This window comes from Elaeis guineensis, chromosome 1 (genome assembly GCF_000442705.2).
Source record: "Elaeis guineensis isolate ETL-2024a chromosome 1, EG11, whole genome shotgun sequence".
NCBI classification, from domain to species: domain Eukaryota; kingdom Viridiplantae; phylum Streptophyta; class Magnoliopsida; order Arecales; family Arecaceae; genus Elaeis; species Elaeis guineensis.
Genome location: NC_025993.2, coordinates 179,677,006 through 179,749,094, shown reverse-complemented (window position 1 = coordinate 179,749,094; position 72,089 = coordinate 179,677,006). Strand labels below are relative to the sequence as shown.

The 72,089-nt window shown below is 38.5% G+C and overlaps 2 protein-coding genes and 1 non-coding gene across 6 annotated transcripts; 2 read left to right on the top strand and 1 right to left on the bottom strand.

The window, feature by feature from the left end:
- Window positions 1–14,824: 14,824 nt before the first annotated feature.
- Window positions 14,825–14,930, top strand: LOC140855132 (small nucleolar RNA R71). The gene has a single exon (XR_012138162.1). It is a non-coding gene; the product is annotated as a small nucleolar RNA R71 (small nucleolar RNA).
- An 18,178-nt stretch (window positions 14,931–33,108) lies between these two features.
- LOC105039888 (probable ethylene response sensor 1) lies at window positions 33,109–40,332 on the top strand. Of its 4 annotated transcripts, none has more exons than XM_019848638.3 (7): window positions 33,186–33,326; window positions 33,478–33,802; window positions 34,095–35,044; window positions 38,174–38,542; window positions 38,651–38,917; window positions 39,225–39,352; window positions 39,664–40,332. In XM_019848638.3, the coding sequence occupies exons 3-7, from the start codon at window positions 34,139–34,141 to the stop codon at window positions 39,899–39,901; spliced, it is 1,908 nt and encodes a 635-aa protein (XP_019704197.1). In that variant the 5' UTR covers window positions 33,186–33,326; window positions 33,478–33,802; window positions 34,095–34,138; the 3' UTR covers window positions 39,902–40,332. The 4 variants fall into 4 exon arrangements, with proteins under 4 accessions (XP_010914501.1, XP_019704197.1, XP_010914503.1 ...); XM_010916200.4 differs by having other exon boundaries at window positions 33,198–33,326; window positions 33,581–33,802; XM_010916199.4 differs by lacking the exon at window positions 33,478–33,802 and having other exon boundaries at window positions 33,109–33,326.
- Window positions 40,333–42,848: 2,516 nt separating this feature from the next.
- LOC105039887 (uncharacterized) lies at window positions 42,849–48,119 on the bottom strand. The gene is made up of 8 exons (XM_010916197.4): window positions 47,793–48,119; window positions 47,634–47,700; window positions 47,509–47,548; window positions 46,771–46,903; window positions 45,482–45,553; window positions 44,789–44,869; window positions 43,426–43,487; window positions 42,849–43,327 (listed from the first exon to the last, which is right to left on the bottom strand). The coding sequence occupies exons 1-8, from the start codon at window positions 48,060–48,062 to the stop codon at window positions 43,261–43,263; spliced, it is 792 nt and encodes a 263-aa protein (XP_010914499.1). The 5' UTR covers window positions 48,063–48,119; the 3' UTR covers window positions 42,849–43,260.
- Window positions 48,120–72,089: the final 23,970 nt, after the last annotated feature.

Sequence of the window (72,089 nt, the reverse complement as noted above, 5' to 3'; positions counted from 1 at the left end):
AATTTGAAATTTGTTAGAAGTTTCAAATTTGAAATTCAAAATTTAAAATTTGGTTGAAATCTTAAATTTAAAATTTGAAATTTGAAATTCAAAATTTAAAATTTGAAATTCAAAATTCAAAATTTGAAATTTGGTTGAAATCTCAAATTTGAAATTTAAAATTTGAAATTTGAAATTCAAAATTTAAATTTTGAAATTGGTATATTTAGATATACTTGATCCAAGTAGCAAGTAATCTAATTGGGTTGGTTGCCATGGCCGTCCGGTCATAGGAGAAAAGTAGGGTTTAAAGGCCCTCTCTTCTCATTCGATGGGGTCTCCTATGGCAGTAGGGGTGCCGATGCAATTATATCCCATGCCGATGAAGCAGCAAAAGGACTTAATTATAAAATTTATCATGAATGTGTTAGATTAGATCTAAAAGAAAATTCATGATTTATTTTGAGTTATTTTCTGTTATGAAATGAGCAATAGGATTGCTGTTTATGAATTATGCTGACCCATTTGTGAATGAGTCAACACATTTGGTGAACAAAAAATAAAATCTTTCAAAATTTGAAAATTATTTTCGAAATGCCAAACCCTGACCCATCAGCCCAAGTACTTAATTAAAAGAATTAAGTGTTGTCTAGTAGGTCTAGAATTGTAAATTAAGACCTAAGATAATTACATAAACTTGTGGGTCAATGGATTAGATGAATTAGGTCCATAATTGGGTTAGACCTAAGGTTAGCTTAAAAAATGGACTAAATGGAGTAATTGGTCAAATCTAATCAAAAGTTGAATTAGATTAGGTCAAGGATACTCTAGACTCAACTTCAATAGTTGTAGTTGAATGGGTCCATGTCTTTAACTAGACCAAGATGGACTTAATTCATGACTACGCGGTGGAGCCCTATTTACTAAATTGATCAAAATTAAAACTAATGAACCAGTTGGTGTCTAAGGTAAGTTCGGCAGTTTTGACCAGTGGTTCTTAAGCGGGAGCTACTCGCATTGATTCGATCATTGATGAGTTAATGGCAAATCCCCACCACTAATCTCACTTACCTGGTCAATCTGGTAAGTTAGATTTTGATTAGATCACTTGGTGATTAGAGCTCACCCATGTCATTAGGTAAATCAGTGTGACTGATTTAGGTGCTCCTAATGCCAGCTTTAATTAAATCCTTTTTTAATCTGACTTGGTGAAGTCAGTGGGAGGATTGAAATTGGCTGGATGATTTCTTCTCTACTATTCTTTAATAAAATCTTCAAAATTATTAGGTCCCTAAAATGATTAAGTTATAAATTAACTAAGTCATAGCCTCCCATTAAGTGAATGATAATGAGTCCATTAGTTCAATGATCATTGGAGGCCCAAAGACCTGGTGCTCATTGGCTAATGGAATTATTATTCATAATATGATAATTTGATTGAGTCTTTCTGATGGTGGTTAGGTTGGCCGGTCAAAGTCGGGCCTGATCATTTATTGGTCCGATTCACTAAATTAAGTCATGTTAATGGTTGGACCTAACCAGATCTTTTCAGTGGAGGCCAAAGCCTACTGATTAGGTTCTGGGACAAAATCAATTACTAGAAGTTGTTTAGAGAAACAACTGGTTAAGAACCTACCCATAGATGCACATGGGTTGACCAACCAAAGTTGGGCTCGTGTGTAGTCTGTGTGGATTCTAGTACCCATTAAGGAATTAAAGTAATTCCTCGAATTGGAGGATGAGGCTACCAGTTCGTAAAAATATTAGAAAAAATTTTAGACTAAAGTCCAAGTCTTTAGTATTAATTTATGTACTAATAGAGGTCTCGTTTTCCTTTATGCAGCTATGGCCACTACCCTGTCGCTCCGGTCATTATTAGATAATAACAAGCTCATGGGATCCAATTTCGATAGCTGGTATCGAAAATTGAAAATCATCCTTGAGCATGAGTGGATTCTTTATGTAGTAATGGATCCAGCACCTGAGGAGCCAGCTCCGAACGCTAGTAAGGCGATCCGAGATACTTACTTGAAGTGGCTCAATGACCGCACCACCGTTCGATGTATTATGCTTGCAGCAATGAATGACGAGTTCAGCCGAAGGTTTGAGAATGCCCAGCCACAGGAGATGCTTCAAATGTTGAACGACTCCTTTGGCACGCTTGACGACGTTGAAAGGCACAAAACTAGTTGTGCCATTTTCAATGCTCGGATGAGGAATGGGGCCTCAGTCACTGATCATGTACTGTACATGATCGAGATGATTGAGCGCCTAAGCAAATTGGGCTTTCCTCTGCACGAGCAGCTCGGTAAGGATGCGATCCTTAATTCCTTGCCCAAGTCCTTCCTCCCATTCCTTACTCATTTTCGAATGACAAAGCCTGCAGTAAACTACCACGGATTGTTGGGGTTGCTGCAGAACTTTGAGAAGGATCACCAACTCCATAAGGAGTCGGTGAATGTAGTGGGAGGGTCTTCTTCTCGTCGTCAACCCTTTGGGAAGGGGAAGAAGAACAAGAAGAAGAAAAATAAGAAGGTGCAATCTCATGCTGGGACGGTAGCACAGGGTCAGACCAAGAAGCGCAAGTATGACCAGAGCCAGGCGGAGTGCTTCTTTTGCAAGAAGCAAGGACATTGGAAGAGGAACTGTCCTCAATACATTGCCTCCCTGGACCCGAACAGGCCAAAGAAGAAGCAAGGTAATTATATGATAACTCCTTGCAACTTTTCAATTTGTGATACTACTGCCTGGGTATTGGATACCGGAAGCCCTTATCATATTTGTAATTCGATGCAGGGTCTGCAGGTCAGTAGGAGATTTGATGAAGACGAGAGATTCCTGAACGTTGGAGATGGAAGCAAAGTTCCAGTTCTAGCTTTAGGAATTATGAGTCTTGTAATCAATTCTCGTAATGTAATTCTGAGTGAATGTCACTATTATCCAAGTTTTTTATTAAATATTATTTCTGTAGGCCTTTTGGCCATGTACGGTTATGATTTTTTAATAAAAAAAAATATTTGCAATATCATTTTGAATGGTGTTACAATATTTGTTGGATAATTAAATAATGGAATTTACTTACTATCACAGCCTGTTAATGTGGTTCAAAACTTTGGTAAACGCTCTAGAATAGATAATGTGTCAGAAGTCTACCTTTGGCACTGTAGGCTAGGTCATATCAATAAGAACAGGATAAACAGGTTGGCTCAAGAAGGAATTCTTGAAGTTAGTGATTGTGAATCACTTCCAACCTGTGAGTCCTGTCTTCTTAGGAAGATGATCAAGTCACCTTTTACTGGAAAAGGTGAGCGAGCCAGTGAACTCTTAGGTCTGGTACATTCTGATGTATGTGGACCCATGAGCTCAAGTGCAAGAGGTGAATTTTTCTACTTCATAACCTTCACAGACGACCTATCTAGGTATGGGTATGTCTATTTAATGAAGCATAAGTCGGAATCATTTGAAATGTTCAAACTATTCCGAAATGAGGTAGAAAAACAAACTGGAAAGTGTATTAAAACTCTTCGATCTGATCGAGGAGGTGAATACCTTTCCAATGAGTTTCTGACGTATCTAGGGGAGAATGAGATTCTCTCTCAGTGGACTCCTCCTGGAACACCACAGCATAATGGTGTGTCTGAAAGGAGGAATCGGACCCTGTTAGACATGGTTCGATCCATGATGGGGTTTGCTGGTCTGCCGATCTCCCTCTGGGGATATGCGTTCGAATCGGCTTGTTACCTTCTAAATAGAGTTCCGAGTAAGTCTGTAGCCAAAACGCCATATGAGATATGGATAGGACGTAAGCCAGTACTCTCGCACCTTAGGGTTTGGGGGTGTCCGGCTTATGTTAAACGTTTAATTACAGACAAGCTTGGACCTAGGTCTGACAAGTGTAATTTTATAGGGTACCCAAAAGAGACCAAAGGGTATTATTTCTACCTTGCTGATGAGCAAAAGGTGTTTATCAGCCTTAAGGCAATTTTTTTAGAAAATGAGTTCCTTAGTGAAAAAACTGTTGCCTCTAAGGTCGAACTTGACGAAGTTCAACAGGTGGAAAAACTGACACATGTTACTGAACCTGAACCAGATTTGATTAGATCAGATCCGGAGCCCATTGATTATGCACCCTTAAGGCGGTCTGGTAGAGTACCACATCAACCGGACAGATACTATGATTTCTTGATCCGGGATGGTGATCCTGTCGAACTTGATGAAAATGATGAGGATCGATCACCTACATGGATGCAATGCAGAGACCTGACTCTGAGAAATGGCTAGAGATCATGAAATCCGAAATGGAGTCCATGAAGGTCAACGATGTGTGGACATTGGTTGACCCACCCGAAGGAGTAAAACCCATAGGGTGTAAGTGGGTCTTCAAAAGGAAGAGGGGCACAGACGGAAAGGTGGAGACCTATAAAGCCGTCTGGTTGCCAAGGGATATCGTCAATGTTATGGTATAGACTATGACGAGACGTTTTCTCCTGTGGCAATGCTCAAATCCATTGGATTATGCTTGCGATAGCTGCCCATCTAGACTATGAAATCTGGCAGATGGATGTGAAGACAGCTTTCCTAAACGGAGAGCTGGACGAAGAGGTGTATATGATACAACCTGAAGGGTTCACATCCACAGATGAGTCTAAGATGTGCAAGCTACAGAGGTCCATTTATGGACTTAAGCAGGCATCTCGGAGTTGGAACATACGTTTTGATAGGACGATCAAAACGTATGGCTTCGTTAAGAATGAAGAAGAGCCCTGCATTTATAAGTGGGCTAATGGTCCAGTAGTAGTATTTCTTGTATTGTTGTGGATGACATTCTCTTAATCGGGAATGACGTCCCTGCATTACAGGGAATAAAGATTTGGCTATCGTCACAGTTCTCCATGAAGGATCTGGGAGAAGCTTCCTACATCCTAGGGATGAGGATCTATAAGGATAGATCCAAAAAGTTGCTTGGCTTATCCCAGTCCACGTACATTGATACTATGCTGAAAAGGTTCAGCATGGAAAATTTCAAGAAAGGCTATCTACCGATAGGCCATGGAAATTCTCTCTCGAAGAGGGATTGTCCGACAACACCTCAAGAGAGAGAGCGTATGGGTAGGATTCCATATGCTTCGACAGTGGGATCTATCATGTACGCCATGACATGTACACGACCAGATATGGCATACTCACTAGGGGTAGTGAGTAGATACCAATCTGATCCAGGAGAGAATCACTGGAAGGTTGTTAAAACTATCCTGAAGTATTTAAGAAATACTAAGGACCAGTGGCTTATATATGGTGAATCGGACTTGAGACTTATAGGGTTTACAGACTCTAGTTTCCAGTCTGATCGCGATGATAGCAAGAGTGTGTCAGGATTTATTTTTACCCTTAATGGTGGGGCTGTCTGCTGGAAGAGTTCCAAGCAGCACACTGTGGCTGATTCAGTATGCGAGGCAGAGTATATTGCTGCATCAGATGCTGTCAAAGAAGCGGTGTGGCTGAGGAAATTCATCACCGAGCTCGAGTAGCACCCTCCCTTGTTGGTCCAGTTCTGCTCTACTGCGACAGCTCTGGAGCCATTGCTGAGGCGAAGGAACCAAAGGCACACCAGCGGACGAAGCATATTCTGCATCGCTACCATCTCATCCGGGAGATCGTGGATCGAGGTGACGTCGACCTTCAGAAGATCGACGGGAAGGAGAACCTGGCCGACCCATTCACTAAAGCCATTGCGGTGAAGGAGTTCAACGACTATAAGTCGAAGATGGGTATTAGATACTGCACCGATAGGCTTTAGGCCAAGTGGGAGATTATTGGGAATAGTGTCCCAAAGCCAATCGTCAGCCTGTTGACGGTTGTGCTCCTTTTGTATTAGTACATGAATTACAAATAAATAAAAGTTATTTTGATATTTTTTCATCACAAATATTTCATCTTCTAATGAACTCCTGTGTTGTGGTGGAGTCCTTAGGACTATTTAGACTCGACAAAGGAGGATTTGTCGCTTAGTCCTTAAACATGTTCGCGACCAAATGATACGTTGTTACCAAGGACGACAACGTTTATCGAGCATAGGTCGTTGTATGCCATATGGGTTGGTTGTCCTCATAACCAAAGAGTGTGGAGACACTGGTATGGCATACAGGTGAGATGTAATGGTACATCTGCACTGAACGTGACCAACTCCGGAGCTATTTCTGTTGTCAAGATTTGCTCCGATGGGATATGGGTATAAATATCCTCCGATCTGAGACCGCCACGGTGACTTGCAAGCAACTCACTGCACTTAGCACTGGACTACCTGAATTTCTATTCAATGACGGAAGGCTGCTGGGTGTAGTCAAGTACTTGACTTGTCGGTGCGTGTGTCAAGATGGGATTGACCACTCCAGTTTAGGAGCTGTGTACAGTCGTGTTTCAATTTAGCAAAATCTTGGCCAGGGTAGTCCTAGTGAGGAGTCACAGGACTAATTGAGTTGAGCATAATTCGGATGATATCATCAGGGTTGACAGTTTAACCCTGAGTCATCCTAAACACAGGGGTCAAAAGGGATGAATTATACGGTAACCATATTCACGTAGGTTCTGAATGTTGCGATTGCGATTATTCGACCTATCCGGTCGTCGGATACCATTGCTAGATGGTCACTTCGATTAGTACAGGAATTGGTTCCTGTGCTACCGACTTAGATTCGAACCTGTGGGGTCACACACATTAGTGGTTCCTTTCTGATCAGATGGCTGATTATGAGTCTTATGTGTCTGGGACTCTATGATTGAGAATTAGGATTCTCTGATCATGAGTTCCACACATTTTGGGTACCGGAGATCAAAATTTTGAATTTTAAATTTTGAATTTGAAATTTGAACTCTTTGATCAGGGTTTCATATCGATGATCTCTGATGCCTGATTGCCCATCGGATTTGGACTCAATATTTATGAGAGGTTTAATTAGTGATTTGATCACTAATTAACTCAATTTGATTGAGTAATTATTTTTGGATCAAGTCCAATTGAATTGGATTCAGTTTGGATTGACCCGATTAGGTTAAATGTTGACCTAATCGCTAAGGTGTTTAGTCCCTGATTTGATCAGGGGTTAGGTTTAGTTAATTCCTGATTTGATTAGGATTTTATTGAGTCTAATTAAGCCTAATTAAGTTAGATTTAATTTATTCTAATTGTGCTTAACCTATTTAGATTAGATTGGCTCAATTAGGTTCAAACCACCTTGACTTTTCTCCCTGCGCCACCTCACTTCTTCTGTGCATATTTAAATTCACGAGAAGCAACTTCTCATGAATTTTCTCCACACAGAAGCCATCCCACGCCCACCCTTGTGCGCCAAATATCTGGATAAAAATAAGTTGGTTGGCCATTCAAATTCAAAAGAAAGTTTGAATTTGAATGAGCAACCAACTAATCCATGCACCATGGTCTTATCTTGTGCGCCCCATATTTTACACGAGAAAATGTTTCTCGTGTAAACTCTCCACACACAAATCAACTCACGTCCCTTCTCTTCTCATGCACAAGTGGATAGGGATGAGTTGGTTTTGCATTTGAATTCAAATTTGATTTGAATTCAAATGTGCAACCACTTATCTTTATCCTCTCACGCGGATAAGACACGTTCGACATTGTTTTAAAAAGAGGAGAAAGGTGGGACGTGCGTAGAAATTTTAAGAGAGAAACTTTGGGGCGTGAAGAAAGTTTGTGCACAAGGTGAAGGTCCAAAACTGATGCGTAGTCGTTGATAGCACCAAAAATAACTCTACTCACTACGTAGGTAGGATGAGTCGAGATCGTATCCTCAGGGACCTTTGGCTAAGTTGAAATTATAAGGTAAAAGAAAGAAGCATTGTTTTTTATTTAGAAAATAAATTATCTTAAAATTGAGGTAATTAAAAAATAAAGAGCTCGGGAGTTTTGAATTAATTTGCACTAGCAGAATTGTATCTCTTTTTTAACTAAATAGATGTGATTAATCTCAGAAAAAATACCTGTCTTTCCTCGGCACGCTCCGTACCCGTAGATCACAGCGCATCTCCGGAAAGTACTAGGTAAACAACTCTTCTTTCCTCGGCACGTCCCGTATCCGTAGATCACGGCGCGTCTCCAGAAAGTAAAAGTTGTTCCTAATATTAATCTAACAAGAAAGCATAAATAAAAGCATATGAAAGGGAGCAAATAAAGAACTCATGACAATTTAAATAAAAAGCATAATCTTTATTGCATATAAAGAAATACAATAAAGTTTAGAACAATAAACCATCTCTGTGTCGTTACAAAATTTCTTCTCCACTCCCGAGACTGCTAGCCTAGCTGCTCATGAAGTAGTCCCTTTCTATTCCTCTATGCAAGGCTCTAGAAGAATTTCTGGACTCCCCCTCCAATGAGAGTACAAAAGTCTTTTTATAGGTGTTAGGAGGGAGGAGTTTTACATGATTTTTCGATGTGGGACTAAAAAAATACAAATCTTTCAAAACATTTCTAAATATTATTTTTTTCCTTATTTTGAACTTGTCTGCAGTGCGCCCACACCCGCGTCAGCGCCCGTCCCGCATCCACGCCCGTGCCCGTTCCCGCACGTCCATGTCGCATCCCGTTCCGCACGTCCACGCCGCGTCCCTGCGTCCACGCTCCAGTTTTCTTTTGTTTTGAATCCATGTCAAACTGCCCAAATTTTGGATCCACGTGAAACCGCCCAGCCTTTGAATTCACGTGAATCTTTCTTTCTTTTTTTTTATATTTCAAAAAGAAACAAAAGTTCCTTCGTAATGACATCTATATCCTTTTTGGATTTCTTGCATAGTATCTTCATTTTCTATAATACCGAATGCGTCTTTCTTTTATTTTAATTTTATTTTAAGTCTAATTTTCTTCAAACTTGAGTCTTTTTGATCTATGAATTGGACTCTTTGTATCGGCGATCACCTTTCCTATAAAACATAGAAAGAAACATCAAATTCTTAATAAATAAATAAATTAAATAAATTTTTTTAATTTAAAATACTTAACTTAAGTGTTTATCACATCCCCCAACTTGAATTTTGCTCGTCCTCGAGTAAAATAGATATATCAGCATTGTGTACCGACTTGATTTTGAATAAAAAGTAGGTTAGGCATCCCAAAAGGTAGATGTTACTTGGTCAGACCATTAAAGAGATATTTTATTGGATTATCAATTTGACCCAATTAGTGGCTGAGTATTAACTAAAGAAATTTCAGAGCTTTTCTTTCACCAACTCTCCACTTTACTCTTTAAATCCTCTAACTTAATAAAAAGAGGTTTATTATCTTCTTGCAATTTAGTCTCCTTAATATATATATATATTATTTTTTTTTTTTTTTTAACATTGCTACCTTTTTACGCGAACCACAACGCTTACTTAGGCGAAAGGGCCCGGTTACTCAGTAGGAGACCAATGTTGTTTTTTCTTTCTTTTTTTTTTTTTTTTTTTTTTTTTTTTTTTTTTTTTTTTTTTTTTTTGCATACCTCGATCTTTCCACCCAATTTCTCATGAAGCAGATTTTTTATTGAGATCAGTAAGAAGAAGGTTGTAAATCACTCCTAAAATTTGATCTAGTTTAAACCCTACCATTCATTGGGTTTTCTTAATAATTTATTCCTCAGTATCTCTAAAATTATCTTGACCGTTAATCATTCATTTATTAGGATGCCTAATTGACTCTTAATCAAAATTTGAATACACAAAACTAATTATTTCTGACCATACTCGAGGATTTGATTAATTTCCCCCCCCAACTTAATCTACATTGTCCTCAATGGAGTAGAAAAGCAAAGAAAATAAAAGGAGAGAGTGCACCTGAGATAATTTTGCTTCAGAAGTTGAAGATAGCTTCATTGATTAATAGGCTCTTGTTCTAAATTCCTGCAGCTGCGATAAAGTAAAAAAAAAAAAATATGAAATCGTTGGGTTGCCTCCCAACAAGCGCTAACTTTTACGTCTTCAGTCAGACTGAATTTAGTATTATGGCAGTTTTGGATCCACTAAATCAACAGATTCAATTAATTCTCCATCACTAATTCCATCTATGTAAGGTTTCAATCGCTGACCGTTCACTTTAAAAGTGTTCCCCTGTTTAGGATTTTTGAGTTCTATAGCTCCATGAGGAAATACCTGAGTTACAATGAAAGGTCCGTCCCAACGTGAGCGAAGTTTTTCAGGAAACAGACGCAACCTAGAATTGAAGAGCCAAACTTTTTGATTAGGCTCGAACGTTTTTCGTGCAATAAATTTATCATGATATGCTTTAGTTCGAGCCTTATAAATTTTGACACTCTCATATGCTTCATTGCGTAGCTCTTCAAGTTCATTTAATTGGAGTCTCCTATTGGAACCTGCATTTTTCATATCAAAGTTAAATTGTCGTATGGCCCAAAATGCACGATGTTCCAATTCCACCGGCAAATGACAAGCTTTTTCGAATACAAGTCGATAGGGAGACATTCCTATGGGTGTTTTAAAAGCAGTACGGTAAGCCCATAATGCATCGTCTAAGCGAAGAGACCAATCCTTTCTATCGGGCCTAACCATCTTTTCTAGGATATGTTTAATCTCCCTATTTGACACCTCTACCTGACCATTAGTTTGGGGGTGATATGGTGTGGCCACTTTGTGTGAAATATTATATTTTTTCATAAGTGCTTCAAAATGTTTATTCGTAAAATGAGTCCCCCCATCACTAATGATCACCCTTGGGAAGCCAAATCGACTAATGATATTTCGTTGGATAAAACTAATTACAATTTTATTATCATTAGTCCGTGTAGCTATTGCCTCCACCCATTTTGATACGTAATCAACTGCCACTAGAATATATTCAAATCCAAATGAGGCTGGAAAAGGTCCCATGAAATCAATCCCCCAAACATCGAAAATTTCTACTACTAAAATGGGGGTCAGCGGCATCATATCCTTCTTGGATAAATTTTCTGTTTGCTGACATCGCAGACAACTTCGGCCAAATTCATGTGCATCCTTGAAAAGCGTTGGCCAATAAAACCCACTCTGCAGTACTTTTGCTGCAGTTTTTCTTCCACTAAAATATCCCCCACATGCCGAAGAATGGCAAAAAGTGAGAATGCTTTGGAATTCACTTTCGGGGACACAACGGCGAATAACTTGGTCAGGACAGTATTTGAATAGTTCAGGGTCTTCCCAGAAATAATGTTTAATTTGCGAGAAAAATCGATCCTTTTCTTGTTTTGTCCAGTGAGAAGGTACTTGTCCTGTTGATAAGTAATTGACAATATGGGCAAACCATGGAGGACGGCTAGAAGAGATTGCAAAGAGTTGTTCGTCAGGAAATTTTTCTTTGACCTCATCTATGCCTATCGTGTGTTCAACTAAGATCCTGGAGATGTGATCAGCTACCACATTCTCAGAACCCTTCTTATCTCGGATTTCCAGATCAAATTCTTGTAAAAGAAGGATCCATCTGATCAAACGCGGTTTAGTATCTTTCTTTGAGAGGAGATGTTTCAGAGCCGCATGATCAGAGTAAACTAGAACCTTAGACCCTAACAGATATGAGCGAAATTTTTCAAGGGCAAACACTACTGCTAGTAGCTCTTTTTCTGTTGTGGTGTAGTTTAATTGGGCATCGGAAAGAGTCTTGCTAGCATAATAGATCACATGTGGCTCCTTATTGATTTTTTGGCCTAAGACGGCACCTATTGCAAAGTCAGAGGCATCACACATAATCTCAAATGGAATGGACCAGTCAGGGGGTTTTATTATGGGTGCTGTTGTCAGGGCTGTTCGTAATGTGTTGAACGCTTTCAAACAGTCTTCATCAAAGACAAATGGTGTATCCTTGGCCAACAGATTGCACAAGGGTCTTGAAATCTTGCTAAAGTCTTTGATGAAGCGTCTATAAAATCCGGCATGACCTAAGAAAGATCGTATTTGTCGGACCGAAGTAGGAGGTGGTAGTTTTGAAATAACCTCAACTTTGGCTTTATCTACCTCGATCCCTTTTTCAGAAATAATATGTCCTAATATAATTCCTTTCCGCACCATGAAATGGCTCTTTTCCCAACTTAGGACAAGATTTGTCTCCATACACCGTTTAAGTACTTTGGAAAGATTATGGAGACAATCCTCAAAGGTGGTTCCAAACACAGAAAAATCATCCATAAAAACTTCAAGACATTTGTCCACCATATCCGAAAAAATGGCCAGTATACACCGTTGAAATGTAGCGGGTGCATTGCAAAGCCGAATGGCATACGCCGAAAAGCGAAGGTGCCATAGGGGCAGGTGAAGGTAGTCTTTTCTTGATCATCCGAAAATACAGGTACTTGATTGTACCCTGAATAACCATCAAGAAAACAGTAGAAACTTTGTCCTGCTAACCGTTCTAGGATTTGATCGATGAAGGGCAATGGAAAATGATCCTTCCTAGTAACGGCATTCAGTTTTCTATAATCTATGCATACTCGCCATCCAGATGATATGCGAGTTGGAAGTAGTTCACCTTCTTCGTTCTCCACCACAGTAATACCAGATTTCTTAGGTACTACTTGAGTGGGACTGACCCATTTACTATCGGATATGGGGTAGATGATTCCAGCATCTAACCACTTTACCACCTCTTTCTTTACTACTTCACGCATGTTTGGGTTCAATCTCCTCTGCATATCTCGATGGGGTTTGGCATTTTCCTCAAAATGAATATGGTGCATGCAAATGGAGGGGTCAATTCCTTTTAAATCGGCAATGGACCAACCGATAGCCTCTTTATGTTCCTTCAGAATACCAACCAATTGTGCTTCCTGATTAGGGGTCAAGTCTGATGCAATGATTGCCGGGAGGGTGTCATTGAGTCCTAGAAATACATACTTAAGCGTAGCAGGAAGAGGTTTCAATTCTAACGTAGGTGGTGATTCTAAAGATGGGACTATTGGTGTACTGGCTAATGTGGGCAATGGCTCATACTTGATTGTCCATGGAGGAGTGGTTTTATCATGTGGTGTATCTAACAAGATGTTAACTTCTTTCCTATATTCCTCAAAGTCACACACTCCAAAGTGAGCCAAGCAAGTATCTAAGGGGTCTGGTGCTAGAATTATGGGTGTTGCATCTTCTATAATATCTTCTAGTGTATCTACTTCGAAGCAACTATCCATTGATGGTCCTTGGGAAGCACCAAACACATTCAGTCTTAGTTTCTTATTCCCAAACGATACGTCCATGACTCCTGTCCTACAATTAATGCATGCATTTGCCGTAGCTAGGAAGGGTCGTCCTAAGATAATGGGAATTTGTCTGGGGTTGCCACTTAATTCCATATCGAGAACCAGAAAATCAACTGGAAAGTAAAACTCATCTACCTTGACCAAGACATCCTCAAGCATTCCACGTGGTTCCTTAATTGATCTGTCGGCTAACTGCAGTGTGACTGATGTGGGTTTCAGTTCTCCAAATCCAAAAAGTTCATACACCGAACTAGGTAAAAGATTCACACTTGCCCCTAAATCCAGAAGAGCTTTTTCAATGTGATAATCTCCTATAACACAGGAAATGATGGGGGCTCCTGGGTCCTTAAGCTTTGGAGGAGTGGCATGCTGGAAGACAGAACTAGCCTGTTCAGTGAGACGTACTTTCTTTGGGATTTGTGATCTAGATTTACGTTTTTGGGTGCACAAATCCTTCAAAAATTTGGCATAAGCAGGGACCTGTTTGATTGCGTCTAGAAGGGGAAGATTAATTTGGACTTGCTTAAACAATTCCAACATCTCATCGAGTTTTCCTCCCTTCTTATCTGCAGGAATAGGGGCTTTCAGGGCATCCGAAAATGGGGCTTTAGGCAAGTAAGATGATTCCGGTGCAGTTGGTTCCTTCTCTATTTTCAGGTCCTCCTTGTTCTTGGGTGATTTGGATTCGGTTAGAGATTTAGGGTCGGTCTCATTGGTTTTACTAGTGTGTTCAATGACCTTCCCACTTCTCAGAGTCATGATTGATTTGGCATGTTCAGAAAAAGCTTCTGGGTATTAGAACTCTCAATCACAAATTGCCCTCTTGGGTTGCTCTCTGGTTGGCTAGGTAATTTTCCTCCTTCCCTCCTACTGAATGCAGTTGCTAGTTGACCTATTTGGGTCTCTAGCTTAGCAATGGATTGTGTGTGGGAGTTAAGGGTCTGAGTGTTGACTTCTAATCTTTCTAGTGCTTTCAGACTTTTTCCTTAAAAGCTGAGCTGTGACCAGTAGTAGACGGTTGAGGAACATTTTGAAATTGATGGTATGGTCCATGCCTATATGTTGGGTCTTGATATTGAGGTCGAGGTGTGGCAGGACCAACCACTGGTTGTGGTCTCCAGGAAAAATTTGGATGGTTTCTCCAGCCGGAGTTATAAGTGTTCGAATATGGATCGTTTCCTGGTCTGCGAGCTTGTTGGACTTGCTGAACCTGCTCGTGCACAAACTCAGGAAATTGGGTGCGGCTGGGCATTCACTAACAAAATGGTTTGGACTTGCACACAATGCACAAACTTCTTGGATTGGATTAGGTGGAATCGGGGATTGTCCAGTGTTTAGAAGACGATCTAATTTTTGGGACAGTTCATCTACCTTTTGATGGATATCTATGGCATTTTCTACTTCATATATTCCACCTCTTTTTGAGTTTAACATGGGTTTATCTCTAATAGAGGCAGACATATGATGTAATGAATTTTCACTTAAAATTTCAAACAGTTGCCATGCCTCATCCTCACTTTTTAGCATAAATGTCCCACCGCATGATGCATCGACCATTTGTCGATGTCTTTCAGAGAGCCCATCATAAAAACATTGGATTAACTGCCACTTGGGTACAGCATGGTGGGGACATTTTCTAATAAGGTCTTTTAATCTCTCCCATGTTTCATGAAATATTTCTCCATCTAATTGGGAAAAACTAGTTATGGCTTTCCTTATTTGATTAGTTTTTTCTATGGGAAAATATTTCTTGAGAAACTCTCCTTGCAGCTGGTCCCAGGTTGATATAGTCATGGAATCCAAAGTATGTAGCCAGTATTTGGCTTTGTCCTTAAGTGAAAAAGGAATAATTTCAACCTAAGAGCATCATCGGAGAAGTTGTGAATTTTGACAGTTGAGCATATCTCAAGAAATTCTTCAAGATGTTTATAAGGGTCTTCATTACTAAGTCCATAAAATGAAGGTAACATTTGATTATACTGGACTTAATTTCATATTGAGTGGCCTCCACAGGGGGTACTTGAATACAAGGAGAGTAGGTATATGTGGAAGGAGTAAAGTACTCCTTCAATTGCTTGGGTGGATCATTCTCCTGATTTCGGTCCATCTTTTTATGTCTGTTGGCTCTAAAGGTTCTTTCTATTTCTGGATCAAAAGGTTGGATTTCTGGTCGTAACGATCTACGGCCAAGCATACACCTTACAATTATACTGTAGAGCACACACAGAAAATTTTTTTTTTTATAATATATATTTTTATAATAAAGTGAGAAAAGAATGAAGAAAATCTAAAGAGAAGAACCTAAGAATCTTAAATCTATGAAAAGGAAGAAATTAATTAATGTTTAGATGTTAATTGCAATCAACTTAAACAATCATAGACTCTCTATCCTAGGTTAACTTAGATCTAGACAGCTCCTAACTTTCAAGATTGCTTTTGAGCACTCCAAGCTCAAGACTGACTAACTGACTCGGCCAGGTAAGCGTAAGATGTGGGAGGTTCCCTGCTCGTTGCTTTCCTTAGACACCAACTAAGTTGGCCAGGTCAGTCAACGAACCAATTGAAAACCACTTTCTTTAACCACTTGCCTTAGACACCGAGCAATTAACCAATCCGCACTCGGTTCAACTCTAGAGCTTTCTTATCCTATTGAGCTCGAAATTCCTAGGGCTGACGTCTAGTTGATTTTAAATTAAGGTCTAGGTTATGCAAATGCAAGGGAGTGATTTGTGGGCCAAGGAAGGGTGATCAAATCCCCACCTTATCTGGTTAATGGGTTATTACCCTTAAGATCAATTATGGAGATGCAATGCAAAGAAACAAGGTGTCCAATCAGGTTAGAAATTTTTATATTTGAGGTTACGCTATTTTAGTTAAGTGTTATGAAATGTCAGTGGTTTTTTTTTTATATAATTTTATCTTTTTATATATATTTTTTAATTTTTTTTTAGTTTTGCAAGAAAATAAATTTAAGTGATTAAGTCTAAAAAGCAATAAATCACTGGGCTATGAAAAGTAGCAAATTATTCTAAGCAGCAAAATTCCTAAGTAGTAAATTAGTTATGCAAGGTAATTCTGTAATTATGCAAATAAATTATCTAGCTAGAAAGCACTGAAAAAAAATTTAAAACGAGAAATAAAAACTGAAAAGTATTTTTTTTTTTTTAAAAAAAATTTTCAATTTTTTAATTCAACCGTGCCAAGATCCCCGGCAACGGTGCCAAAATTTGATGCGTAGTCGTTGATAGCACCAAAAATAACTCTACTCACTACGTAGGTAGGATGAGTCGAGATCGTATCCTCAGGGACTTGGGCTAAGTTGAAATTGCAAGGTAAAAGAAAGAAGCGTTGTTTTTGATTTAGAAAATAAATTATCTTAAAATTGAGGTAATTAAAAAATAAAGAGCTCGGGAGTTTTGAATTAATTTGCACTAGCAGAATTGTATCTCTTTTTTAACTAAATAGATGTGATTAATCTTAGGAAAAATACATGTCTTTCCTCGGCACGCTCCGTACCCGTAGATCACGGGCGTCTCCGGAAAGTACTAGGTAAACAACTCTTCTTTCCTCGGCACGCCCCGTATCCGTAGATCACGGCGCGTCTCCGGAAAGTAAAAGTTGTTCCTAATATTAATCTAACAAGAAAGCATAAATAAAAGCATATGAAGGGAGCAAATAAAGAACTCATGACAATTTAAATAAAAAGAATAATCTTTATTGCATATAAAGAAATACAGGAAAGTTTAGAACAATAAACCATCTCTGTGTCGTTACAAAATTTCTTCTCCACTCCCGAGACTGCTAGCCTAGCTGCTCATGAAGTAGTCCCTTTCTATTCCTCTATGCAAGGCTCTAGAAGAATTTCTGGACTCCCCTCCAATGAGAGTACAAAAGTCTTTTTATAGGTGTTAGGAGGGAGGAGTTTTACATGATTTTCCGATGTGGGACTAAAAAAATACAAATTTTTCAAAATATTTTAAATATTATTTTTTTTCTTATTTTGAACTTGTCTGCAGTGCACCCACACCCGCGTCAGCGCCGTCCCGCATCCACGCCCGTGCCCGTTCCCGCACGTCCACGCCGCGTCCCGTTCCGCACGTCCATGCCGCGTCCCTCATCCACGCCCAGTTTTCTTTTGTTTTGAATCATGTCAAACCGCCCAAACTTTTGGATCCACGTGAAACCGCCCAGCCTTTGAATTCACGTGAATCTTTCTTTCTTTTTTTTTATATATTCCAAAAAGAAACAAAAGTTCCTTCATAATGACATCTATATCCTTTTTGGATTCCTTGCATAGTATCTTCATTTTCTATAATATCGAATGCGTCTTTCTTTTATTTTAATTTTATTTTAAGTCCAATTTTCTTCAGACTTGAGTCTTTTTGATCTATGAATTGGACTCTTTGTATCGGCGATCACCTTTCCTGTAAAACATAGAAAGAAATATCAAATTCTTAATAAATAAGATAAATTAAATATAATTTTTTAATTTAAAATACATAACTTAAGTGTTTATCAAAAACCTTCCGAGAGAAAAAGAAAGAAAATTGAGCGCAGGGTTTCTAGTGTGTACCTTAGGATTTCTACCTAGGATTTGGGAAGTGAGATTGGTGTGCCACGAGTGTCGTGAGTCCACCAAATTTCAAGGAGAAATCCATCAGCCTCTCAAGCAACTGTGCAAATAATCCGAAGCATTCGAGGAGTCGGCACACATTGATCGAAGGAGTTCGATCAACATCTGCCATCAAAAGGATGAAATCACGAACTAGCATTCGTGAGGAGCTGATCAGACGGGAGCTTCATGTGGATGATCCGCAGAGGCCAGACATTTATGTGGCTGTGACGTGACGATCAGAGCCCTCCGATGGTGATCAGATTGCGGTGATCGACTACCCGCAAAAGGTGATGTATTCTGAACACAGTACTATAAAAGGTTTACTGATTCAAATTTGAATTTCAAATTTAAATGCATGCTGTTGTATCATATTTAGATCCTAGTGTAGGGTTAATTAATATTAATTAATGAGATTAATTAATAATTCTGCTGTAAAATAGTAATTTTGAAAAAATTTTAAAATTACCATTTTGCCCCTGCACAAAATTTTCGCTACATCATACTCATGAATTTCGAAGAGGTAGTCATCGACTACGCCCTTCGGTTCAACTTTAAAGCCTCGAATAATCAAGCCGAATATGAAGCACTTTTGGCCGGCTTGAAGATAGCCAAGGAGCTTGAGATTTACAGTTTGAAGGTCTTCACCGACTTATAACTGATCGCTGGATAGGTCAAGGGTGAATTTGAGGCCTGCAACCCCATTATGATGAAGTACCTTCAGAAGGTGAAAGATTTTACGACAAGCTTGAAATATTTCAAGATCTTTCACATTTCCATAACCGAAAATGCTCAGACCGACATACTTTCACGACTGACTACTACCGCTTTCAACTCGTTGGGTCAGACATTTGTTGAATGCCTCGAACAGCCGAGTATTGATAAAGTCGAGGAGGTATTGCAGCTCATTATCGAACCAAGCTGGATGGATCCGATCGTTCAATACCTGACCGATGGGACCCTTCCTGCAGACTTCTCAGAGGCTAAACGACTCCAATGGATGGCCTCTCAATATGTAATAATGAATAGTCATCTTTACAAAAGGTCTTTCTTTCTCCTCTTGCTGAAGTGTTTAGGACCTACAGATGCCGACTATGCACTTAGAGAAGTGCACAAAGAGATTTGCGAAAATCACTTGGAGGGCAAGTCTCTAGCTTATAAAGTTCTACGACAAGGATATTATTGGTCCACCATGAAAAAAGATGCAGCTGAACTCGTCCGAAGGTGTGAACCATGTTAAAAGTATGCAAATATACAACATCAATCGGCTAGTCAGCTGACGTCGATTGTAGCACCATGGTCCTTCGTACAATGGAAGATTGACATACTTGGTCCTTTTTTTCTGGCATCTGGATAGACAAAATTCATAGTGATCGTCATCGACTACTTTACCAAATAGATAGAAGTCAAATCTCTGACGCAAATCACTGAAAGCAAGATGTAAGACTTCATTCAGAAATTCATCATTTACAAATTCAATTTGCCACACACTATCATCACTGACAATGGTTGACAATTTGACAATCAAAATTTTAAAAAAATTTATGCAAAATTTCATATTACGCATAAACTCACGTCGGTCGGCTATCCACAGTCAAATGACAAGGTGAAGTAACCAACCAGACAATCCTACGCGGGCTAAAAATCGATTGAATAAAGTCAAAGACCTCTGGATAGAAGAATTATATCCGATCTTATGGGCATATCGAATGACTCTCCACATACCAACTGGAGAATCCTCCTTCAATTTAGCTTATGGGATAGAAGCAATGATACCACTTAAGATCGGATTGCCGTCAACAAGAGTGGAGCAATACAGCGAGCCGAGTAACTCTGAATGTTGGAGAGCCGACTTAGATCTCCTTTCAAAACTCCGATAGCGAGCTCAAATTTGGATGGCTGTATATCGGCAAAGGATATCCGATATTACAATGCAAGAGTCAAGTGAAGGTCTTTCGACTAGAAGATTTAGTCTTAAAAAAGTAGAAGTCTCAAAATCTCTGGATCAAAAAAAATTATCTCCAAACTGAAAAAGACCTTACAAAATATCAAAAACTCTTAGATCGGACGCATATCGGCTAGAAACTATCGAAGGGTCGGCGATTCTCCGAACATGGAATGCTGACAATCTGAAGATATATTATCAATAAAGTTGTTGATATATATATTATTTAAAATACAATCAGAATTTCAAAATCACAAGTCTAATCAACTACTGGCTATATGTCAGCTTCCACTGTCAAAGTCGAGCTACCTACTGTATTTTGACACGAAGTTTATCTCAGCCTCCACTATAATAATCGAAGAATCAACTACTTCGGTGATGATTGTATTCGATTCTCATACAAAAATTGATATACCGACTGCAATCTCAACCGACATCGACTACACAGACTTTCACTGTAAAAGCCGTAGTGCCGATTATATCTCGATTTTAATGTCAGCTTTTCACTGTAAAAACTGACCACAGTCGAAAGACTAATATACCGACTTAGTCCTAACTAAGCAGAATGGAATGTCAAAACGATCAAAGTGGATTGAAATTATACCGACTAGACTACGATCAGTCGAGGGATATTCGGCTTGCCACCGATTATCAGATAATTCGATGTACAAGCCCGACCAAATGTCGGGCATAGGATATTTGACTTACAATCGTTATCCTAATTTCTATCAAGTACGTCAAAACGACTGTGCGACTAACGGATGTTCTACAAGTCCTATCGAATGATCGGATCACCGATTAATGTTCGGTGACTACTTTACATTGCAGACATTACAAATAATATTTCAGACGAATAAAGTTCAAACTTAGAAGAAAAATGCTTTCATTCATTGCCAAAATAAGAAGTTATAAAATTGGATCAAAATCTGATTACAGGTATCTGATTACAAAAAAAGAAAGAAAAATACACCGACTAAGCTTCGTTATCGTTCCTTTATTCAGGTGTAGCATCATTAACTTGAACAATTTGGGCTCAGTCAGTGCTTCTTCTTGAGTCGGAGTAGTTTCTTCTTCAGCAACTCCGTCTTCCGATCTTAGAGGGACGATATTGCTCAAATTGAAGTTCGAATATAATTTTTTGACCGCATCTCGGCCGTCTTCATACCCGATGCAGTACGAAGCGAAGCCATTTTGAGGATCTCTTTCCTATATTCTTTCGAACCTTAGAAATCCTCAACTACCCGACCCAGTGCTTCTCTTACCGACTCTACTTCTGCCTTGGCCAAATCAGCATCGACTCGAGCAGAGGATAATTCTTCTTCGACCAGTGCCAACAATTCTAGGCTGGCCCGATGACGTTCACGTTCAGCTTCGAGTTCTTCGATGCATTCGTCTCGCTCTCGTCGAAGCCGATGGGTAGAATGCTTCTTGCTCTTGACCTGTGATTCAAGAGCTGAAATAGCTCCGTGAGCCGACGCAAGTTCGGCCCCTGAGGATGCGAAGTCGTCAGTTAGTCGGAAAACCTCCTCCTGAAGTTTGGCTTCCTGCTCTGCTGCCGACTTGAGTTGTTCAAGTGCAGTCGCTTTCTCAGCATCGGCGGCTGCCACCTTATTCTTCCACGCACTGCGGATGTCGACGAACTTTATGTAGCCGACCTCTAGGTCAGACATATCATGGATCAACTGCAGACAGAGGATAAGTCGGGTTAAAAAAAAGAAGAAAGAAAGTTTATCAAAGAGACTTACCCCGATAATGATCGGATAAAAGAACGAAAATATTTCGACCACCGATCGTTTCCTCTGACGCTCCCAATCAGCCAAAAGGAGAGTCATCTGGCACAGTCATTTGGCTAGTACAGAATTAGCCAGGATCGATTCATCAAATACCTCATTAAATATCTTCAGAGCATCACCCTCTGACTCGCTACTGATTGTCGCTGCAGTAGTCCTCGTCTGATCCCTGAGTTGAGAGCAATCTTTGACTAGATGCCTCAGCTCATCACACCAATAATATCTGATCTTGCTCAAGTCCCTTATCCTAGACTTGGACCGTCCTCATCGTAATCTCCTGTCACTCCATCTACCACCTCCTACTCTTCAGAAATCACCAAAGCTGAGATGCTACCTGAGCTCAAAGCTGGGTTCTCCCTCTTGAGAACCTCATTCTGAAGAATCACCACGGTGACCTCGTCTATCTTGATAGTACTTTTTTTCACTAGAAGAGCAGTCACTAAGGACTCATACAAAGAAGAAAGCGATGCTAGAAAGACCAACGTCCTAGTCTTCTCCTCAACTTTCTCGCCTATACTGAAGAGGTCGGTGAGAATCTTCTGAAAGTATCTGAGATGCTCCTGCATGCTCTGTCTCTCAGTCATCTGCAACTGGTAGAACTGCCTCCAGAGAAAGAGGGTGTTGGTGAAAGACTTTGCCATATATAATTCCTCAAACTTCGACCACAGTATTGTCAAAGAAGTTTCGCCAAGCACATGGATTACCACCTCATCAACTACATATAAGCAGATCATACTCACCGTCTGCATCTGGAGCCACCTCCAATCCTGTATCACTATGGTAGTCGATTTCTCCTCACACAAGAAGCATCGATCAACCTTATTGGATGAGCACGTCCTTCATCCTTGCCTATCATAAGGAGAAATTACTCTTTCCATCAAATCTGTTGATCTCCATCTTGATTAAGCCTGTCTTCTTTATCTTCAATCTTGCTCACCACCCACAATCTGTGTCTTAGTACCATCTCGCTCTGATACTACTTATTGGAGATGTCTGCAGGATACCACCTCCACAGAATCTTTTCGATACCGCGCATCGTACAGAAAAAAAAAGAAGAAATAAAATAGAAACAATCAAATATGTAGATCAGTCAAAAAAGGCTCGTCTCCACGGGGCATGCAAGCTTCACTATGAAAAAAAAAATTACAAAAGGAGATCACACCCTCAACCCTCATACACCAAATCTCTCCCTCACAAAAAGCTCTTTCTCACAAAATTCTCTTTCTAGGAAGACCCCCCGAACCTTGAAGCGATCTTGTCTGCTGCCTAACAGTCTGCCCGAAGCACCCTATAGTTCTTCTCTCAATTGGCTGCTGCTACCCTCTGCTTCACGGTTTCAGGTCTCTATCGAACCACCATACCCGTCTCTGTTGCCACAGGTGAGTTTATAGGCCTCAAATCCAAATCAGATTGGAAACCGACTCCTGTTTATGTCAAACTGCCTCTCCAACTGCTAGATCAAGACCGGCTCCAGTCTTAATCATCCGATCGTGCAACATGAGTCCTGATCCACGAAAACTCCTGTACATCGTAAGAAACCAGCCCAAAACATTCTTCGATCCATGGTGGACTGCACAAAATAAGGGAAAATGCCCACCCGATCCATGCGGGTCTCCATGGACCATCAGTCCATGCACCGCGCGTGGACCACGTGGAAAATGTGCGTCGCGCCTGTGGCGCACTCGCCTGGGCCTGGGTCGTGCACCGCATGCGCCTGCGCATTCGCTCGCTAGGCCACATGCTTGCGGCCGTCTCGCATGCCTCGTGCACCCGCTCCACCAATCGCCACCGCCTCCATCACTCCGTAAGTCGTGCCATCTTCTATCGAGCATTTCTCCTTCATCCGATCTCTATTTGGACTGATTTGGGCTCGTTGGACTCGGTTCGTCATTATGGACCTTGTGTGGGCTCAATTTGAATCGAATCTTGAGGTATCAAATCCTAACAATTTTTATCTCGACTCGATATTCGATCTTTCTTAACTCTGAGAGCTTCGAAATCTTCTCGCTCTCAAGCTTAGACAATCGCTGTTGATCATAAATGGACAAATATGGGAGTCGAGCTAGGCTGCTCGATCCCATCTCTATCGTATGTTGTGCTCCTCCTAATCTGAGACCTACTTGGGTTATCATCTTGTGATAATAGAAATCTCACCCTGTGATATCGTCTCTCATCATCTTGAGTCTCACGTCTCGTGCCGACCCACCTCCACCTGAAGCTCCATCTTGCTCTGAACTTCTCCTGGCTTCTGAAGCTCCACCTCATATTGGGCTCCCTGTCAAGTAGTAATGTCCTCTCATCCTCTTCTTTTCCTCCAGAATAACTCTATCACCGTGCAATACCTTCAAGATTCCTCCACCAGCTACCATCCTGTAATCTCTAGAATCCAATCTGCTCAGTAGATAAGATTTCGTCTGAAATTGGATATGTATTGACCTCCCCAATCTTCTCACTATACCATCATGTGTCCTTTAGTTGACCGTCCCAATGCCTCTGATCGCACAGCTGAATCCATCCGACAGATAAATAGTATCCTCACTACTCTCTAGAAGTGAAACTGCTCCTCTCTACAACATACTTGATAGGTGCATGCAGAATCTAAAATCCACTGCTGAGAAAAAGTAAATACCTCATAAGATATCTCCAGGCATCACCCTCTGACTCACTACTGATCGTCGCTACAGTAGCCCTCGTCCGATCTTGAGTTGAGAACAATTTCTGACTAGATGCCCCAAATCATCACATCGATAACATTTGGTCTTGCTCAAGTCTCTCATCCAGGACTTGGACAGTCCTCATCGCGATCTTCTGTCGCTCTATCTATCACTTTCTACTCCTCCAAAAATTACCAAACCTGAGCTGCCACCTAAGCTCGAAGCTGGGTTCTCCCTCCTGAGAACCTCGTTCTGAAGAATCGTCGTGGTGACCTCGTCCATCTTGATTATACTCTTTCTCACTAGAAGAGCAGTCACAAGGACTCATACGAAGGAGAAAGTGATGCTAGCAAGACAGCACCCTGGTCTTCTCCTCAACTTTCTCGCCAACACTAAGGAGATCGATGAAAATCTTCTGAAAGTGGCTAAGATGCTCCTGTATGCTTTGTCCCTCGTCATCCGTCGCTAGTAGAACTACCTCCAAGGAAGAGGTGTTAGTGAAAAATTTTATTATGTACAACTCCTCGAGCTTCGACCACAGCATCATCGGAGAAGTTTTATCAAGCACATGGATCACCACCTCATCTGCTAGATACAAGTGGATCGTACTCACCGTCTGCATTTAGAACCACCTCTAATCCTGCACCTCCATAGTAGTCGGCTTTTCCTCGCACAAGAGAACATCGATCAACTCTTGGTAAATAAGCATGTCCTTCATCTTTGCCTGCTATAAGAGAAATTGCTCTTTCCATCAAATCTGTTGATCTCCATCTTAATTGAGCTTGTCTTCTCCATCTTCAATCATGCTCATTACTGCGCAATCTGCATCCTGGTATCACCTCACTCTGATACCACTTGTTGGGGATATCTGGTCAGGACACCACTCTACAGGATATTTTCGATACTATGCGTCGCAGTAGGAAGAAAGAACAAATAACATAGAAATAATCAAATATGTGGATCAATCAAAAAAGACTCACCTCCACGGGCATACAAGCTTCACTATGAGAAAAGAAAAAAATTACAAGAAGAGATCACACTCTCAACCCTCGTATACCCAATCTCTTCCTCACAAGAAGCTCTCCTCATAAAACTCTCTCTAGAGAAGACCCCCTGAACTCCTGAAGTAACCTCTATCTGCTGTCTGCCAGTGTGCCCGAAGCACCCTATAGTTTTGCTTTCTATTGGCTGCTACTGCCCTCTGCTCCACAGTTTCAAGTCTTTACTGAACCACCATACCCGTCTCTGTTGCCACAGGATGAGTTTATAGGCCTCGAAATCCAAACCGAATCAGAAACTGACTCCTGTTTTTGTCAAACTGCCTCTCCGACCGCCAGATCAAGGCCGGCTCCCATCTTAACCATCCGATCATGCAACATGAGTCCCCGATCTATGAAAACTCCCGTAGACTGTGAGAAACCAGCCTGAAACATCCTTCGATCCATGGTGGACCATCCAAACAAGGAAAAACGCCCACCCGATCCACGTGGATCTGATGGATCGTCAGTCCACGCACTGCGTGTGAACTGTGTGGGAAAATCGCGCAGGCCGTGCCTGTGCGCGTGCCCGCCTGGGCTTGGGCCACACCTGCCCGAGTTTGGGCCACACACCACGTGTGCCCATGCATCCGCGCACTGGGCCACATGCTCGCAGCTGTCCCACACACTGCCATGCACGCCCGCTTCGTTGATTGCCGTCAGCCTCCATCACTTCGTAAGTTGTGTCATCTTCTATCGAGCGTATCTCCTTCATTCGATCTCCGTTTGGACTGATTTTGGGCTCCTTAGGCTCCATTTGTCATCGCAAACCTCGTTATGGGCTCGGTATGGATCAAATCTCAAGGCATCAAATCCTAATAATCTCAATCTTGATTCAATATTCAACCTCCTTCTAACTCTGAGAGCTTCTGAATCTCCTCGCACCCATCCCTGGGGCAATCATCTGCTGATCATGGATGGGCAAACATAGGAGTCAAGCTAGGCCACTCAATCTCATCTCTATCATATACTGTGCTCCTCCTGACCTGAGATCTGCTCGGGGTATCATCCTGCGGCAATAGAATCTCACCCTGTGATATTACCTCTTATCCTCCCAAGTCTCACGTCTTATGCACGATCCACCTCCACTTGGAGCTCCATCTCGCTCTGAACTTCTCCTGGCTTCTGAAGCTCCACCTCGCATCGGGCTCCCTGCCAGGTAGTAATATCCTCTCATCATCTTTTTTTTCCTTCGGAATAATCCTATCACTGTGCAACACCTTCAAAATTCCTCCACCAGCTATCGTCCTGTAGCTTTTAGAATTCAGTCTGCTCAGTAAGATAAGATTCCGTCTGAAATCGAGTATGCATCAGACCTCCCCAATCTCCTCACTACACCATCATGTGTCCTTCAACTGATGGTCTCGATGCTTCTGATCGTATAGCTCAATCTATCTGGTGATAAACAGTGCCCTCACTGCTCTCCAAAAAGTCAAACTGCTCCTCTCTGCAACATACATGATAGGTACATGCAGAATTTAAAATTCACTACTGAAAAAAAATAGATACCTCGTCAGATATCTTCAGGACATCACCCTCTGACTCACTACTGGTCATCGCTGCAGTAGCCCTCCCTGAGTTGAGAGCAATCTCTAGCTAGATGCCCAAACTTGTCACACCGATAACATCTGATCTTGCTCAAGTCCCTCGTTCTGGACTTGGATGCCCTCATCATGATCTTTTGTTGCTTTATCTACCACCTCCTATTCCTCCAAAAATCACCAAAGCTGAGCTCCACCTGAGCTTGTAGCTGGATTTTTTCTCCTGAAAATCTTGTTATGAAGAATCGCCGTGGTGACCTCATCCATCTTGATGGTGCTCTTCCTCACTAGAAGAGCAGTCACAAGGACTCATACGAAGGAGAAGCAATGCTAGCAAGACCAGCATCCTGATCTTCTCCTCAACTTTCTGCTAATGCTAAAGAGGTTGGTGAGGATCTTCTAGAAGTGGCTGAGATGCTCTTGTACACTCTATCCCTCAGTCATCTACAGCTGGTAGAACTACCTCCAAAAGAAGAGGGTGTTGGTGAGAAACTTTATCATATACAACTCCTCGAGCTTCGACCACAGCATTATCAGAAAAGTCTCGTCAAGCATATGGATCACTGCCTCATCCACTAAGTACAAGCGATTGTACTCACCGTCTGTATCTGGAGCCGCCTCCAATCCTGCACCTTCATGATAGTCGGCTTCTCCTCGCATAAGAGAGCATCGATCAACCCTTGCAGGATAAGCACGTCCTTCACACTTGCCTGCCACAAGGAGAAATTGCTCTTTCATCAAATCTGTTGATCTCCATCTTGATTAAGCATGTCTTTCCATCTTCAATCTTACTCACCACCACCGCAATCTACATTCTGGTACCGTCTCGCTTGATACCACTTATTGGGGATGTCTGATCAGGACACTACCTCCACAGAACTTTTTGATATCACATATCATAGCAAGAAGAAAGAAGAAATTAAATAGAAATAATCAAATGCATGGATCAGCCAAAAAAGGCTCGCCTCCATAGGGCATGCAAGCTTCACTATGAGAAAAAAGAAAAATTACAAGAGAGATCATATCCTCAACCCTCGTATACCCAATCTCTCCTTACAAGAAGTTCTCCATCACAAAAGCTCTTTCTCTAGGAAGACCCTCTAAATCCTGAAGCGACCTCTATCTACCGCTGACAGTTTGTTCGGAGCACTCTATAGTTCTGCTCTCTGTTAGCTACTGCTGCCTTCTGTTCTACGGTTTCAGGTCTCTACCGAACTACCATACCCTCTCTATTGCCACAGGGTGAGTTTATAGGCCTCGGAACCCAAATCAGATCGAAAATCGACTCCTGTTTGCATCAAACTACCTCTCCAGCCGTCAGATCAAGACCGGCTCCCATCTTAACCTTCGGATCGTGCAATATGAGTCCTCGATCCACGAAAACTCCTATAACCACGAGAAATCAGCCCGAAACGCCCTTCGGTCCATGGTGGACTGTGCAAACCAAGAGAAAATGCCCGTCCAGTTCTGCGGGTCCCTATAGACTGTTAGTCCATGCACCGCCATGGACTGCATTGGAAAATCATGCGGGCCGTGCCTGCGTGTGCGCCCGTCTGGGCCTGAACGTGCCGCGCGTGTGCCCGCCCGAGCCTAGGCCGCGCACTGCATGCGCCCACACGTTCGCATGTTGGGCCAGGCGCTCACAACTGTCCCACGCATCGCCATGCGTGCCTGCTCTACCGGCCACCACCGACCTCCGTCGTGTCGTAAACTGTTTCATCTTCTATCAAGCATATCTTTTCATCCGATCTTCGTTTGGGCTGATCTTGGACTCGTTGGACTCCGTTTGTCGTCACGGACCTTGCTGTGGACTCAGTATGGATCGAATCTCAAACATCAAATTTTAATATTTATGGAGTTTTGAGTTTTACGGTGCCAGCATTTTCCAATACCCATCTGTATTATTTCAGTTCCACGGAAAGATATTTGCTAAATATTTACAACATGGGCTGCTGGGATTGTGGGGAAAAATCTTTTGAGCAACTTGGTTGTTGGTTTATTTCCTTTGGATCTACTATTAGTTGCTGGATTTTATTCCAATACTTCACCACTCTAGTCTATCTGTGCCGATTTCTTTTCAGAATATTAATCACCAGATGGCACACAGGGAACTCAGACTCATCATGCTTGAGGAAACTACTGCTCATAAACGTTTGCTTCCTTAAAACTTCTTGTTATATATCTAACTTTTATAACAGGCTTTCTTGTTTTATTTCTCAATGTATCAGGACCACTTGGCTCTTTGTGCTGTGTGCCCATTTTTGGTTTTCTTTCACTATGTATATGGGGCCAAAGCAATGCTGTACATATTTTGTTGATGTAATATAATCCTGCTGTTTCCTATAAAAAGAAGAAGAAGAAGATCCATAAAGATCCAATCTTTCCTTTCCGTAGGATTTATATTACGAGGTGTTTCAGGTGACATTCGTTAATTGACTTTCGAATCTATAAATTCAGTAAAAAATTCAGTCTAAATTCTACTAGATATCTAAGCATATTTTTAATATTGAACCATTTTGATCATCATGCTCGTGCTTATAAATTACATCTTGACCGTAGAACTCCTCTTGCGGATGAAACTCGGCGGTGCTCCCTGTATTACTAGTTTGCAGATCTAAGATGCCCCCGAATTGAAGCAAAGCAGCTCAGTCACATCCAAACTTCAATTCCTCCAATAGCACGTATCCTACACAGTGCAGCTGATGTTACGTAAATTTAGTAAGAGCATGGGTTCATATAATGCTCCAAAATCCATGATAATCACGTGTCATGCCCATCATGCCAATATAAAACCAGCGATCTGTCATGCAAAATGAATACCCCCAAACTTTATCCTGTTCGTTAGGACGTCCAAATATACCTACTCTGTTGCACAAGAGCCCTAATCCATGGGCATATTTAACATAACTCCATAAATTCATGATCACACATTAACATAAGCAAACTCCATTAGTAGATAAGGCAGGACCCGCAAACCACATCATCTCATCCGTTATCCATGGATTATGGTGACCTTTTTCCGTCGCTGTAAATGAGACCGCTCCGATATTACTGCATTCCTTTAGGTCCAATGAAACCGCCAGCTGCACCCTTACCCATGCACATAAACGTCACCATTCCTTGGACGTCACATCTGGCGTCACATCGCATATGGTACCCAAGCCAGTCTGGATGCATGCATCTGAGATGTACAACCGTCCGCCTTCGGTGGTCCACCGACTTAGCTTGGGTACGGGTGTGTTAAAGGAGCCCGGATTTTAGACACCCACGTCCACACCCTCCAGCTATGCATGAATGATGCATGTAATGATTTGTAGTTTCGGAATGTGGGCTCCACGTGTTTGGCGGAGGGTGAGCGCAGGTGAGTTTGGGAATGAGTCTGGAAACATCGCCTCGCTGGATCCTGGGGTTTGGTGCCCGGGCATCCTCCTTCCATACATTGCACCGGCCAGCGGCCAGCCGAGAAAACCGAGCCGCGGTCGGGGCGTCGCGTACCCGCCTGCTGCCGCTTTTTTACTTCGGCACGGAGCCCCTCTCTTACTCTCACCACCGGTAACCTTTTCTTCTTCGAAAGACATTATAATATTATGTTATTCAAATGTAGAGTTTCTAAAAACTACTCGACAACCAAAATGAATAACCTTCCATCCCACCTCTTATAATATCTCATCGGGTATTTGTTTTTTCAAAAGTCTAATCCTTGGATCCGCTTATAATAGCTAGGATTTCCCTTCCATCCTAATGTAGCAATTGGAAATACTATTGACCATTATAGCAATTAAACTCGATTAGTTTGAATGAAAATTAAAATATTTTATATGACAACAATTGTTATAGCGATGATAAAAATAGATGGTAATGTGGCATGAAATCAATCTACTTGCCGTGACACGTGCCAAGTAATTTTAAGGGGATTTGAATTCTAGACAATTATGACTTTATTATTAAGGGGATCTAGATAAAGAAAAAAATTATGGTAAATTTGAATTCCTTATTGGATCTATATAAAGAAAAAAGTTACATCAATCTTTTAATTTTCGCATCCAAATTATTACATATTTATTCTCCCATACTTATATAAAAAGGCTCAAAGGATCCCAGAGAAGTTATCAAATAGAGGAACTCTTATATTTCCAAGCTCTCATGATGAAAAGTTTTTAAGTTTTCATCTATCATTTTGCTTTTTTTTCTTATAAGTTAGCGGGTCTATAAAACATCAAGACTAAGATGAAGATCAAGCTGAAGTAAAGATCGAGACCAATGCACTTAGACTAAGGTAAAGATCAAGGAAAAATGAAAGATAAAACTGAAATGAAAGCCGAGATTGAGATGCTAAGATCGAGGTAAAGAACTGAGGCCCAAGTGAAGACTTAAAATAATGATAAAGATCAAAGGCCAAATGAAAACCAATGCTAACATGAAAAGATAAAGATAAAAAAACCAACTTAACAAGTTCAAGATAAAAAAGGTTGAGATAAAATAATATAATAAGATGGATGCAAAATGAGCGGTTTGATAAAGCCAAAACGAAGAAGGACCAAAATCAAGTAGATTAGAGTAGAAGAAATATTCTACTTTAATATTTTTTTATATTTATTATTATTATTATTATTTCAAAACTTTTGTGATTGGATTTAAATATTGAAAGTCTTGATTTGAACTAATCCAATAATTTTTTTTTTATATGCATGGATGAGTTTCTTTCTATAAATTTACTAACGTCCTTTAGGCCATTATAGTCGGACAAGATTTTAATATTAATATATGATAATAAAAAATACAAACCTACTAATTAGTTGCCATTTGTTTAATAAAAAATAAATCTTTAACATGATATAATTTTTGAGAGAAAAATTAAAAAAAAAAATTATTTTGAAAAAGACATATATTTGAAAAATGTTAGTTAAATATCCAATAAAAGTTCATTTTGTTTAAAAGGTACCTTTAACATAATAAATAGCTTGATTATCATGAAGCGAAATTCTTTGTGCACTGCAGGCGATGTAAAAAATTCGAGATGAAGTATACCATCTCATTCAATTAATCCACATAGTTATTATTTTTTAATATGTATTTAATACCTACAGGTCAGTCTTTTCATTTAAAAATTTTGTATAATGAAAATATCTATATTTTTTGAAAAAATTATGACATTCTATGCTCATATTATGACATCTTGCATCAATAATATGCACAGGATGTCATAATTTTTTCTAAATAATGAGATCATTTTCATCATTCAAAATTTTTAAATAAAAAAAATGACCTGCAGACATTAAATGCGTATTGAAAAGTAGTTGGACAAAAATATCCCTCTCATATTATGATATCTTAGATCATATTATAACATTCTAAGATATATTACGCTATATGATGTTATAATTTTTTTCAAAAGATTAGGATATTTTTATCATACAAAATTTTTAAATAAAAAAATCGATCTATAGGTATTAAATATGTGTTAGAAAATGATGACTATGTGGATCAATCAGATGAGGTGGTGCACTCTACGTCGAATTTTTTACACCACTTGCGGTGCACAAAGAATTTCTCTGATCACAAATGATTACAGTAGACATTATTTTAGACCACGTGAAATTCTTTGTGCACCGTCCGTAGTGTAGAAAATCTAATGTGGAGTGCACCGCTTCGTCCTACGTGATCATCATTTTTCAACATATATTTAATGTCCATTTAATGTCTGCAGTTTTATTTTTTCGTTTGAAATTTTGAATGATGAAAATATTTTTTTCTTTCCAAAAAAATTATGATATTCTGCGTTGATATTACGGCATTCTGTGTTGAAATTATAATTTTTTGTACAAGATATTATAATTTTTTTATAGGATATTATAAAGAAAAAAAAATATTTTTATCATTAAAAAATATCATATTTTTTTCTCAAAAAATATCATTAAAAAAATATTTTTATCATTAAAAAATTACTATTCTATCAAAAAATTATGGTATAATGTGCAGAAAGTCATAATTTTAATGTAAGATATTATAATATCAACATAAAATATTATAAATTTTTTTAAAAAATATTTTTATTATTTAAAATTTTAAATAAAAAAATAAAATTATAAATATTAAATATATATTAAAAAATAATAATTATATAATTTAATTTAATGAAATGATGTTTTCTGCATCAGATTTTCTATACTGCAGGCGGTGTACAAAATATTTCTGTTTAGGCCACAGGCACCGATCAGCCCATTAAAGGATCTGTTTCACTGCCGGTGACCGGATCCACCTGATGCAGTAATTTATCTCTCCCACCTCCAAACCAACCCATAATAATCCTCTGCCGGGCACCACCTCATCCGCTCGCGTAAAATTCGTCGCACGTGCGACGAACATTTTCTATTCTTTGATACCCTATATTTTCTCCGGCGCGTCCGGCTCCACCGTGAGCTAAGTAGACGAGAAAGGCGACAAATTGAAGGGGCTCTCTCTCATAAGGCTTGTTGTCGACTCTCTCCCGAATCGTAATCTTGGAGAAGCCCTCCGCCTCTCTCCCTCGATGGTTTCAGGTCGAAATCTTTTTTCTTGCTCCCGTTGATCGGTTCGTTATAGTTCGTTTTCTACTTGTTTCTTTGTTTGGTGTCGAGCTTTTTCTGTCTTTGATCGTGATCGGGTTGAGTTTGTTCTCCGGGTATGATTGCTTGTTTATGTTGGAATTAGGAGGTGAAGGGAACTGGCCCTCGGGTGATCGTGGAGTGTAGGGTGAGGGCATTGTGGATGTTTCTTTGATCGGGGATCGTTTTGGTGACATTTTGTGGTCTAGGGTTTTCGGTGATTTTGCGCGTGCTGTGCTTGAAGGGGATTGGAAAGGTGGAATGGGCACCTGCGAATCAGGAGAGATAGATCGAGTTTTATCCAGTCTTGGATGGTTGTTTTCTCCAGCGGTCTTTTGGGCCTGGGATGATGTACTGTAGTAAATGCCCCTGTGTGATAGTTCCCCGGTGTCGGCTATCTGATGTCCTGTTGGTGGAGTAGATGAAACCAGGTTATCTTTTTTTGCGTCTCTTTTTTCCTTTTATTTGATCAATACATAGGAAGTTGCTTTTATGTCACAGATTTTGATTTTTATTCTATTCATTTTTGTGTCTTAGAACTTTACTTAATTAAGTTGTTTGATGGGTGTTTGTATTCCTTTTTGTGGCTTCCCTATTGCTTAGGAAAATTTTTATCTTTGTTATATTGAAAAGATGCCTTTTGAAATGCCCAACTCAAAAGTCGGATTTTTGTATAGATAGCCTGTTTTGTGTGATGATATTATTTTTTCCATTGTTTAAAAGGAATGTAGAGAGGAGAATATTCTGGCTGTGGCGGTTGCTGGGAGATGGAGGGCTGTGACTGCATTGAGCCGCAATGGCCTGCAGATGAGCTTTTGGTGAAGTATCAGTACATATCGGACTTCTTTATAGCACTTGCATATTTCTCGATACCCCTTGAGCTCATTTATTTTGTGAAGAAGTCTTCATTCTTCCCGTATAGATGGGTGTTAATACAGTTCGGTGCTTTCATTGTTCTTTGTGGAGCAACCCACTTGATTAATTTATGGACTTTCACCGTGCACTCGAGAACACTTGCCATAGTAATGACAGTAGCAAAGATTTCAACTGCCGTTGTGTCATGTGCCACTGCATTGATGCTTGTGCATATAATTCCTGACCTGTTGAGTGTGAAAACAAGGGAGCTTTTTCTGAAGAATAAGGCTGAGGAGCTTGATAGGGAGATGGGCCTTATAAGAACACAGGAAGAGACAGGGAGGCATGTCCGAATGCTGACGCATGAAATCAGAAGCACACTTGACAGGCACACTATATTGAAGACTACACTTGTTGAGCTAGGGAGGACTTTGGATTTGGCAGAATGTGCACTGTGGATGCCATCCAATAGTGGTTTAAATCTTCAGCTTTCTCATACTCTGCACCACCAAATACCTCTTGGATCCGTCGTGTCTATTAACCTACCAATTGTCAATCAAGTTTTCAGCAGTAACCGTGCAATAAGGATTCCGCATACTTGTCCACTAGCAAGGATCCGGCCACTCACAGGAAGATATGTGCCACCAGAAGTTGTTGCTGTCCGTGTACCGCTATTACATCTTTCAAATTTCCAAGTAAATGATTGGCCTGAGCTATCTGCAAAAAGCTATGCAATAATGGTTTTGATTCTTCCATCGAATAGTGCAAGAAAGTGGCATTTCCATGAACTGGAGCTTGTGGAGGTGGTTGCTGATCAGGTTGTTATCAACTCCTATTTTCCACCTTTTCCAATAAACTATTGTTGGTCTTGCTTTTTGAAAAATAGTTGTTATTTTATTAATGATCTCTTTATTATTAATGACTGTTGGTGTAACTTTGGCAGAAGCGATCATACATATACTCTAAACACATCTAATAAAACCAACTACTCACCATTTAAGTGTCTTTATTTTGATAATGTTGGAACTTGGAGAGAGATTTTTTATAAGAACTTAAAGGTGAGCCTTGGAAGGAAAGTTGCAACAAAGGGTCTTGAGATGTCATTAGATTACGAAGGATGAATAGCAATCACATCTTTTTGCAGAGGACCGTGGTTGTTAGAAGAGATCTTCATCAGATACCTTTGAATGCTCCCAATATAAGCCATAGAAAGGATTTGTTTCCAAGTTTGGCTGGTGACAACGAGCCCATAAGCCATTGAGATGCTTGTAGCACAATCTTGCAGGAGAAAAAGATGCAGATTTCTTATTTCCAGCACATCAGATCTTCATGTTCATTGTCAATCTTGCAAGAACTCAATCACATTGTGCTGCAAGTTTTGGCAAGGACCTTGTCATTCAACCTCCTTCTGAAAATCTGGTTGGACATGCCCACCTTTGTTCTCCAACCAATAGTCTGTCACTGTCACATTCAGATTAGAAATCCTAGGGAACACTTTTTTCAAGATCCATTGGATTTTAAATTCTTTCCAAACTGTTGCCATATAATTCTCGTCCTTGGTGTCGCAACCAGATCTCATTGTTTTCTTAATAGATATTCTTAGCTCTAGCAATTGTTCATCAACTACATTTGGAATGTGTTATGGTGTCGTGTGTTTAGAGGATATACTGGTAAAATGGCCTTTTCTCCTGGGCCATCGGCAAACTGATAGGTATCACCTATCCTAGGGTTTTTTGGATTTAAACTTTTTGTATCTTGGGACTTTTCAAGGGCTGGTGAGATTGAGGGCTTTTGTATGGGGTTTGTTCATCTCCTCTTTGTGCTTTTCTGCAGCATTAGTGAAGCTTTCTTGATTGTCTCTGCCTGTGAATGTAGGCGGTAGGCACACCATGTAAATTTTTGTGTTCTTCTCTCTTTTTGTTTGCTTTGCTAATTCTGGATCTAGTCTCTTTGCATAACAGGAAAGGTTGAGATTGTCCAAGTCAGTCTTTGCAAAATGTTTGGTCATGCATGCTGATTTGAGAAAGGAATTGTATTTGCTTACTTTAAGAGCTTTATAAGAGCAAGGAATTGTATTTTCTTACTTTAAGCGCTTTATAACTTTTTTATCACAAACGTGTCTCACAGGAGGTAAGCACTATTTACATAATTATGTGCATTTAGAAGGGTTCAAAAAGGTTAATCTTATACTGTAGTATGAGAAAGGATGAATGTATTGCATCTCATGCTGTGCCAAGTGGCCGAGCCATGTCGGTCTCATTCCCAATGACATGCCAAAGCTTGTGGCAAACAACATGGGTCCATCACACACCAGCACAAGCCAATACAAGATGCTATATTTTGATATGCTCGCATTGGCACAGAACAATACTTCAATGTTCACGTATGAGACCTTAGTCATTGCTTGATTTTGAAACATATTATAATGATCTCATGTGTTCTTCACTTTTCTTGGATGCTTTTCTCTTTCTGGTTTTGCTCTACACTGTTGGGGATGGTAGCTGAATTGACCTGAAATCCATTTGCAATGTTTCCTTCTATCTTGTGTTCATGGAATTTATGTTAAATCTGTGTGTTGAAAATGGAAAAGTATCACTACTTAAGATGCACAAAACTGGTGTGATGTGCATGTTATTGATGATGTCAGCATGTTCAGATTTGATTGTTTTGAGCAAAGGGGTTTGTGTATTTTCGTCATTTTCAACAGGCGATATTTTTGTGGCTTGACCAGATGCTGCATCAGTCTACTAAGGGATTCATGGTTAGATCCTTCCACTGCTGAAGGTCTGCTGCTGTGTTTTATTGTTGATGAAGTTTAAACATGTAGCTGTCACTTGGATTCTGTATGAACTTCTATATTACAAATCCCTTGTTTTAATGAAGTTTTTTATGCAAGATCATGCAGAACTATATTCTGAAACAGTCTGGTATTCTGTGAAAGATCCTCACGTAATGAATCAATCTGTCCTGTCACTCAAAGGAAAATTATGACCAAGTGCTGCCAATTTCCCGTCCAAAAATTATTAGTGGGTATGTTAATGAAGAAGTGGTGAAGGAAAATTCTGCTTGTGCATCACTGCAAGTTACAATATATATGGTCTTACTTGACCAGGATATTGAGGGCTTCAAACTATTCTATAAATATTACTCATGTATTTTGGTGTGGTGTATAGAAGCCCTTTAGGAGTTGCTTCCCTGTAAAAGGGCTGTCTTCTGAGCAAGCAACGTGAGTAATGATAATAAATAAGTTAGAAGAGATAGCTGCCATGTATGACCCACTGTTGCTTCTCCCTTCTTATTCTGACCCTGATTCATCAATACATCATGTCCTCTTATTACTTTTTCCATAAATAGATTTGTATCAGATATGTGTTGCGCAAGGAGGCTAGAATTGGTTAGATTGATTTTAGTTTTAAGCAATGAGGCTAATCTTGTAGCATGGCATATTATCTTGAGTCACTGCTAGCAGTTTATTATGATCAAAACTTAGCACCAAGACCCACTCAAAACAATGAACTCTTGTATTTTCATTCAACCGAGGTAACTGAAAATTATGAATATATTTGCTTTCTATGAATCTTCTTTTTATGTGAATTTTACTGAATCAGTAAAGTTATTGGGTGTCTTTTAATTCTTCAAGTAGATTCTTTTGCTATCAATAAGCTCTTTGCAGGCTCCTAGATATTTCATCCACTATAAATTGAATGATTTTTTTTTTTTTTATGTTGGTAAAAAAACTCCTTAAATTAAAAAAGCTATACTTGTGGCAAAGCAGCAGCCTCTATCTGGAAATTAATCTGTTGGTGTTTATAAAATCATACATACTGGCCTTGTTTCTTCTTTAAATTCTCTAACTTTTTTTTTTTTTTTTGATTTTCATGATTGTTTTTTTTTAAGCTTTGATTTCTTTCATAGTTGCTGGTTTGAGTGAATATGTTATGATGCAGGTAGCAGTTGCACTTTCTCATGCTGCAATTCTAGAAGAGTCTATGCAGGCACGCAACCTACTCATGGAGCAAAATGTTGCTCTAGATTTAGCTCGTCGGGAGGCAGAAATGGCAATTCGTGCTCGCAATGATTTTCTAGCTGTCATGAACCATGAAATGCGGACTCCTATGCATGCAATCATTGCTCTGTCCTCCCTGCTTCTGGAAACCGAGCTAACGCCAGAGCAACGCTTGATGGTGGAAACTGTATTGAAGAGTAGTAACCTTCTCGCAACACTCATCAATGATGTTTTAGATCTTTCTAAGCTTGAGGATGGGAGCCTTGAGCTGGAGATTGCAGCATTCAATCTTCATTCTGTTTTCAGAGAGGTTTTCTTCTTCTTCTTCTTCTTCTTCTTCTTCTACTTCTTCTTCTTTTGATATATTCATCTGTCGTTTTTTTAATTTACCTAATCAAATTGTTGCTTTGCATTGTAGGTCATTCATTTGATAAAGCCGATAGCAGCTGTAAAGAAGCTCTCAGTATTGGTTACACTAGCACCTGATCTGCCTTTGTGTGCCATTGGTGATGAGAAGCGGCTTATGCAAGCTATTTTAAATATATCTGGTAATGCCGTTAAGTTCACAAAGGAGGGTCATATATCAATTATGGCTTCTGTTGCGAAACCAGATTCTCTAAGAGACTCTCGAGCTCCCGAATATTATCCAATTACTAGTGACGGGCACTTCTACTTGCGTGTGCAGGTCTGTTAGCATCCAGAACTTGGCTTACTGTGATTATCTTGGGGCTTTTATGGGACAAGATATCTTGATAAGAAATGGATACATATCTCGTTATTAGATGGAGCAAATTTCTCTCTAAACATGCTTCTAACTTATAAATGATGTAACAACCAATTCTTAGTGCCACGAACCGACCAACCTCAGATCCAAGCAGTATTTTGTTTGTGCCATGAACACCATCTTCAAGTGCATATTATTGTGTTAAAACCACCTTGAGATGCAAATCTTAGATTCAATTACTTCAAATGCTTATTCTTAAATGCTGCAGGTAAAGGATACTGGTTGTGGAATCAGTCCCCAAGATTTACCACACATCTTTACCAAATTTGCACGCTCTCAACATGGAGCAAACAAAGGTTATAGTGGAAGCGGACTCGGGCTCGCCATTTGTAAGAGGTATAAAGAAAAATATGTTCCAGCCATATTTTGTAGCATTTTAATTTGATATATTGATTTTTTTCTTTTTTAGGAAAAATTCAATGCATGTTATGTTACTCTTCACGTTCTCAAGAATCATCTTGCATAAAGTTTTAGAGCACTTCTTAAAAAATCTAGTTATCATCAATAATTTGTGAGATTGTAGATTTTCCTTGTCTGCATGTAAATACGTGTATATATTTTCATGAGCGTATGTTCATGTATGTTTTGTCATGAGGGTGTCTTTCTAATTACTGTCCTGACACATTTCTACTGGAGCAACATTTTAGGTTTATAAGCCTCATGGAAGGACACATTTGGCTTGAGAGTGAAGGTGTGGGTAAAGGTTGCACAGCAACATTTATTGTCAAACTTGGTGTATGTGAAAAATCGAAGAGTCATCTTCAACAAATTGTTCCAGTGACTGGGTCAAATATTGGAGATGCTGATCTTTCTGGTCCAAGAGTACCCTTTCGAGACGAGAGTGGTCTGCTTCCCTCCAGGTTCCGGTACCAGAGAAGTGTATAGATATTACAGAAGAAAAATTTCTGCATGATGGAGCAATACAGCTTGAAAAGCAATGATCCATGGGTCCAATTTTGTGACGGTTCAAGGCGACGGGCTGTTCAGCCAGCAACACAGGTTAAGAGGATTCTGATGGTTTAGTGATGATCATGAGCTGAGGTGATTAGATTTGCAGCTAGGCTAGGCTGAATTGAACAGCAAGTTGCCTGATAGGATTTCTGTTTCACAAGTTCTATATTAGGAACACTTGCTTCCCATCGAAAGCATTCTAAATTTGCTAACTGCAATAAATCCATTGGAGAAAGAGAATGGGTTTTCTTGAACTTGTCAAGCAGATTGGCATAGCGTAGGATGCATGCTTGTCTTGTATTTGGAGGAGCCATGAATCGTATATCTTTACTTATAGAGCATCAAACATGATCTTTTCATTTTTCCTCTGAGTTCATACTTAGGTTGAATAGCTTTCACTATATATTTCTAACCATTGCAAATATTTGGGCTGATGTTTTGAATTTTAAATTGATCTTTCAAATGTGAGCAGTCTTTTGGTTTTCCATATAATGAATGGCTTGATCAAATTGATCCTCCCTGAGGAAACTCCTCTGCAATCAAAAATTCTATCCATATACCGATTTTAGAGGTTAGTATTGGAAAGGCAAGGCCAGAAATGTTGAAATTGATGTGGACTCGAGTCGTTTGGCAACCGGTTCTTATTTGTTATGTGGATAAGGCTAATAAAGAGGAGTTAATGTAACCATCCACAAAGCTCCAACATTTTAAAATATAAATCTTTTTGTTTTGATGACCTAATGTTTGTTTACAAAATAAAAGTAAATTGTATGAAATAAAAAATATGTAGAATATGAAGCCAAAGATTTCAATAACATTGATTAAAGAAAAAGCTAAATATTTTTGTTAAGAAAGACAAAAGTGAAAGGAAGGAAAAAAAAATGATGCAAAATCTTGCTTAAATTTTCAAGCTTTAGTTTTAATCCAGGATGATCATTAAATTTGATCCAGGATGATCAATAAATTTGATGTAGATTATTTTGATCATTATCGATAAAATTGGATAGGATACAGGAATAAGATCTATCATATCAATAAGTAAAATTATACTAAATTTTTGAAGGTCATAATTTAGTTGTATGCTATCCGATTAAATTTATTAGGTAATTTTTTGAACACTATGTGCCATCACATCAAGTGATTAGATCCAAATTTCATCTTTTAATTTCTGAAAGTAGTTCGATCAAACCAAATTCTTTTTGGAAGGTAGGAATGATTTTGGTTGGATATATCTTTCTATCTAAGAAAAATTAGATGAAGAAGATAAAAGCAGAATTAATGTAGAAGTAGAGATGTATATCCTACAAAGATTTTAGTTTTTTTATATTTATTTTCATAGTCATATTTATTTGGAATATTGGCTATTAGGCGACATTCAAATTAGGAAAGAAATTCATTCTGAATTATGTATAAGTAGATCTCGCTATAGTAAATAGAGGTAATATATTTTAATTTATGATTGTCGGACAAAGAAAAAAGAATTTGATCTTATTTTTGTCAAATTTTTTATTTTTTTCTCAAACTTTTTGAGAGATTTGAGTACAATAGATCTAGAGATTTTTTTCTCCTCCCTAATTAGATCAAAATTGACCTTTCAATCTAGACAACTAAAAGTAGATCTAGGCATATGGATGTGTATGGGCACTTGCATAGCAGGAATTGTGAATATCATTTTTTTTGATTAGGCATGAACAACTAAGATAGGACTTTGATAGTGTCATGTTACAAGGGGATGAACGATGGAATTGCCCTTTTTCCTGAGATACAGTGCCATTTTTCTCTTCGGCATCCTAACAAAGAAATAGATTTGAAGCAGCATGCCGATGCTTGGTTCAGAATGCCTACACCCTATTAAAAAAAAATTATTGCATGCACCACATGCACGTCCATATTTGTGCAAGCCACCAATCATCATGGTGTGCTGCAGTAGGCCATCATTGAGATAAGCGTACCTATGCTTGCACCTTGGTGATTAGTGGCATGCACCGGCATCAATAATTCCTCCACTGCATATACTGATTAACACACAGTCACCATAGGCCCTAAAATTGGCAGCATAAAAAAAAAAGGTGGTGCCAGGTAAAGGTTATATATTTTGGGCTATAAGTTGGGCTGCCTAAATATATTCAGTCCATGTGTACATTAACGCACATCACACATTTAAGAGAAGAAGAATTCCACCGAAAATAAATAAATAAAAGAATATTTAAGTGTGCTAGTGGAAATAGAACATGCATATATCTTGCATATATGTAGATGCTTTTTTTTTTTTTTTTTCCAATTATTTTTAAAATATAATAACGTAATAAAATAAATTATAATAAATAAAAGTTTCAATAATGAAATTTTTATCATACATTAAGCAATGAATTCAAAAGATATCTAAGCAAAAAAATTCCATCTTTCATACTAGTACCTATATCATGAGCAGAGATCTTTACACAAGATAAGACTCTATGGGAGAACTTCATCATTAATACTGGCATCATAAATGGTGGTCCAGTGTGATGTATGTGGCACTAATTTTTCTTCTTTTTTTTCAAATATTTTTAAAATATAATGTAACAAGTTATAATAAATAGAACGTTTCAATACTACACTTTTTATTGCAAATTAAATAATAAACTTTAATGATAGAAAAAGAAAACTTTAATTATTAATATCATGTCCAAGTAACGAATGGAAAACTATATACAAGAACCTTCATGCAAAACCATCGTCAATACTAGCATCAATAATAGCAACGTCCTAGGTGATGCAGAAGATATAATTTTTTCATTTTTTTCAAGTATTTTTGTAATAATGGCCGAGTATATTAATACCTGGCATCATTAATATCTGTTGCATATCAAGTAACAAATTTTTATGATGGTTGGGCATATTTATACTAACGTCCACATGGCTCATAGGAAACTTTATACCAAGTGAACCTCCATATATCCATTTATTTATCTATCTATCTATCCACGCATGCACGCACGCATGCACTTATTTTTTATATACACACGTACACACACTTATTTGTCAGATCAGACCCCAGATTGTTATTTATCACCTTTTGCATGCATGTGCCTGGCACTGTAACAAAGCACCTAATAATACATATGGTGACTATGTAATAGTGTGACCCATTTGAACGACTGTCCAAGATATGGCGTATCCTATGAACATCTCTTAGTTTCTGGTCAGGTCCTGCAAGGATTTCCACCTGAAGCAATGATTGCATCTAATTCTATCATCCTGGGAGTGCAAGCCTGAAGGCATTAAATTGATGATGCTCGCCAAGCCGGAAGTTAGCTGAAGCTCCAGTTTCGGCAGAGGCAGTGAACCTTTGCAAGGGAAGCCATATAATCATCAGACCTGTAACCAAGAATAATAGCATAATCAAATGAATAAATGATTGCCAAGCTCCAACATATCTCAGTTAGTCTCAAAAGAAATTCGTGAAAAAAACAAACCTGGATCCATATGGAGACTGACATGCTGCAAGAATATTGAGTTTTGCTGCATCCATATCATTCTACACAAGTGATTGTATAAATTTGTTAACACAATATATTTCCTGACTTCTTATATACAGAACCATGATCCATCTATATATAAGCTGCTTGAATGAGGAATACTACTACATCTTATGTTTCCCGACATTTTATATACATTTCAGAACTCAGTACCACACATCAATCATTATGCAGCAAATTGACAAAGACTTGCTTATGTTTCTTGATGGATTCACTTCCATCCAAAACTTAAGTTCATATTAAGAAGTCCAAGAGAAAATGTTGTTGTTCTCAAGCTGAGTATGTTTCTAGAAATATCTACTACATATAGAATGCAAAATTCTGGGGAAAAGGCAAGGTGGTTCTTAACTAGTCCACTCATGTGACTTCCTGTTCTCTGCCACTCCATCCTTATCTAAACATTGGACTTTCATCCGAAGGCACCCGGCAGAATACAAGCCAAAAATAGGGGTATGCATAGAAAACTGAAGCTGCAGCTCCCACCTCTCCCTCAAGACAGAGAAAGCACTGACCTTATTTTCTTTTCCTTTCTTTTTTCCCTTGAGAAAAGAAATGCACCAACCAAAATTGAAGGTCATTTAATAATTTGAAAAATGGTTAAAAGGATTCCCGAACAAGACAGGATAACATCTACCTATTTCAAGGTTTGATGGGATCCATCTTACTCCTCCCAATTAGATCAGCAATGTGCATTGGAAGTGCTAAATGCTGGTTCCATCCAATGGCTTCAAGGCATCTAGAGACCAACCCAGAGTAAGATCTAATTATAGTTGTGTAATCATGCCCGTAATAATGAATTTGAACTACTCCAAATTTATTGAATATCAAATCCCTTGCATCATGGCCATGATTATGGGGACCCCTAAGCTAGGTCTCTTGATCATTTTACCTTCCCGTGCAAGGCCTGATGACTATGTCCTCTTATGAGTTATTTCTCATCAAAGGACCCCACCTAAGAGAAAAAGGTCATATGGAAGACACATGGCCAATTCTCTTCGAACCCACGTCACCTTGAAAAGATGGGAAGGAGGAAAAAGCGATGCTCTATATTGAACTAATTGCTTTGGCATGCCAGCCAAGCAAGAAGGAAACCACTGAATGACTTTCAGTCAACTATATTTGTATCCTGTGGAAAAATTGTATTATAAAGCATGAAGTAATAAATAATTTGAAAATTCTGCCTAAGAACAATGCATGCCTTCAACCCTAGACAAGATGAAGTATTTCCTCACAGAAATCACTTTGTTTCTATAGCATAGTATGTTCATGTAATGCAGAAGAAATCTAATTGAGTACCGACCTGAGATTCATAAAAAAGGCCAGCATATAAAGAAGCGTAGAAGTATTCATTCTCCCGTCCATCTGAGAAGGCTGTAACAAGCTGAAAAAAATCAACAAGATAATTTGATGAGTTAGCGGAAGCATATAAAATATGGACAGCCTAACCTATTTTGTTACAAATTAATTCCAGTGTATAGGAATCATTTGTTTATGTCAAAAATCAATGATAGCATGGATGCAATGCAATGGATTCTGATCATTCCCACCATGCTGAGATCTTCACAACATATGGCTATTGTTAGAAACTTCACTAATATGAACCACCCCCCAATTTTTTTGAGTTCATGATTAACAAAAACAAGCATTTCTTTTGGATACAGAATGACCTAAAATATATAAAAGACAGAGACATTCCTCATGCATTTGACATGTATGAATGTTGAAGATCAACTCACAACATTTGGCTGTTATCAATATTTTTACTATATGGGCTGCAAACCCTTTTTTTTTTTTTTTTGAGTTCATAAACCAATGAAACCAAGAACTTGTTTTGGGTAAGTGCGACCCATTGAAAAATCAAGCATGGTATAGATATGCCTGACGAGTTGGACATGTATGAATACTAAGGATAAATAACGAAACATCAAAAGAATTATAGCCTTCAACTGGTCTCAGAAATGAATACTGAAAAGCTGAGTGATTCTACACAGACCTTCTCAGGGTCCCCACCATCTTTAAAGAGATTATAGGCTTGACGCATTACAGGCCGTGGATCTTGGCCAACCTGAAAATTAATTAAATACATGTTGCTTAGGCACACAAAGAAGTTTACATGTCAGAACTGCAATAGCCACTTTACCGATCCCACGTAGATGATATAAAGCATGTTATTTTGTAAATAATATTCCTCAGGAGTCTATATAATTATAGATAAATGCAGGTTTGTTACCTCACATATTGGTAGCCTCTGCTTACTTTGGTCTTCTTTTGTTTATATTTCTTTCATGTGCATGAGCATGCATGCATGCTTTTGCATTTCTGCATGTTATATGAGATGGTCTTTGGGGTTCACTTCTGATTGCCACTTATTACGAACATTTGGATGCAATGCTAATATTCATATTGACAATGCAGCTCAATGAAATTATAAAAATGGCAATTAAGATAGGTTGGTAATTGCAAGGTCATAGCTGAAGGGGCATTTAGAACTAACCAAAAGAGTTTCTTCCATCATTATGAATCTGGGTTTAATCCAGTAAACAAAAAATTAAACCTCCTACAGGTTTCAAAGCACACTGGATTCAAAATTTTCTGGATATGTACACAAGTTGCATGAGAGTAAAATGGGCAGTAAATAGATGCAACACAACGCCGTCTCTGCAATCAGTTTAGGTATCAAAACTCAAAATACGATAATCAAATATAAAAATATCGATCCTTCAGGGCAATCTGATTCTTTGAACTAGACTTCTGACATAGGTAAATTTGCTTGACATTTTTTCCTAGTGCTCTTTCTAATTCTTTCAATGTCCCTCATTATAGATTTTAATGATGATGTGTGTGCATATTTTAAATGGTTTCAGGAATTTAAATTTCTCTAGTTAAATTGCCAGCAGCGGTTAGCTCAGCCAGTTGGCATCCCTCTCTCCATAGGAGAGGTCTCCAATTCAAACCTGGGTGGATGCGAATAACCATCATATTTCTCAAAAAAAAAAAAAAAAAGACTATATTTAAATCTCTGAAGCACTGGTATAAAATTCAAATCCACTGAAATCAGCCAGACTTTACTATCCATAGCACAGGTTGTTCAGCTTGTCAGCAATGTCATGGTCTTTAAAGGACAAGCAATTGACAAAGTCACAAAACTATATGAAAACAATGTCTGAAGCAAATCATCGGAACCAAAACCGACCAATGTCTTTCTTCAATGCAAGTTCATGGATGGGAATTCAATGAAATCCAAAAAAGTATTCGATTAAAACAGGAAAACACTAGACTTGCCTCCAAGAATCGCTTCCTAGCTTCCTCCACTCCACATAATTGAGCTTCACAAAGAAAGCACCATATAGATTCCTCTGTATCATTTGGGTTTGCAGCAACATCCAATCTGAACTGCTCTGCACCTTCTTTGAATCTATGCAACCATTCACATCAAGTTTGATGGTGCATTTTGATGAACAAATTATTCGCGATACTTTATAATTTTCCATGTTCTTTGAAATTGCAAGTCAGAATTTTGTAGCAGTGGGTACTTGTTTATAAAGTAAAACTAAAATCATGAAACTGAAGTTTTATAACTTGAATGTTATTTTCCAAATTTGCATTTCTCTTTCATTATCTTCTTACATCCTTTTAGTTTTTGAATCTTCAGTTTTGACAACCAAACAACTCTTAAAAATTGAAACTGAAATTTTCTAATATGAGGTCAATTTTCCAAATTCATTTTTTTCTTCCTTATCATCTTGTTTTCTTTTCCCAATTTTGAACCTTATATTTGACATCCAAACACCTCTTAAAAATCTATCATTTTAAATGCAAGAAAGGAACAAAATCAAGATTTTGGAATTAGAAACCTCCAAGCAAAGCTGCAAACTTTCCAAAAAAATCTAAGCCAATCAATCAATTTGTTATGAAATCTACATTGCAGCAAGTTCTAATCTTTCTGAACACCAATTGCAGGTCAAGCAACTCGGCACATGTTTAAAGGTCAAAGAATAAAAATGGGCACAGAAACAGTACCTATTCAGATAATAGAGAGACAGCCCTCTCTGCCAAAGATCTGAAACGGGCCCAATCAGAGTTAATTTACATCATTTTGGCATTAAAAAGAAGCAAAAAAAAAACCACAAATTAAACGAACCTACATGCCTTCTGGCGAGGATCTAACTCAATGGCTCGGTCGAACTCGGCCAGCGACCCAGCAACATCTCCCTAGCCGTCATTAAATTCCTTCAAATTACTCAAAAACTCGAAGAGCGAGAGAGAGTCTCCACCGTAGAGGGGAGGGAAAAGGAACATGGTACCTGCCGGAAGAGCAGCATGCCCCGGCGGACGGCGATGGAGGCGTCGCGCGCGCGGTTGCCGCCGGTCAAGGCATCCCAGATGGCCGACGCCGACGGCAAGAAGAGCCGCCGGGGGAGAGCAAGGGCCAGGCGCGACGGCCTGGGGTTAGCGTGCGGTATTGGAGAAGAGAGAAGGCCGAGGGACAGGGGGTTGGCGGTGGCGGGAGTTCTGAATCCATGGGGAAAGGAGGAGGTAGAGGCGAAGGAGAGGGAAGAGCAAGTAGCAGCCATAGAAAAAGGAGGGATTTTTCAGTTGAACAAAGGATATGCTTCAAGCGCCTCTCAAGCGGACATGTAACAGCTTCAGATACGCTACATAGCATCATTAGTCTGAATTAAATATAACATACATGCATACATACATACATACATTCATACGTGTGTGTGTGTATATAGCTAATAAGCTATAAGGAAGGGCTATCTAACACAAAAAATGCTGATTCCGTTCTTGGTGACTCACTCCACTAGATTTGAATCCCTGCCTCCTTATCCAAGTAACAAAGAATGATACTAATCAAGCAAGCATTCGATAGTTTTTAGAGTGCCATGCCACATGATATGAACAAATTAACTTTGGCAAACCAATGATCTCTTTTTGCAGATATTTGAGATTGCAGTGTGAACCAATGAAAAATCGGTAATAGAAGCAGAACACAGTCTTTCCTGTCGCCTCCTATTCAATCCAAAGCAGAAAAAAAAGCTCCATTAGACTTGATGGCGTCCCGCCGATCGCCCGAAGACCGCAGAGCACCATCCGAATGTCGAGAAGCCAAATCAACTCAAGGGCACAAAACAAAAAAAATTGACACTAGGCTGTCTCTGTCATATTGTATCGCAGAGCAAGAGAATTGCTATCTGAACCCTTTTGATGATGCCAAGGTTGCCACCGGAAGAATGCTTCCTTCTGGAAATACCCTTTTGATGAGAAATCCTAATTTAAGTGTTTTAAGAGTTTTCTTTGGAGTTTTTTAAGATATTTAGTCATGCTTATCCCTTGCAGTAGTCACCGTGCTTATAAATGCATCCTTATGTACCTCGATTTTTCTCCATCAATAAAATTTGCTTTTCTATTGCGGCCAATTCTCTGTTGCACCCATCATCAGAGAAGAGCATCTGTAAAAGAAGTTCTCACTGATCAGAATTATATCCGATAAAGACCCTCCGATGCTTAAGTCAGCAAAAAGTGGTGAACAGCAGATTAAGAAATATTTGAATTGGCAGAGTTTCAGCTCAAAATTGTCTTACCTACGCTGTTCATTTACCTTCCTTTTATACATATTTCAGATGTAATTATCGAGCACGTGGTCCCACTTTTTATGGTACTAAATTATCGGTTCATAATTATAGAGTTAATGGGCTGTTTATGCCCACTAATGACCGTGACACGTAGTTGATAACCATTTATAATGGTTAGATGTGTAGGTTCCGCACATTCCGGCCTTATATGATCGTGGGAAGATAAGCCGACTATATATCGGTAACTGTAGTAGGTCGGTAGTCGTGGAGACCAGAATGAGCATCGGTCGGTAACTCTAATATACCAATGGTCTTCGATCGGATATTAACCAAGTTGTCCCTTGTTAGTTGATAATAGCCGACTGTTGATCAGTCAATTGATTATTAGTCGGAGTATTGTATTCATAAGGCCGATGTAGAGTCAGTCGGGGGTTGGTTGAATTGTCCCAACAGTTGCCCTCCACTCCCAAGTTTAAGGTGGTCTGACGTGTATATTGTTATGTGGTCTATCACGTTGGATGAAGGGAGTTTTCATGTGCTGCCTCGAGCCCCGACTCGGCTGCTAGTATTAATGACTTCTTGGAATACAAAAGATTTCCAGCTATTTTATTGTTTTGATAGTTGTAAAATCATTATTGAGCTGTCGTTTCGGAAAGACAATTCGGTGCCCAGAAAATTCGGATGATTTGATTCTGACTAACAGATCTTGACCATGTGTCTAAATGTCATTGGCACTGAGCTGTTCACGCAAATAATGGTGAGGTGGCATGATCTGAGAGCAGATATGTCGAACCATCCGATCAATAGTCGGTCTTGATGTTGCCACGTGTCAATATCTGAGGAGACCCAGATTTGATCGATTTCATCTGGACCATTGAGGGGTCCTATATATACACAGTCGCTTTCATCTAGACTTTATTTTGCATTTATCGCCATCCTCTCCAATAGAAGGTTTTACTGGAAGGTCGCCACAGTACTAGGAGCTCCGGGTTCTGTTTCTTACGTCACTTTTGATCTCAGGTTGAGTTCCCCTTTCCTTCTTCTAAGGTTTCTCTTCTTAGGGTTTTCTTTTTCTAATTCTCCATTTTCCATGGCTAATAGAAAAGCTTCTTCTTCTTGAGATAGTCTGTCGGAAAATTCGACCGACGAATCTCCATCAGATCAAAAAATGGAAGCTTCTTCCTTATCCGGGCCCAATATTGAATGGCTCCGAGAACAGTACCATATCTCGAAGCAGTATCAGTTTTTTGCTCCTGACGCGGATGGTCGGGTTAACTCTCCTCCTCCAGGTCAGATCACATTTTATGTCGAGGACCTTCGGGCCGATCTTTGATTTTCGATTCCGGAGTTCGTCTAGAATCTTCTCGATTATTATGATCTCTATCCTGCTCAGCTGGCTTCGAACTCCATCCGACTGATCATTAGCTTTGCTTTGTTATATCGGCTTATACCGACTGAACATCATCCTTCTCTCTTTTGAACTTTCTTCATCCTTCATTCTCATCCGAAGGCCAAGGGTTGGTGATTTTTCAACTTGAGGAAAGGCCTTTCTTTTATCATCGGTCTTTCATCGTCCATTCATGGATGGAAGAATCAATTTTTCTTTGTCTCTTCTTCTTTCCCTAGGGCTTTCTTTCATACTAGGGTAATCCAAGAACTGACCCCAACGAGAACAGTCAGATGGAGGCCTATGATCGGGAAGAGTTGCTCCGACTGAAAGACATGGCAGTTCCATCGCAACGAGAGCTGATGACCAAACAAGCTCTCTACGATATTGGACTTAGTTCGATCACTTCTTTAGGTATAACATAGTTGATCACTTTATTTTTCTTATCCATTTTTGAACTTTATACTGATCTCTTTATTTTGATTACAGCTATGCAGCCAAGAGCATGAGTGTCGGCTATCGATAGCCGTTCGCATGCTGTCAAGAAGAAGGCAGCAATTGAAGCTGGACCCTCTCGACCATCGAAGAAGGGTCGGATCACTACTCCATCGGTACTGATGAGGGAATCCGACATTCTGTCAGAGACGGTTCTTGAACCAGTCTTGATGTTGTCGGCCCCGGCAATGCTTTCTGAGGTGCCATCTGCTGAAGATGGAATGACAGAAGAGGACAGAGCTACAACAGTACCATCGACGGCTCTATCAGCAGAGGTTCAGATCGAGACGAGAGTCGTGGCCGAATCCAAGCAGTCTATGACTGCGCCAGGCGTTCCTCTAGCGAAACATTCTCGGACACAGTCGAGCTCTGACTTTCCAACGTTCTCAAGCACGGGATTGCCAATCGGAGATCGGGGGAAGGCGCCAGCGACTTTCGTCGATAACGGATCGTCTGCATGCCTTCTGACTCTTTTCAACATTCGGATCTCCGAGGATGAGTCAACCTTGGCCAATCCAGATTGGCCAAGTAGCTCATCGAAGCTGCTCTTCTTCCGACTGATCGGGAGAATAGGAAGAACCGGACTGTCACTGAAATATTTTATTTCTTTTATCTAATGATACTCGGGATAAGTTTTTCGATATTTTTTTTTTATCTGACTTGATTTATCTTCTGCTTTCAATGGGCGCATGACATGCACGATCTAGAGAGCGGCTATTGAAAGATTGCCAACTTTCATCGATCATGGACAGATAAGGTGGTAGCCATCATCGTTGAAAAGAATACTATCGTCGAACAACTCCAGGCGGCAACTAAACGGGAGAAGAAACTTTTGGAGCAGATCTCCCAAATGACGGCCGACCTACAATCTTTCGAAGCCGAACTTGAGTCGGCTCACCAAATATCTCACCCTTGAGTCGCAGATTAAGAGCAAGAAGCACTTCATCCATCGACTCCAAAGAGAGAGGGATGGATGTATTGAAGAATTGAAAGTGGAGCGTAGAAGGCATTGGGCCACCCCCAAAAGGCTGGCATTGGCCGATGCTGAGTCGGCCTCCGCACGAGCTGAGGCAGAGTCGATGAGAGAAGCCCTGAGTCTGGCTGTCGAGAACTTCAAAAATTCTGAAGAATTTAAGGAAGAAAGTCTCAAAGGCGAATATGCATCCTACTGCGTCGGATACGAGGATGGCTGAGATGCGGTCAAAAAATTATACCTATACTTGGACTTGAGCAGCATCATTCTTTCTGGTTCAAGAGATGAAGCTACTAAAGAGGGTGCTGCACCGATCGAAGACAACGCGTCGATTGCACCAGAATCTGCTCCAACTGCCGAAGCTGTGCTGGAGCAAGATGAAGACAATGACTAGTGATCGATGTAGTATTTTTTTTCTTTTTGTAATTGAAAGAATTTTGTAATCAGACTTTAGTCCAATTTTTGTAACTTCCTTTTCAATGAATGAAAGAATTTTTTCAAGTGCAAACTCTTTCTTTCTTTCTGTGTACCTTTTAGGTATTAGGATAAACAGTGATAAGCTGAATATCTTTTAACTGACCGTAGTCAAGTCAGTATGTCTAGTTATTTGATAAACGGTGGCAAACCGAATATCCTTCGACTGACCATAATCAAGTCGGTATAGTTTTAATTCGACCTGGATCGTATTGGCATAATATTTTACTTAGTTAAAACTAAGTTGGCATAAATAGTCATTCAATTAGAGTTGGCTTTTATAGTGGAAAGTCGAGATACAGTCGGTACCAAGATATAGTCGGTAAATTGGCTTTTACAGTGAAAATCGAGATATAATTGATGTGTCAATTTTTATAGTGAAAAATTAAAATATAGTCGATAGGAATTGACCGTTCATTTATCGATCTAATATCACTTTATAGTTGATCGAAATTTTTGTGATTCTAAAATTCAATATTTCATTCTGAACACTATATATATGAACAACTTTATTGATAATATTCTTTAAGTTGTCAGCATTTCACGTTCGAGGAATAATTATTTCCTCAAGAGTTTTTAGTAGATATGCAATCAGTCTAAGTATCTTGGTTATTCTATAGGGTCCTTCCTAATTTGAAGATAATTTTTTTTGATCCAGAGATTTTGAAACTTCTGCTTTCCTTAAGACCATGTCTCCTGGATGGAAGACCTTCGGCTTAACTTTTGAATTATAATACCGGGCTACTCTTTGCCAATATGCTATCATTCAGACTTGAGCTTGCTGTCGGACTTCTGGAAGTAAGTCTAGATCGACTCTCCGACATTCTGAATTGCTCGACTCATTGTATTGTTCCACCTTTGTTGATGGTAATCCGATCTCAAGTGGGATCATCGCTTCTGTTCTATAAGTCAGATTGAATGGTGATTCTCCCATTGGTATATGAAGAGTTGTTCGGTATGCTCATAAGATCGAATATAGTTCTTCCACTCAGAGGCCTTTAGCTTCATTCAATCTGATTTTAAGTCCATGCAGAATTATTTGGTTTGTCACTTCCACTTCATCGTTAGATTGTGGATGACCGACTGATGTGAGTTTGTGCCTAATGTGAAATTTTGCACATAACTCTTTGAAGTTTTGATTGTCGAATTGTTGACCATTATCGATGATGATGGTATGTGGTAGATCGATTCTGTATATGATTGACTTCTGAATGAAGTCTTCCATCTTACTTTCAGTGATCTGTGTCAGAAGTTCAGCTTCCACGCATTTGATGGAGTAATCAATAGCAACTACTATGAATTTTTTTTTGACCAGATGTTGGAGGAAAAGGACCTAGTATGTCTATTCCCCATTGTGCGAACGGTCATAGTGCAATAATTGATATCAGCTGACTGGCTAGTTGATGTTATATATTTGTATACTTCTGATATAGTTCACAACTTCGGATAAGTTTAGCTGCATCTTTCTTCATGGTGGGTCAATAATATCTTTATCGTAAGACTTTATAAACTAGAGATTTGCCCCCAAGTGATTTCCACAAATTTTTTCGTGAACTTCTTTAAGTGCATAATCGGCATCTATTGGTCTCAAACACTTCAGTAAGGAAAGAGAAAATGATATTGTATAAAGTTGGCCATTCATCAAAATATATTGTGAGGCTGTCTATTTGAGTCGTTTGGCTTCTGAAAGATCTGTTGGTAGAGTTCCATCAATCAAGTATTAGAAGATCAGGTTCATCCAACTTGGCTCATCATTGATTTGTAGTATTTCTTCGACTTTATCAATAATCGGCTATTCAAGGCATTCGACGAATGTCCGACCAAGCGAGTTAAATGAAGTGATTGCGAGTTGATAGGTATATAAATTTGTCCATAAAAGTATTAATTTATGGATCAAATTATTTTTATTCTTTTAAAATTGATATTTTTTCGTATATTTTACAGAAAAGAGCTGCACCAACATAAAGAGCCTGATCTGCAGGCTTAGAGGGATCAAATGAGACTAAAAATAGAGTTAAAATGGATTTAAATTCAAAGCCGAAAGATAATCCAGTCTAATATGCAAGTTGGTGGTCCACCATGGACCACTTGGTCCATAAGAAAGTTGATAAGCCGTGAAATGCTACAGTAATTTTCACATAGCTCATAGAGAGTTCTGGCGGGATGTATGGGATTCAAATCAAAGATAGGACGCCTGAGGGGTTTGTGAAACAAACAAAGCTTAAATTCAAATGGGCTTAAGAGGAGACTTTGGGCGAACTTTGGCACGCGAGTGTGGAGATAGGACTTGGCGTGTACATGGAAGCTAACCTTGGTGGCGCGAGAACACAAAATTCAAATTCGGCAACAGGAGTTTGATGGGATGCAAGCAATGCGGGGAGGCGGCGTACACGGACCTTAGACTGGATCTCGTTTGGGTCGCTAACCGCAAAGAGGAGAGAGATATTTTTAAAATTTTAAAATAAAGCAATCACCTCTATCTTTCCTATTTAACCAACTGCCTATTCATCCATCCGTATTTTTCAAATTAAATCCTAACTATTCATCTATCCTCTCTTTTTAGTCTCCCATCAAAAAAATATAAAATCTTCCTCCCTTTCTACATCTATAAATAAAGCCTAATGCCTTCATTCATAGTATCTCTCTCCACTCCATAATTTTTATAGGGAGTCTGTATGACAGGCAGACATACCCACCTTTAAAATTTTTTAGCCACCTTATTTCTATTTTCTTCCACCCTTCCAACACACAAGAAGGAGAGTCAGCCAAGGGGAGGTTGATCTCAAACCGAGAGAAGGAGAAAAGTCTGGTTCTATAAAAAATTTTATTTTATTTTCTGTTCAAACTTCAAGCCTTATTAATGGCTTAGGAGTTAAAAATTTTTGTATCAGAATTTTTATTCAGTAATAAATTAGTTATTTTCTTTCTATTTAATTTTTACAATTTTAATTTCTGCAAGAGGATAGTTTAAATTTCTATATCTTTTAATTCTGTAATTTTTAATTTCTATAAGTTCAATTCCAGCAAGTAGAATTAGTCTTTATTTTATTTTTTTTTGACTTCAAATCAACTATGTCTGGCTAAGTAATCCCTCTGGGATTTGCGATGAAGCTAGATCATGAATAGAAGCCTGCTCTATTGAATCTCTCTTTTTGAGCTTTTAATTTTTAGAATCCTCCCTTCATCTCTCTCATCAAGAGACTTGATGGGCTATTGTTGGGTCAGAATCCTTTCACAGTCCATACTTGATTCGGTGCAAGAGTGGATGATTGATAGAAGGCTTAAAATTTTTTAAACCATTTCTTTTCTTTTTTTATGAAAATCTTGATGGGTTATAGTCGGGTCAGAATTTCTTCATAGCTAATGCTTGGACAACATAAGAGAAGAGAAGAAAGGAAGAGTCTCTTAATTAGGATAAAAATAAAATACTTGATGGATCATAGTTGAGTTAAATCTTTTCATGATCCATACTTGTTCATATTTTATACCTTGATCAAGGGACATTATAAGAGAAATCATAGGAAGACTCTCTAATTCATTGGTCTAGTAGATTCAAGAGCCCTAGGTCTTTTAGATAATTTACCTTTATAATTAATTAGTTTACTGCTTTGGTAGTTCATAATTCAACAAACAATCTCTTCTCCTTTTCTCTAAAGTTCGCCTGAGCAAGCATGTAAATATAATTTAAAATCTAATTCCTCATGGGATCGACTCGTACTCGTCGGACGTGCTACATTGCACATTGTGCACTTACGATAAATTTAAGACACATCAAGTTTTTGGTGTCGTTGTCGGAGAATTTGACGTGTTTAAATTGCACTTCAGATTCTTGTTCTTCATGCTCTTAGTTTTAGTTTTAGTTTTAGTAATTTTTTTTATCTTTTTAGTTATTTTAGTCAAATCAAAATCTATCTTGACATAAGGTTGCCCTGACATAACAGGAAGTTACGTTGTATGGTTGTCCTACGATAGATTTTGATTTACATCAAAAAAAATATTATCTTTAATTCTTAAATTTTTTTTTTAATTGCTATTTTATTTGCTTAATTAATTTTTTATTTTTAATATAGATTAGAATTCTCATATTTTATTTAGATTACATAAGTTTTCTTTCATTATTAGTTGATTTAATTTTTTTAAGTTGAATCTTTTTATTTTTTTCATAACTCACTAATCCAAACTCAATATCTACTTTAATTTTTGTAATTAAATTAACATAAAAAAAATACTAATCGCATAAGATTTAATTAATATAAAGAAACAACTAAACTTGAAAAATCTTTCACTTTATTTGGTCATCTTGCTTAGGGATGGCAAAATTAATCCGACCTGATGGGTATACACCCTACCCGAACCCGATCAAATCCGAAAAATAGGATTTGACTGGATTTGAGTTCGAGTTTGGGTAAAATCCGAAAACTATAGTACGGGTATGGGTAGGATATGGGTAGTGCTATTTTCTATCCGAACCCGACCCGAACCTATGGGTATGGATAATACCCGAACCCATATCTGAATATATATATATATATATATATATATATATATATACATATATATATACATATCCGAATATATATATACATATACATATATATATATATATATATATATATATACATATACATATACATATACATATATATATATACATACATATACATATATACACACACACATACACACACACACATATATATGATCTCTCTCTCTCTCTATATATATAATTATATATATGTATGTATATATATGTATGCATGCATATATGTATGCATGTATGTATGTGTGTGTGTGTTAGAAGTGTGTATGTGAGTATGTATGTATATATATATATATATAATTGGTAATTCTATTTTTGATTGATAATATGCATAAAATTATTTTACTTTTTTTTTGGGTATAGAATGGACAGGTATGGGTTGGGTATGGGGCGGGTATGGATTGGGTATGGGAAAATGGGTTACCCACGGGTATCTCCGAATCCGTTGGGTATGGGGATGGGTATCTCTTTTCTTATCCGATTGGGTATCGGGTAGGGTTTGGGTATAGGGTATTAAGTTCGAGTTTGGAGATGGGTAGTATACTATCCGACCCAAACCCTACCCATTGCCATCCCTAATCTTTCTTTCTTTGTATTGCATTTTCATAATATATCTTCAGAACATCACCCATTAATCAGATAAGGTGGAGATTTGATCACCCTTTCTTAGCCTACAAATCATCTTCTTGCATCTACATAACCTAATCCTTAAATAAAATGAATTAGATGCCAGCCTTAGGGACATTCGAGCTCATTAGGATAAGAAAACTCAAGAGTTTGATCGGATTCAAGTGGGTTAGCCTATCAGTGTCTAAGAAAGTAGTTCAAGAACTACGTTCTGAAGAAAGCTGGTTATCTAATTAGGTCTATTACGAAAGCACGAAAAATCTTCCACCAATCTTATACTTATCTGACTGATTCGGTTAGTCGATTTCGAACTTGGACTGCTCAAAGGCGACCTTGGCAGTTAAAAGCTGTCTAGAATTAAGAAAATCTTAGTCAGGACCTCTCTTCTTTTCTTTTCTCTTCTTTTGATTGAAAACTTGATTGAAAAAAAATTAGAAAAAAAAGTACTCTCTTCACTTTCTTCGTGGAAAACGGTGTCGGGTCGACTAGTAAGAATTAATTGGATTTCTATTTCAAACCCAATAACTTCTACAATGGGAGAACCCAATCAACCCCAAACCCTTAAGGATTTATGTTATCCAGTCGGTTCCGTCCAACCTTCTTGCATCAGGTTGCCCCAACCCACTGCAAATAACTTTGAAATTAAACCTCAAATTATTAACATACTTCCAAAATTCACCGGAAAAGAGGATGCATACATATTCATTAAAGAGTTTGAAGAGATTTGTGCAACCATGAGGCTGCAACAACTATCAGAGGATGAGGTTAAGCTAAGACTGATCAATTTTGTCCTTAAAGACAATGCTAAAAAGTGGCTCTATAGTCTTCCAAACCAATCTGTCACAACTTGAGAGGGTTTTGTAGGAGTGTTCCTCAAAAAGTTTTTTCTCCATCATAAAACAGCTAGGATTAGGAATGAGATAAACCAATTTTACCAACTAGCTGGAGAATCATTCTGGAAGTACTTTGATCACTCTAAGAACCTCTTAATCCAATGCCCACACTATGGAATAAAAATCTGGAAGCTATGCTAGATAATTTATAAAGGGCTAGATTCAAATTCTAGAACTATGCTAGAGTCCATATGCCAAGGTCAATTTATGTACAAAGAACTCACTGAAGCCTGATAATTTCTAGAAGACCTAGCTAAGAAAAATTTACAATGAAAAATAACTAGGAAACCTGAGAAACTAACACCTTCAAGAGGAGGAATGCATCAAATTCAAACTTTCCTAGCTATAGAGGCTAAAATTGCAACGTTAACACGTAGGTTAGAGGTCTTAGAACTACAGAGATCTGTCAGTATGAACCAAGTTTCTGCACCCATGTACAACGCATGTAGTGCAACAGACCATGTCCTTGAAGAATGCCGCTTCTTGATAAATCCAATAGAAAATGGATGTGCACAGGTAAATGCCACATACCAAAGACCAATGAACAATCCCTATACACCCATATATAACCCAGGTTGGAGGAATCATCCAAACTTTTCATGGTCACAAAATTCAAATGTAGGTGGTCCTAGCTTCAACCAGCAAAATCCAAGACCTAACCCTGTGATAAACAACCCACCAAGTTTCAATAATAATGAGAAGAAACTTAGTTCTCTAGAGAAAAGCTTAGAAGTCCTGGCCAAATCCAGTACTGACACCAATGCCACACTGAGCAATTTCATACAAACTACGGGTCAACTCATAAACACTAACACCCAAGCCATTGCCTATTTAGAAATGCAAGTGGATCAGCTAGCCTCTGCTATGAGTGAGCGAGAACGAGGTAAGCTACTAAGCCAACCTGAACCTAATCCGAGAAACCAAAATGGTCCACGACCCCAACAAGGAAACCAAGTCAATCATGTGAATGCTATTCACACCTTAAGATCTGAAAAATAAGTGAATAATAAGGTAGATACATCCGATGATAGAAGGAACTCATTTGTTGAGTCACTTTATGAACAACCTATCTTACAAACTCAAGCTCCTAATCCTGATAGTATACCAAGCCCAAAATCCATAATTTCTAGAGCTCCTTTTCTAAATCGATTGAGGTCCAATAAAAAATTAGAATATTTGGATAAAATTTTAGAGGTGTTTAAGCAAGTCCAAGTGAATATCCCTCTTCTGGACATGATTAAACAAGTTCCGACCTATGCTAAATTTTTAAAAAATCTTTGTACCAAGAAAAAAACCACCAATGTACCCAAGAGAATATTTTTAACAGCAAGTGTGAGCTCATACTTATCTAGTCATGTGTCAATAAAATATAAAGATCTAAGATCTCCAATAATTTCATGTGATATTGGAGAAACCCATATTGAGAAGGCTTTGCTAGATTTAGAAGCTAGTGTAAATATTCTTTCATTTTCAGTTTATAAGCAACTAAGATTAGAAAAAAATTTACCGACAAAAATCACATTACAATTAGCAGATAGATCTCTTAGGATCCTTAAAGGAATGGTAGAAGATGTTTTAATCAAGATTGGTAATTTTATCTTCCCTGTAGACTTTATCATTTTAGAGACCGAACCAGTTGTGAACTCCAAGGATCATATCTCAGTTATTTTAGGAAGACCATTCTTAGCTACTGCAAATACCGAAATTAATTGTCAAAATGGACTTATGAAGCTATCTTTCAGAAACATGCCCATTGAGCTGAATATAATTCAAGAAGAAATTTATGAACCCATTGACATTAGCGATGAGGAAGTCGATTTCGAGTCTAATTTCTGGCCAATCAATGAATCTGAGAAAATCAAAGAAATTCTTATAGATAATAAGAATAGCCAGAGACAAGAGCCTCCCATTGAACCAATCATAAAAATAATTAATCCATCATCCAAACCATCAATAGAGGAGGCATCCAAATTAGAATTGAAACTCCTCCCCGAGCACCTTAAGTATGCATATTTAGGTCCAGAAGAAATCTTGCCTGTAATTATCACATCTGACCTCAATCCTAAACATGAAGAGGAGTTGCTAGCAATTCTGAAAAAGAATCGTGAAGCAATAAGCTGGATCATGGCTGATATTAAGGAAATAAGTCCTTCCATAGTTCAACACAGGATATACCTAGAGGAAGAGGCCAAACCAATTAGAGATGCTTAGAGAAGACTTAACCCAGCCATGAAAGATGTAGTCAAAAAAAAATTTTAAAGTTACTTGATAATGGAATCATCTACCCCATCTCTGATAGCTCGTGGGTAAGCCCTGTACAAGTGGTACCTAAAAAGTCTGGGGTAACAATGGTCCAGAATGAAGCAAACGAACTTATTCCAACTAGGATACAAACGGAGTGGAGGGTCTGTATAGACTATAAAAAATTGAATACTACAACAAGAAAAGATCACTTTCCATTGTCGTTTATTAATCAAATGGTAGAAAAATTAGCCGGACAAGAGTTTTACTATTTTCTCGATGGATATTCCTACTATAATCAGACCCCTATAGCCTCCAAAGATCAGGAAAAGACTACATTCACTTATCCACTTGGAACCATTGCTTATAGGCGTATGCCCTTTGGATTATGTAATGCGCCGGCAACCTTTCAGAGATGCATGATCAGCAATTTTTCAGATATGGTTGAATGATTTTTGAAAATTTTTATGAATGACTTTTCTGTCTTTGGCCCTACCTTCTCCAAATACTTAGATTATCTGAGATTAGTTCTAGAAAGATATAAGGAAAAGCACTTAGTTCTTGACTGGGAAAAGTGCCAATTCATAGTTAGAGAAGGGATAGTTCTTGACCATATAGTTTCGAAAAAAGAAATTAAAGTAGATAAAGCCAAAGTAGATCTTATTGTAAGTCTTCCACCATCCAAATCTGTCAAAGAAATCCATTCATTTTTAGGATATGCTGGATTTTATAGAAGATTCATTGTCAATTTTAGCAAAGTGGCTCGCCCATTAACAAATCTCTTAGCAAAAGAAATCAAATTTGAGTTCACTCCTGAATGCCTAGAGTCTTTTGAATTTCTTAAAAAGGTACTCATTTCAGCTCCCATCATTCACCCTCCTGTCTGGTCTGAACCTTTTGAACTGATGTGTGATGCGTCTGATGATACTGTGGGTGCAGTTTTAGGTCAAAAAATTAATAAGCTGCCTACAGTTATTTACTATACGAGCAAAATTTTAAATAATGCACAGCTTAATTACACTATCACTGAAAAGGAGTTTCTGGCCATTATCTTTGTCCTAGAAAAATTTAGATCCTATTTGGTTGGGTCACACACCATTGTCTATACTGATCACTCAGCTATTAGACATCTCCTAGCGAAGAAAGACGCCAAGGCATGCTTGATACGATGGATCTTACTCCTTCAAGAATTTGACTTAGAAATCAGAGACAAAAAAAGAACAGAGAATGCAGTAGCGGATCACTTATCCCGAATCATAGTCGCACCATCTGGTGAACCACCCATCAATGAATTTTTTTCTGATGAGCAGCTCATGTCTGTATCCACTAAACCATGGTATGCTAATATTGTCAATTATTTAGCCATTGGTAAAGTTCCTTCTCATTGGACCACTTAAGACAAACACAAATTTTTTGTCCAAGTGAAGTATTTCATTTGGGATGATCCATACCTCTTTAAGCAGTATCCTGATCAAATCATTAGAAGGTGTGTCCCGGACAATGAGGTTAGAAGTATTTTATCTTTCTGTCATGATCAAGCATGTGGTGGTCACTTTGCATCCAAGAAGACAGTAGTCAAAGTCCTCCAATATGAATTTTACTGGCCTAATTTATTTAAGGATACATACGAGTACTGTAGAAGTTATGCTCGATGCCAACAAATGGGGCGAATCATCAAGAGAAACATGATGTCTCTCAACTTAATCTTGGTGGTTGAAATTTTTGATGTATGGGGGATCGATTTCATAGGTCCATTTTCAAACTCATTTGAAAATGAATATATTTTAGTAGCTGTCGACTATATCTCAAAGTGGGTAGAAGCTATTTTCTGCAGATCTATTGATAGCAAAGTTGTTGCCCAGCTATGCAACCCAAGAGGGGGGGTGAATTGGGTTTCTAAAAATTTTAAGCCCAACAAATAACTTATGAAGAACAAAACAATGGCTTTAAATCAATATTAATTACCTAAAGTAGTATTGCAAGGATATAATAAAGAAATAAGATAAAGCGATAAAGCACACCACAAACACAAGGATTTATAGTGGTTCGGTGCTAACCTTGCACCTACATCCACTCCCCAAGATCCCACTTGGGAATTTTAATCCACTATCCTTTGTATTCAACCCGAATACAAAACGTCGGAAACTCCGACACTAGCTATCCCAAGCTAGAATACAAGACGTCGGAAACTCCGACCCTAGCTATCCCAAGCTAGAACACTTGTTTCCCGGGTACAAGCAAACCCAAAACACTTCGATTTCAGGTTCGGATCAACCTTTCCTTGTTTTGGAAATCCTCCAAAAACAAGAGCAAAAACTCACAAAGAATAAGAATATTTAGAGCACAGATGAATACAATAACAGCTCCTTAAATGAGCAAATATAACAATAAAAGCTTTACTCAAATGAAGAACCCCTTTTTTAGATTTTCTCAAGATGAATGAACGGTTGAACGCTTGAGAAGAGGTTGATTGTTGATTGAAGATCTCTTGAAAGCTTTGAACAATCTCTAGATCAAGGTTGAAAACAATCGACTTGAAAGATTCTCTCTTTGAATGCTCTTGCTTTTCTTTTTCACAAACTCTCTTGAATATTGTGGATCCTCTCTCTTCTTCTTGAATATTTCGTTGATCTCAGATTTCGGATCCTCTCTTCTCTTTTGATCTCACGTTTGATCTCCCGATTTCCACACTTTTTCTTTGCAATTTGATCTGCTATTTAATCTGCAATTTTCTTTCACCATTTTAAGCATTTTATGGCATTAGTAGCAAGAGAAAATAATTTAGGCAGATAAAGAGCCGTTAGAGGATTTTTAGGAAGCATAAATGGCAATTAAAACGGGCAAAAAAATAGCCGTTGCTGACATTTCCCGTCGCAGGGGTCGACTCATGAGTCGACTCATGCTTCAGGAGTCGACTCATGAGTCGACTTCTGTTGCAACAGACCAGAAGGTCTGATTTCTGGATTTTTAGGCTCAAATCAGCAGAGGTCGACTCATGAGTCGACTCATGCCTTGTGGGTCGACTCATGAGTCGACTCACAGGTCGTGCCAAGTCAAAAATCCAGCGTGCCATGGGAATTTTTTGCGTGCCATTCAGCTCATAGTGTCATGAGTTGACTCATGAGTCGACTCATGCACTTCAAACCTTCATAACTTCAAAAATATAAGTCCAAACACAATGAAATTTTCACCAATAGATTTCAAATCATTTGTTCTACCAAATGGTACTATCAAATCAGGATTTTAATGAAATTATGATTTTGCCCTTGAAGAGCATAAGGACTTTTTCATTTTAAAATATTGTATCCCTTCAATCTGCTTTGTAATCATCAAAATCAATCTAGGAGCAACAATCTTCCCCTTTTTGATGATGACAAAATATTTGAACAAAAATATTTGAGTTAATGCATTAATTTCAAAAGAATCCATTATAAGTGTATATGCTTGAAAAGAGTATGATTCTTTTGGCATGTAATATAAATGCAAAATTAGTTTGTCCATTTTCTTAAAGATTTGAAAAGGATATAGGATCATTTTGAGTTCAAGATTTATCAGAGCAAGAGAAGATAAATAACTTTTCTATGTATCAGAGTAAAAATAATTTTTACAATGATATCAGAAAAGATTTTATAATGTATCAGAGCAAGAAAATTTTTAATGTATCAGAGAAAATTTCATACAGTATCAGAGCAAATGTTATAATATATTAGAGAAACCTTCACTGTATCGGATCAAATGTTATCATGTATCGGATCAAATGTTATCATGTATCAGATCAAGTTGAAAGAAATTGTAGGATGTATCAGAGTAAAACAAATTTCTTATTGATGTATCAAGGTGAGTAAAATTTCAAAAGCAAGTTTGAATATCAGAGCTTATATATAAAAAAAATACTTATTTGCATTGTACTCATGATTTTGCTTTTGATGGATAACTTTTTTGTTAAAGTTCTGTCTGATACCAAATTTTGATACCAAAATTTCTCAAAGTTTTGTTTAATCTTTCAATCCTTGTTTTTGTCTAATTTCTTCAATATTTGTTTAATTTCTTCAATATTTATTTTAATTTAATTTCTCCCCTTTTTTCTCATAATTTAAGGTTTTGCTTTTTGTCTAATTTCAATTTTTGTTTAATTTTAATTTCTCCCCCTTTTTGACATCATCAAACATAGTTAACTCTTTCTTTTCTTTTTCTGAAATATTCTTTAATTTCTTCCTCTTTAGAGTTTTTTTTATAGATGTTTGCTCCCCCTTAATATAGCAATTATCAATAGCAAACAACAACAAGGAGAAGACAATATTTCAACAGATGTATCAGAGATTGAAATATAACCAAAATATAATCATTACAAAGTGGTAGAAATATAGGTAAAAGATGATTCCATTAATATCATAATTGTTTCAATACATAAAATTCAACCAGCTAAATGTCAATACATGGCCCCAAGGTATAGATCCTAGAACAAGATACTAATTCCTAGAACCTAGTAAAGATCAAGATAAGTCAATGATCAAGACAAATCATGGATCGGAGTCATCAGATATGGTATGAGAAGATGATGGATCAGAAGTGCGTCCTCTACCCTGTCTGCCTCTGCCACGAGTAGGAGAACGAGATGAACTGGGAGGCTGAGAACGCTGAGATACTAGGGCTGATACCATGAGTCTGATAGAATCAAGTACGTTCAGTACTCTGGAAACAGATTGAAGTAGAGCAGTGAACAGGGTGGTAGCATGCTCACTCGATCCTCTGATCTCTTTCCTCAGTAGCTCATATCCACCTTCTAATGCTCCTCTGAGCCTTCCAGCCTCTGCAGTGAGGTCTGTGACCTCAATAGTAGACTCCTGTGGCTAGGGATGGGCCAATGCAAGGACTTGCCCCTGCAAGTCAAGAACTCTGCCAGTCAGTCTCCAGACTGTATCCTCAAGCTGCTGTATCCTGACGGACTGATCTGAAATCATCTGAAATACAGTGGAGATGTGGGGAGTAATGGTCTGATCAGAAGAAGTAGCTCCAGGTGCAAAAGAAGTACTACTCCACTGGCTAGACAACAAAGAAGCCACACGCTGAGATATATGCTCGATCTGATCATCAGCCAGTCTGAACTCTGATGGAGGTGCTCTACTCTCTGGCTGATACACTGGTGTGGGCATCCTAGTAAACTCAGAAGGGCCAGCCTCAGTATCAGGAATGAACTGGGTATCTGGTGAAGCTGCCCTAAAATCATGTACAGGAGAAGATGGACCTTCTTCTTCTATTCTGCCTTCAGTTCTGTCTTCAGCTCTTTCCTCAGCTCTCTCCTCAGCTCTTTCTTCAGAGCCTTTGATCCAACCACCAACAGTCTTTGTAATTCCCATTCGATGCAGGCTGTGTTGGTTGAAAGTGTCCACATGTGAGAGCTTGGTAGGTGTCTCCCCCTCACAGCTAACTCCAAACCTCCTAAATACTCTAGTAAGGGCCATACCATAAGGCAAGTGTGCCTTGGATCTGTTCAAAGTTTCTCTCATGGCCTCTATCATAAGTGCAGGGAGGTTTAGGGGGGTCTGAGTGATGATATGAAACATGACACATACATCTCTGCCAGATAGTAAGTCATGTCTACCACTCCTAGGAAAGAATAGTTTTGTCACAATCTGATGCATGACCCTCATCTCAATGGACAGTAGCTTTGCTTCCAATCTGTTTAAACTTCCTGAAAAGTCTTCTCCTAAGATAATTCTGATCCCTTCTTCTTTAATTGGGAGTTCCATATATGAGTATCCTTCACTAGGCAACTGAAGTATCTCTCCCAATATCCTAGAATCCAAACAGATGTCAATCCCCTTTACAGTTGAAGTCACAGACCCGTTTCCATAATTTAGGTTCTGGTAGAACTCTCTGACTAGATCAACATAGGTGACTTTCTTAAGAGAGCAATAAAGTTTCCCTCCTTGATTTTTGATCTTGGTAGCAAAAGTAAAGCCTTCTTTCTCAAAGAACCGAAAATCTATATTTTTTCCGGTTTCTACTTTTCTATCAGAAAGAAGATTTACACTGGGGCTTATGGAGGATTGAGAGGGACCTTGAGCAGGTACTGAAACTGGATTGGGAACAGTGAAAGACTGAGCATGTCTTTTCTTTCGGATAATTTTCTCAGGCTCTCGGATTGATTTCCTCCTTTGGGGAAGTTTCATCTTTGGAGCCATATCCAATAAAGTAGCAGACAAGAAGACTTGAATTCAGTGGAGGGATCACAAAAGAGTAAAGAAGAATTTTGATGGAGAAAAGAAGTGGATTTTGAATGAACGGTGAAGTTCTAGGGCACGTTCCACCCGCGCCTATCACTGCGAGACAGCACAGAAAAGTCCTTTTCAAGGAGGCGATTTTTGGTGGAGAGAAGGAGGGAGAATTGCCTCAGAATTGATCCTTGGATTTGGAGCAAAAAGAGTTGGAGAGGACGGCTTTCGGAAGGAAGACGACGAGAAGATGAGTCGTCTCATAAACAGGGTTTCCCGTTTTAAAAACAATGAACCCGATGGAAGTTGGTGGGATTTACAAGTTTGCCATTGAGTCGACTCATGGGGGTCGACTCATGAGGTTCAGAAAATCAGAAAAAATACAAATAAATTCCAAAAAAATTCAAAATTTTGGGAGAAGGAATTTTGCTCAATGATAAGTTTTTAGAGTGATAAAACTGAGCTTTTGGAACCAGGATAGTTGTTGGAAACTGAGCTCTAAGAATATTTGATAATAATTAAGAGAAGTTTAGGCAAATGGATCTAGAATTCCTAGATTTCTCCTAATTTCACAGAATCTATCCTCACTAAGGGCCTTTGTAAAGATATCAGCTAATTGATTTTCAGTGCTAATATATTCAAGAATTATATTTTTGTTTTGAACATGCTCTCTTATAAAATGATGTCTTATTTCAATATGTTTAGATCTTGAGTGTTGTATTGAATTTTTAGATAGATTTATGACACTTGTATTGTCATATTTTATTGGAGTTTCATTAAGTTTGATTCCAAAATCTTCGAGTTGTTGCTTAATCCACAAGATTTGAGCACAACAACTTCCGGCTGCAATGTATTCGGCCTCAGCCGTAGACAGTGCCACTGAATTTTGTTTCTTGCTAAACCATGAGATTAGGTTAACTCCAAGAAATTGGCAAGTTCCACTTGTGCTTTTTCTATCTAATTTACATCCAGCAAAATCAGCATCAGAATATCCTAACAAATTAATTTGTGAGTCCTTAGAGTACCATAACCCTATAGTTTGTGTACCATTTAAGTATCTAAGGATTCTTTTAACAGCATTCAAATGAGATTCCTTAGGATTAGATTGATATCTTGCACATAAGCAAACACTAAACATGATATCAGGCCTACTTGCAGTTAGATATAATAATGAGCCAATCATACCTCTGTAGTATTTTAAGTCTACGCTTTTACCTTCATCATCCTTGTCAAGCTTACTTGAGGGACTCATTGGTGTGCCAATAGGTTTGCAGTTCTCCATTCCAAATCTTTTGAGTAGTTCCTTGGTGTACTTGCTTTGGGTGATGGAGATTCCCTCTTTTGATTGTTTGATTTGGAGTCCGAGAAAGAACGTGAGTTCTCCCATCATGCTCATCTCGAACTCTCCCTGCATAAGCTTAGCAAAGTCTTGACAAAGGGATTCATTAGTAGACCCAAAAATTATGTCATCAACATAAATTTGTATAATTAGCAAATCATTTTGATTTCTTCTAATAAATAGGGTTGTGTCTACATTGCCTCTTGAGAAACCATTATTTAGTAGAAATTTGCTTAGCCTTTCATACCATGCTCTAGGTGCTTGTTTTAGACCATATAAAGCTTTATTTAATCTAAAGACATGATTGGGAAAAGCATGATTTTCAAATCCTGGGGGTTGTTCTACATATACTTCTTCAGAATTATATCCATTTAAAAATACACTTTTAACATCCATTTGAAATAGTTTGAATTTCATAAAGCAAGCATAAGCAAGTAGAAGTCTAATGGCTTCTAATCTAGCAACAGGTGCAAAGGTTTCATCAAAATCAATTCCTTCTTCTTGATTATATCCCTTAGCAACCAGTCTTGCTTTATTTCTAATTACATTTCCATGCTCATCTAACTTGTTTCTAAAGACCCATTTTGTGCCAATTATTGAATAATCTTTAGGTCTTTTCACTAAGGTCCAAACATTATTTCTTTCAAATTGACTGAGTTCTTCTTGCATAGCATTAATCCAGTTATGATCATTTTCAGCTTCTTCAAAAGTTTTAGGTTCAAGTTGAGATACAAAAGCACAATGATTAAGTACATCTCTAAGTGAAGAACGTGTTTTTACCCCATGCATAGGATCACCGATAATTAATTCCTTAGGGTGGTTGTGAACATACCTCCATTCCTTGGGTAAGTCATTTGTACCTTGAAGTTGTTCTTGAATTTCTTCACCTTTCTCATTTTGTTCATCTTCTTGATCCTTGTCTTCTGGAGTTGCTGAATCTTTCAGAGTGATCTCCTTCATACCTTCTATTAGTGGATCTGCATCATCAACACCCTCATTCTTCCTTGAAGGAGGATCGTTAGATTCATCAAAGACAACATGTATGGACTCCTCAACTACTAAGGTTCTTTTGTTGAACACTCTAAATGCTTTACTAGTGGAGGAGTAACCTAGAAGGATTGCTTCATCTGATTTTGCATCAAATTTACCAAGTTTTTCTTTGCCATTATTTAATACAAAACATCGGCAACCAAAAACATGAAAATAGGCAATATTTGGTTTTCTTCCTTTCCAAAGTTCATAGGGAGTTTTCTTTAAAAATTGTCTTATTAAAGCACGATTTAAAATGTAACAAGCTGTGTTAATAGCTTCCGCCCAAAAATATTTTGGAAGGTTGCTTTCACAGAGCATGGTACGGGCCATTTCTTCTAAGGTTCTATTTTTTCTTTCAACTACCCCATTCTGTTGGGGTGTCCTAGGAGCAGAGAAGTTGTGGCCAATTCCATTTTTATCACAAAAATTTTCAAAGTCATGATTTTCAAATTCTGTTCCATGATCACTTCTAATATTTTGAATTGAAAACCCTTTTTCATTAGTGACTTTTCGATGAAATTTCATGAAAATTTGAAAAGTTTCATTTTTGTGAGCTAAAAAGAAAATCCAAGTAAAACGAGAGTAATCATCAATTATTACAAATCCATATCGTTTTCCTCCTAGACTAGTGGTTTTAGTTGGTCCAAATAAATCCATATGTAAGAGCTCTAAAGGTCTAGAAGTTGAAATAGTATTTTTGGATTTAAATGATACTCTAGTTTGTTTACCTAATTGGCATGCATCACAAATTCTATCTTTTTCAAAATTCAATTTTGGCAAACCGAGAACTAAATCCTTTTTGATTAATTTTGAAAGAGAATGCATGCTGATATGTGCAAGTCTATGATGCCACAGCCAACTAGTCTCATTTATTTTAGCATTTAAGGAAACTAGGCATTGCATGTCTAATTTAGTTAAATCATTCAAGTCTACCATATAAACATTGCCATGCCTATGTCCTATAAATTTAATGTCATCGTTAATAGGACTCGTCACAATGCATACAGATGATTCAAAACTTACTTTATACCCTTTATCACAGAATTGACTAATGCTAAGTAAGTTATGCTTTAAACCTTTAACAAGTAAAACATTCTCAATGTATTTGGAGGGAGTGATACCAATGTTACCTATCCCGATGATCTTTTCTTTGCCATTATCTCCAAAGGTGACCATCCCTCCATCCTTAGCATCAAGCGTGATGAATTATGATTCATCACCAGTCATGTGTCTCGAGCATCCGCTGTCAAGATACCATTTCCTGTTTCCTTCTTGGGATGCTAGACACACCTCATTTTCATGTGCCATCAGGCACAGATTGGCTTGTTCGGTTGAGGTTTCCTCGTCGGAGCTTGAGTCATCACTCGCACTTCAGGTCGCCATCATTGCCTTCTTTTTGAATTTCTTTGGACCTTTCTTCAATTGAGGACATTCGGATCTGAAATGTCCTGGCTTCTTGCACTCGAAGCATATAGGAGTTTGATCTTTCTCCTTTTCTATGCTTTGATCTCTTTTTGTAAATTTCTTTCTCATCCCCTGTTTCCTTTTTCTTAGAAACTTCTAGAATTTTCGGGTGATGAGAGCCATCTCCTCATCCTGATCTTCATCTTCAGAGTCATCTGTTTCATAATCAGGTGAAGTTGTGGATTTGAGGGCAATGGTTCTTTTCTTTTTGATTTCATCCTCTTGATGTTGCATCATGCTAAGTTCATGAGTCATCAAGGATCCAAGAAGCTCTTCTAGAGGTAGAGTGTTCAAGTCCTTTGCTTCTTGGATGGCAGTCACCTTGGCTTCTCAAGTTCTTGGCAGTGACCTGAGAATCTTCCTTACAAGTTCACTGTTAGTATAAGATTTGCCAAGACTCTTTAAACCATTGATTATATCAGTAAAACGAGTAAACATAGCAGTTATGGACTCATCATGCTCTATTTTGAACAATTCATATTTATGTACAAGCATGTTTATTTTAGACTCTTTTACTTGATTTGTTCCCTCATGGGTGACTTCTAACCTATTCCATATTTCTTTAGCAGATGCACAAGTAGAAATGCGATTAAATTCACTAGCATCTAGTGCACAATAAAGAACATTCATAGCTTTGGCATTTAATTGTGCCAATTTCTTGTCAACCTCATCCCATTCTTTCTCGGATTTGGTTGACTCCTCACCATCTATAATCTTGGTGGGTGTGTGAGGACCATTCACTATGATACTCCACATATCATAGTCGAGTGCTTGTATGAAAATCTTCATCCGAGCTTTCCAATAGGTGTAATTAGACCCATTGAAAAGTGGAGGTCGGTTTGTTGATTGCCCCTCGGCTAGAGAAATACCAACATGGGTTGCCATAGATCTTTGGCTCTTTGATTATTAGATCAAAGAAGGGCTAGAGCACCGGCTCTGATACCACTTGTTGCCCAGCTATGCAACCCAAGAGGGGGGGTGAATTGGATTTCTAAAAATTTTAAGCCCAACAAATAACTTATGAAGAACAAAACAATGGCTTTAAATCAATATTAATTACCTAAAGTAGTATTGCAAGGATATAATAAAGAAATAAGATAAAACGATAAAGCACACCACAAACACAAGGATTTATAGTGGTTCGGTGCTAACCTTGCACCTACATCCACTCCCCAAGATCCGACTTGGGAATTTTAATCCACTATCCTTTGTATTCAACCCGAATACAAAACGTCGAAAACTCCGACACTAGCTATCCCAAGCTAGAATACAAGACGTCGGAAACTCCGACCCTAGCTATCCCAAGCTAGAACACTTGTTTCTCGGGTACAAGCAAACCCAA

Bases quoted from the DNA above. Each gene is read 5' to 3' on its own strand.
- LOC105039888 (XM_010916199.4), top strand. From the start codon at position 34,139: ATGGAGGGCTGTGACTGCATTGAGCCGCAATGGCCTGCAGATGAGCTT. The intron at 35,045-38,173 runs GTTGTTATCAAC...GTTATGATGCAG, and splicing joins TGGAGGTGGTTGCTGATCAG to GTAGCAGTTGCACTTTCTCA. The intron at 38,543-38,650 runs GTTTTCTTCTTC...TTTGCATTGTAG, and splicing joins TTCATTCTGTTTTCAGAGAG to GTCATTCATTTGATAAAGCC.
- LOC105039887 (XM_010916197.4), bottom strand. From the start codon at position 48,062: ATGGCTGCTACTTGCTCTTCCCTCTCCTTCGCCTCTACCTCCTCCTTT. The intron at 47,549-47,633 runs GTAGGTTCGTTT...GGCCCGTTTCAG, and splicing joins AGATCCTCGCCAGAAGGCAT to ATCTTTGGCAGAGAGGGCTG. The intron at 43,488-44,788 runs GTCGGTACTCAA...TCACTTGTGTAG, and splicing joins GCCTTTTTTATGAATCTCAG to AATGATATGGATGCAGCAAA.